Consider the following 58739-nt stretch of genomic DNA (forward strand, 5'->3'; position numbering starts at 1 on the left):
AATAGAGATGAAACTTTCACTTGCTTTTTCATGTTTATTTAGTAAGAACAAACCTATATAGAGTAATGCAATTTCTCAATTTTTTAAAGAAAAGGACAATTTAGAAGTTTGGTTGTGTTATAATTTAAATGTATGCTACTAGAAATGCAAACCAGAAATCTATGCTAATGCTTTTTGGAGAGGAAAGTCGGGGAGGTCATTTGGGTGGTGTCCCCACCATGGCATGAAGGACCCTGTAAGGAAAGGCAGACCTGAGCCAGCCTGCAGGTTCTATCTGCCCTTTGACCCCTTCCACCACCTCACCACGCAGCCCCTGTCACATGCTAGCACCATATTCGTGGATTTTCTTCAGAACTGTGAGGTTAATAAACTTATATTCTTTACAGATCACTGTGCAGTTATAGCATCATGACGGACTAAGGAAGTAGTGTACCCTCCTGGGTTGGGATATGATTTGTTTTATGAACTAGGATAAGTCTGCAGGCATAAAAGGCACTATCAGATTGAACTACGAAAATGCAAGAGTGCTGGCAATTGTTTGAAAGGGTATAATAATTTAACATTTGAGTATTATATCACTTTGTTATTTTTAAAATACTTTTACTGCTGATCCACAGAACAAATTTTTTCAACATGTATTGATAACAAATAGCTTTTAAAACAACAAGTCAGGTATTTCCTGAAGAACTGAGGTCAGAAAGCCTGGGCGTTCTAGGAGATAACTAACGCCCAGGCTGTGTGACCACGAGAGGCAGAGATCAGTGTAAGCACAGTGCATGTCCTGCGACAGGATGTGACACCACTTAGCAATCATACCAAGAACAGAGGCAGGCAGAGAGGAGATGGATGACTTTATACACTCCCAAGCAAAGCACACAGAGATATTAGAAGAAAGAATAAAACTGAATATACTGTGATAACAAGACAATATGTATGATGTTGCATGGCTGTTGTACATAAAAAAAGGGAAGAGTTGTCAATTTGTATTTTTAAGAGAATTTGAAAGACACTACCAGAAAAAAAATCTGTTCCTCTTCAAATTCTTCCCCTCATAATGGCCATCTCCACCCTAAAATTAGAAACCAAGCTAGTAAGAACCAAGAATAAAAATGTAAAATACTCTGATTATATGTAAATTATTAAATTATAAACATGCCAGTCAGGCTAAAAGATTGGCTTCAATGTTTTGCTTAGTTTCCATCCTTATAAGCAATCTTCACAATATACTTGAGTGCCACTCCAGAATATCTAGTGTTTTTTTTTTCAGAACATCTAGTATTAAAACAAACTCAGAGCTGTGACATACTAGGCTAAGCCTCTGTCTATGGTGCCTGAAACCAGTATGTGTACAAGTTCCAGTCCTATCTGCTCCTTTTGCAATCTCCAGCTCCCTGCATATGCCCTGGGAAAACATCAGAGGATAGCCCAGGCCTTGGGACCCTACACCCACAGAGGAGGCTGACCCCAAGGTAGCTCCTAGCTCTTGGCTTTTGGACTGGCCCAGCTCCAACTACTGCAGCCATTTGAGGAGTGAACCAGCAAGTGGAAGACCTTTCTGTCCCTTTCTCTGTAACTCTACCTTTCAAATAAAAATAAATCCTAAAAAAAAATGAAGTGGTGCAACCAAGGTCACACGGTCATCAGACAGTAGTTTTGTAGTAAATGAGTAAGAAAAAACAAAACAAAACAAACACAAGTGCTTTCAGACATTAAGCTCTCACTTCATCACACATTTAAAACTTATCTTTCTCTAACGAAAAAAGCTCTGAACCAAAGCTAAGGATGGCCAAGACTAAAATAATACATGATCAAATAAAATATGATTTAAAGTAAGCTGCAGTTTTATTAGCATGTAGTAGAAAGGCAGTTTTATAAATTCATGTTCAAATTAAGAATACATTAAAAATTTAAAGATTATAAATTTAGGTGAATATATGTATAGTCACATAAGATTTATGATGTATCTATAGCTCTTTCTAGTCGGCATTTTTGTGCATATAACATAGAAAGGATTTTTTAAAACCATACAGTGATTCTGGGATTCCCTGAATTTTTAGCTGCTGCATTTTCTACTCTATGTCTGATAGGTTCCTCTTCGTTTCAGTTTGTGTATTTCCTGTATTCTAAAAAGTAAATAGAAACAGGACCTTAATTGAGGAAATGGTGAGTGTTTGGCTAAGGAGATACAGCCAGATATAAAATACCTGTACTTTGCACCTGTGGCTTATTTGATAAGTTACAGTGGAACTCTATAATAAAGGTATTGCTCACTCTCATAATCAAACAGAAGTAAAGGTGGTGCTCCTAGGCACCCTTTCTTCCCTCTTATAGAAAGGGAGAGAGGGTCTCTTTCTGGTCAAAATGCCTAATAATGTATGCATGTACTACTTCAATATACTGCTAAGACACTTGAAAGTGTTTACTATACAGTTGCAAAGTACCCAAATCTGATTAATTAAAAACAAGCACCAATGACACATCCAAGAATAGTACAATTAAGTTCCCTATCTCGAATTTTAAAAATGTCCTATTTTCTTAAGACTCTAAATTATAGGCTCCAAATTCTGGACATTTTCTTATTTCTGACATTTAATGTTTATGTTTATCTAACTGAAAGGCAAAACCATGCAACAGAGACCCAGCCAGACACAGTAAGTCATCTTCCTGGTCACCACAGCCATGGTTGAGGCAGGAGCCAAGAAGTCCACCTGGGACTGACGCATGAGTGGCAGGGGCCTGAGCATTCCATCCCAGCCATCAGTGGCTGCCTCTCAGGATACCCTAGCAGGAAGCTGGACTGGAAGCAGAGAAATAGGACTCAAATAGGCACTCTGATACAGGGCGCAGTGTCTCAGAGCCTGCCCTGACACTAATTTAACAAAAATGTTTGTCCTACCCTTACATGGTATTTCAGTCACTTGACAAACTGCTTTTAAAGGACAAATAAACCACGTAACCAACGACGGTGACTTCTGGTTTTGTCTAATAATCTTTCATTTCAAGGTCATTTTTCTTTAAAGTTCATCTTTTCAGGAGGTCCAGTCATAGGAGAATTGTTTACTGACTGATTTTAAAGTGACAGAACAATCTTAGGAGCTTGATTTTCTTGTATTAGAATATAATTTCAGTTCCTGGGAGCTCTCGTAGGTCAGCAGGAGGAGCACACGCAACATGGGACCATTCTGTCAGGAACCCTACTCCACCCAGTCATTCAAATTACGTGTACATGAGTAAGTCACCTAAAGGTCAACATTTAAAGCCACCTTACAACTTTATGAACTCAAGCATAACCACTAACAGCTGCCTTGTTGTACAGTATTTATTTTCGGTAAAGTGAACTGTGGAGTTAACAAGTTCTAGACCAAGATGAATACACAGCCCTAATGTCACTATGAGAATACACCTAACAGTGTCTGATAACTCACTCCAATGTTTCAGAGACTGGTTTTCTTTAAAATGTCTTCTTAAAAAGCTTCATATCAGGTTTTATAGATTTTTAACTTATTGACATTTCCTTAGTAAATATGCAAAATTTCATTATTTACAACATGTAATTCATTTGACTTTAAAAAAACAGAGATAATGCGGTTCCTAAATCACACAAAGAGCTCATGGGTGTGGATGAAAAGGCCATCTACAGCACATTTTAATTAGGACAGTGCTCTGCAGTCTCCTTCCCTTTTAAGAGCATTTTAAGGGAGTATCAATTTGGGTACTGAACACTACAAGATTTCCAAGCAAAATTCAGTTTCTTTGTGGTGGGCAGGATCTGGGGATATTTCAGCAAGATTACTGATACGTAGTGGTAAAAACAGAGAGATGGCGGGATAGAGGGGGAAATGGAGAGAGAACAAGGAAGGAGAATGCTGCAAGTTCCAATGTGCTGCTGCTGAGTCAATCATACCACACCACGTTTGTTCTCGCCGGCAGGGTTTACCTGCCTGACGCGTGACAATACTCACAGCAGAGCTACTACTTTTCCTGGGGACATAGTTCAACATTCACATAAGAGCTGGCACTCACTGCCCCAAGAAGTACTTCTAAAAACTGTTAGTAACTGATTATTTTTGAAGATATTGACATGTTTCCAGAGTCCAAGGATTGCAAATTTTCATGTTTTTTATCAGTTTTCTAACAGTAACAACTAAATGAATAAACTGAGAAAAACTCTACGTAACATTTCTTAAAAACACTATGAAACAAAAGCAAGTGTTACCTCTTGTTTTTCCTGATTTTGGTCGATGTGAAGTTTGTATTTTAGACAAATCTGTTTTCTTTGAATCCTTCTTCAGCATTTTTATCTGTTTAACTTTTGCAAAATATATAAAATAATGATAATTTGTTATTCCTAGCTTGAAACTTTACTTTCAAGAATTTCAAAAGATTATGACGTCCACTGAAGTCACAATTATTCACCTGATAACGTCAAAGAAAGTCTATCAGTATTTAAAGGAGACATGCGAACAGACAAGTGGTGCAGCAGTCAGGGTGCTCCTTGGGCAGCCCTCATCAGCTTCACTCTTGGGCCCAGTTTCCTGCTCAAGTACCCAGTGGATGGCAGCAGGTGACAGCCCAAGTCCTTGCCCTCTGCCAACCACATGGGAGACGTGCATGCAACGGCTCAATTGGCTAATCCTCCCCCTTCAAGCTCCGAGATACTATATGGGTACTGGTTCATGTCCTGCCTGCTCCACCTCCCATCCAGCTCCCTGTTTGTGGCCTGGGAAAGCAGCAGAAGGAAGCCTAAAGCCTTGGGACCTGACACCCAAGTGGGAGACCTGGAAGAGGCTCTGGTTCCTGGCTTTAGATAAGCTTAGTTCCAGCCATTGCAGCTACTTGGGGAGTAAACCCATGGATGAAAGATCTTTCTGTCTCTCCTTCTCTCTGTAGATCTGCCTTTCCAATGAAAATAAATAAATCTTCAAAAAAATTATACTCTTGCTATTATATTAACTTTTCACAAGATGTCACTATTCTTCAAAGAAACATTTACTCAAGGCCATAAAATAGCTTCACTTTAAGATAAACTGTAGAGTAATAAATCTTAAGCTCCTGAATCCTTGGGTGCCTGAAGCACAGCTAACATTCTTGCCCTTGGTTGTACAGCTGCTCCGGGAGGATTACAAAGGGAAGTGACTCCAGATAGGCCATGCAGCCAAAACCACCTTCCTCAAACACTGTCCCCCTAACAACCCTAAACAAATTAAAAACCTACTCTCTTAAAGGCTGTCCTAAACTACCTTTAAAATTATTTTCTCTAAATTCCACTCCTTGCTTGACAAGGGGAAGAAAACCTCATGCATTGAAAATCTTTCTCTCAGTACTTCACTATATTTTAGCTCCATTACATTTACAAGTTATTTATTTTAAAATTATTTTTAAAAGATTTAGTTTACTTATTTGAAATTCAGAGTTATAGGGAGATGATATATGGGGAGAGAGAGAGAGAGAGATCTTCCATCCCCAATGATTGCAATGGCAGGGGCTGGGCCAGGCTGAAGTCAGAAGCCAAGAGCCAGAAACTTCATCTAGGTCTCATGTTGCTACAGAGGCTCAAGCACTTGGACCATCCTCTGCTGTTTTCCAAGGATGTTAGCAGTGAGATGGACTGGAGGTGGAGCAGCCAGGACTCAAACTGGTGCCCATGTGGAATATTGGTGCTGCATGTGGCAATCTGTTATACCACAGCACCAGCCCCAAGATATACTGTAAATTTATATCATCCGGAGATTTGTAAAACTATGTAAAATATATGTACCTTCCATTCCTTTCATCTCCTTAGACTGTATTGTGAAAGGCAATTCTGGGAAATGAAATTCCTTTCTGTCAGGTCTGGAAAAATTCACCTTCCTTTTGTTTCCAATTGCCATCTGGCCACTTTGACCCTTAAATACATTCTTCTCTATTTGGCTCTAAATAAACAAACAGACAAGAGTTAGTTTGAAGAAACATATGCATGACTATCTGTAGAAGACTAACTCCACAACTGCCTACCATTTGGATAACAGAAGACAGCCATAAAATTTATTTAAAAAAAATAGAAAGCTATAATCTTAACTTTTAAATAATAAAAAAGCTTATTTGCTTGAAAGTCTTACAGAGAGAGCAAGTAAGAGAGAAATCAGACAGAACTCTTCCATCTGTTAATTTCCTCCTCAAATACCCATTAAAGTCACAGCTATGCCAGATTGAAGCCGGGGAGCCAGGATCTCAATTCTGGTCTCCTTTGTGGGGTACAGGGACCCAAATCCTTGAACTATTATCCCTGCCTTACAGGATGTATAGTAGCAGTAAGCTGGAATCAGGAACAAAGTCAAGTCCAGACATTTAGTTTTGAGAATCAGGTATCCAAAGTGGTATCATAAAGGCTAGGCCAAACATCTGTCCCCTAACTTTAATCTTCACTACATTTACTACACCCTGAACCAAGTGTTTCAGTTAATTTTACTAGCAACCTATTTTTCTATTATAGAATGACATGTTTTATAGTCATTGAGGAAAAAAACACAAAACAAACAACAACATCCTATTTGTGTACCCAGCACCTGTAAAATTTTGGTATTATCTATTTTTGCTCTCTTCACAACAGTACATAAAAATATTTCATAGTCAATGAGTGCTTCCACAATGTAATGATGTAATGTACGATGTCCCACTGTAAGGCTATGACTAACGTTCTTTCACACACACACATACACTTAGGTTTATGTATTTGAATGGCAGTGTGACATAGGGAGAAGGAGAGACAAAGAAAGATCTGCTACATGCTGGCTTATTCCCCCAAATGACTAGAACAGCCAGGAATGGGCCAGGACAAAGCCAGGAGTAAGGAACTCCATCTGGGTCTACCACACGGGTGGTAGGGGTCCAAGCACTTGGGCCATCTTCTGCTGCTTTCCCAGGGAGGCAGGGAGCTGGACCAGAAGTAGAATAAGTTAGAACTCAAAGCAGTGTTCCTAAAGGTGGCTGTTCTTACTCAATCACTTGTTCTTAGATAGGTTTTTACTGTTTTTAATTAAAAATATTTTTTTGAAGGGCAGAGGGACAGGAGATAGGGAACAAGCCAAGCTGGGAGGTAGACACTCAATACAGATTTTCCACATGGGCGAGAAACAAGGACCCAAGAACCTGAAGCCTCCCAAGAACCATGTTACCTCCCAGTGTATTTATTAGCAGGATACTGGAATCTAGAGTAGAGCTGGGACTTGAATCCAGGCAGTATAATACAAGATGTTGTTGACCCAACCAATACCAAACATTTAACTACCACACCAAATGCCCTTCCTTCAATATTCCACTATAAATAACACATTCAATTTGAATGAAACTATTTTCCTTTGTTAGAAAGAAAGAAAGAAAGAAAGAAAGAAAGAAAGAAAGAAAGAAAGAAAGAAAGAAAGAAAGAAAGAAAGAGAAAATAGGGAAATAAAGCAACACTGATTATTATTTTTTTCTGCTAAAAGGTAAGTTATATTTCTTTGGCAAGTGCTTTTGATCAATCTACTAAGAAAAAAAATTTTTTGGAAGTAGAAATCCATAAGTTCTTATGTCTTTAAAAGATCTTTTTATGTATGTATGTATGTATGTATGTACTTGAAAGCCAGTAAGACAGAGAGACAAAATTCTTCCATCCACTGGTTCATTCTCCAGATCCTGCAACAGCCAGGGGTGGACCAAGGCCAAAGTCAGGAGATCTATCATAATCTTCAATGTAGGTAGCAAGAACCCAAACCCTTGGTCTATCATCTATTGCCTCCTGAGCTCATGAGCAGGAAGCTGGATGAGATGCAGAGGAGCCAGGTCTCAAACTGACACTCATATGCAGGATACAGCTGTTCCAAATGGCAGCTTCATGTGCTGTACAACTCACCTGCCCCTCCTGTGAATTTTCAGGGTAGAAACCTTAAGAACAAGTCATACATTAAGTGCATGGATAAGGGATCAGCACCATGGCAAGATAGACTAAATCTCCACATGTGATGCTGGCATCCCACATAGGCACTGGCCTGTGTCCTGGCTATTCCACTTCTCATCCAGCACCCTGCTCACAGCCTGAGAAAGCAGTGGTGGATGGTCCTAGGCCTTGGGACCCTGCACCCACGTGGGAGATACACAGCAAGCTCGTAGTTCCTGGTTTCAGATCAGCTCAGCTCTTGCTGTTGTGGATATGTTGTGGAGTAAACCAGAGGATAGAAGATCTCTGTCTCTCCATTTCTCCTTCTCTTTGTAACTTGTTTGAATAAAAATAAATCTTTTTAAAAATGCATAAATAAGAAAACATAAATTAACTAAAACTGTGAAAGCTCTAAGGAAATGATAGCTTATCTGTAAATCAAACAAAATTTAAAGCAAAATTTTTACAGTGTTAGAGCCCCCAAAGCTTAAAAAAAGAAGAAAGGGAGGCCCCATTGGAACAACTAGCTTCTTGCCTTACTTGCACGGGACCTCCATCCTCCTGCCTGTTGTCAGACACAGCTTGTCCAACATACTGTAAGGAAGTGCGTCTCCTTTTTGCTCTTTCAGCTAACCTGTTATTCAAAAATGAATGAGAAATTATCAGAACTCCCCCCACAGTGCCTTTATCTGCAAGAACAAATAAGTTACAGCATGAAAACTTACTGTTTGAACAGTGAGCACCAAAATGCAAAGTTCAGCCCTCAAGTGCTCCAAGGGGGCAACACAGGACCATAGGGAGAGAAGTATCACCCGGCTAACACAGTGGTGACAGTCCTCTGATGGAGTCACTCCTGCTGCAAAACTGGTTCCCTTCTGCATTTTCTGAAGCTGGATCTCCTAAGCACTGGGTTTCCCAGTTTAGGAGCTTGCTGTTCAAGATCTGCTCACCACAATTACTGGCATCAGCATGACCGCATGGTGCAGCCTGCTCTACCTCTGGACTGACACAGATCAGGGCACTGGCCCACCTCTGCAGCCCAAACCTGACTGCTGGAATTTGCTTGGGCTAGTGAATGCAGTTTCCTCACCTAGATTCACAGTTGTCTCCCTACATTGAGCCTTGGTCCAAATTCCTTGTTAGACAAATCCTCAGCAGAGGTCACACCGCTTATGATTAAGTGGACTCATATTAAGTGCACTGTTTTTCAAACTCTTTCGGAGGCTAAATGCAAAACTGGCTCAATAGAATATTTGAACTTGAAAAGCCACTTAACTATAAAGAAAAAAAATTGTTTTATATCCTTTCTCCATTAAGAGAATTTGCTATAAAACAAAGTTCACTTTATTTGTTTCCAAAAGGTTGGTGTGCTAGAACATTGGTCTCTACTGATGACAATGTAGAGAGGTGGCAAAACTTAGAAGGGGTGGGGACTTGGGAGAACTGATTTGGTATTTAAGGACAACTCACAGTGGTTGGGTAGGGAAGGAGGTAGAGGACACAAGGATGGCTCAGTAGCTAATCCTCCACTTAAAGCACCAACATCCCATATGGACGCCTGTTCATGTCCCGGATGTTCCACTTCCCATCCAGCTCTCTGGTTAAAGACTATAAAAGCAGCTGAGGGGCCCAGCGCGGTGGCGCAAGTGGTTAAGGTCCTCGCCTTGCATGCCCGGGATCCCATATGGGCGCCGGTTCTATCCCAACTGCCCCGCTTCCCTTCCAGCTCCTTGCTTGTGGCCCGGGAAAGCAGTCGAGGACGGCCCAAAGCTTTGGGACCCTGCACCCGTGTGGGAGACCCAGAAGAGGCTCCTGGCTTCGGATTGACATAGCATCGGCCCGTTGTGGTCACTTGGGGAGTGAATCATCGAATGGAAGATCTTCCTCTCTGTCTCTCCTCTCTGTATATCCGCCTTTCCAATAAAAAAAAATAATAATAAAAACAAATCTTTTAAAAAAAAAAAGCAGCTGAGGATGGCACAAAGCCTCGGGACCCTGTACCAACACAGGGGAACTGGAAGGAACTCCAGGCTTCAGATCAGCTCAGTTCCAGCTGTTCCTGCTGCCATTTGGGGAATGAACCAGCAGATAGAAGATCTTTCTATCTGTCTCTCCATAAATCTGTCTTTCCAATAAAAATAAGTAAATCTTTGAGAGAGAGAGAGGGAGAAGGCTGGTTCTAAGAGCTGAGCTGTGCATAGCCTCTCTCTGCTTGCTCATTCACTGCGTTGTGACCTTTCCTCTGTACATGGGCCGCAATTACCACCCTCCATCAGATGGCAGGCTACAGGAGTCTCCAAAACTATGTGCTGAAGTAAACCACCCTCCTGCCTAAAAAGCCTTTCTCAGATATTTTAGTTAAGGTAATAAAAAGGTGACTCAAGGATATATATAAAAATCACATTTACAGTGTCTGTAAACTAAACTTGAAAAAGATGTTATATTTATATAACAGATCATTTGCTGAGGACTTCTTTTGAATGTTGTAAAAGAAATTAACCTTTCTTAGCAATACTGATGTTTAATTTGTCACTAATAGTATCTTTTTGAAACAACTTTTTTTTTTTAAGTCTCTTAGAAAAGTGTCTTTTTTTTTTTTTAAGAGAAACACAATGCTGTGACCTAAGTTCTTGTGTATGCCCTGGAGACTCATTCTGTTTTGTTTCTATAACAAAAAACTGAGGCTGGATACTTTAAAAAGAAAAGAGGGCTCGGAGTGATAGCATAGCAGTTAAAGTCCTTGCCTTGAACACGCCCGGGATCCCATATGGGCACCAGTTCTAATCCTGGCGGCCCCACTTCCCATCCAGCTCCTTCACTGTGGCCTGGGAAAGCAGTTGAGGACAGCCCAAAGCTTTGGGACCCTGTTCCAGGGTGGGAGACCTGGAAGAGACTCCTGCCTTCTGGCTTTAGATTGGCTCAGCTCCAACCGCTGCGGCTGCTTGGGGAGTGAACCATTGGAGGGCTGATCTTCCTCTCTGTCTCTCCTTCTCTCTGTAGATCTGCCTTTGCAATAAAAAAAAAATCTTTAAGAAAAAAAAAAAGAAAAGAGATTTGCCATTTGGGGAGTGAACCAATAGATGGAAGATCTCTTTTTTCTCTCTCTTTGCATCTCTCCATCTTTCTCTGTAATTCTGCTTTTCTTTTTTTAAATTTAATTTTATTATTGTTATTATTATTATTATTTATTGATCACATTGTATGATGACACATAGTTCTATAAGTACTGGGATTTCCCCCAGCCCTCCCCACCCCCATGGTGGTCTCCTCCACTTTGCTGTGAAACCACAGTTCAAGTTCAGTAATTCTGCTTTTCAAATAAATAAATCTTTTTTTAAGAAAAAGATTTATTGGGAACACAGATTTTACAGAGAGGAGAGACATTGGGCTCACTCCCCAAGTGACTGCAGCAGCTGGAGCTGAGTCGACCCAGAATCAGGAGCCAGGAGCTTCTTCCAGGTCTCCCACGTGGATACAGGGTCCCAAGGCTTTGGGCTTTCCTCTATTACTTTCCCAAGTCACAAGCAGGGAGCTGCAAGGGAAGCGGAACAACCAGGACATGAATCCATGCCCATATGGGATCCTGGCACTTGGAAATGGAAGATTAGCAAGTAGAGCCATTGTGCCGGTCCCCAAGGAACCACCTTCTAAGACATACCTCAATGACCCAAAGGGCCTACTTCCTAGATGGCATAATTAGATCAAATTTCCAATGAGTCATTACCATTAATTCACTATTACCACAGGATTATAGGGCCCAATCCCCCATATACACGAACCTTTGGGGGACACCCACACTATTGTCCAAATCATAACAATCATTATGAGGAATACCACATGGCTTAGGTCTGTGCTCTGTTAACAATCTCACCTTGAACTGGGGTGGGAAAAATTAGAATTGAGAGTAGTAGTCATCAAATTACTGGAAGTTAGGTTAATGGGTGGCATTGTCATACAGCTTCCAGAAGGCAGATCCTCTCTCGTGCCATTAGGATTGGTGCTTGGATTGACACAGCTTGGGGGTTCCGTGACTGCAGGTCTGCTGTCTTCAGCCACAGCATGAGCACCTTCAAGTGCTTTCTGCTGACAACTTCCATCCTCATGCTCCGTCTTTTTTGGCTCTGAAAGATCTACTTTTCCTCCTTTAACTTTAACAACTCTGACTTTGGCCTCCTTGGGCTTTTTTTCTCTTTCCATTTCCTGGGATAGATACATTAAAAATCTTAGCCATTAGAAATTATTTTTGTCTTTACAAAGCTAACTGTAACACAATTAAATGCAGAGATGTAAGAACAAAAATCCTTACCCTTTTCAAAACAGAACTACTTAGCAATGTATTGGTAAACATTGGTTTGCTTCCATCTTCTTTAAATTCATTTTCTTTATAGTATGTCTTTGGTTTAATGAATGAATTGACTCTTGCCTCTTGTAGTAACTTAGCTTTCAGTTCTGGTATAAATCTAATAAAATAAGCAGTATCAACCAATATTCTTTATTTAGAGAGGCAGAAAATTGTAAGACAGCATAACATTAAAATTTGATTACTGGCATCTTTTAAAAATTTGACTTTGCAAATATATCATATAGAACTCCTACAGAAAAGACATAAATGAACTATATCCTTTGAGTCAGAGGTCTAATAGGAATAAAGCTAAAAGTATTGTTTACTTAACATTACCGATGGTCTAAGATGACATTGAAATTTCAGTACATTTAGAGCCAAGCACATTGTCAAGAATATTATAACGTAGTGAATATTAGTCACTACTTTTATTATCAGTTTTCATCTGTGACACCTATAAATCTACCATATTATCTAATGACTTAATACTTGACTAAAAAATAAGCACAATTCATATTAATCTAAGAAGCAATTCTCTTCCTAACAGAATTTCATAAAACAAAATTCTAAAAACATCACATTGATTCAAAATGCTTACTTTTCAATAAATCCATCTCTAGTAAAATATTCATGATGCAAAAGATCAGTAGATGATATCCTCTCAGCAGGATCAATTTGCAAGCAAGCCTAGAAAAAAATTAAATAATTGTATGATCAGTTAACTTTAAACAAAACAATTTGTTCATTCATTTGACAAATGAACAAACAATCAGTTACTCAGAGCTAAAAAAAAGTTTCTCAAGTGTTATTAAATTGCTAGAATTTCTGACAATAACTTTTGATCATTTATTCTCCTAAGAATTTACAGTATTATAATAGCTAGTGGTGCTATGATTCCAGCCAAAACAGAGGTCAACCTATGTTGGCTGGATTTGAAATTTTGATTTCATTTGTCAGTCTTATGAGGTCAAAAGTTCATGGGTAATCATTTGTATTTTACATATCTGGCATAGTCTGTGAGTACTGAGACTAAAATACATAAGCCTTTCCTTAAAGATTTACTTATTTTTAAAAAAGATTTACTTATTTTTATTGGAAAGGTAGATACACAGAGGAGGAGACAGAGAGGAAGATCTTCCATCTGATTATTCACTCCCCAAGTGACCTCAATGGCTACAGCTGCACTGATCCGAAGGCAGGAGCCAAGAACTTTTTCCAGGTCTCCCATGTGGGTGCGGCGTCCCAAGGCTTTGGGTTGTTCTTGACTACTTTCCCAGTCCACAAGCAGGGAACTGGGTGGGAAGCGGGGCAGTTGGGATTAGAACTGGTGCCCATATGGGATTCCAGCACTTGCAAAGCGAGGACTTTAGCCACTAGGCTACTATGCCAGGCCCTGTGTTATCTTCAGCCACTAGGCCATCATGCCAGACCCGAGATTTACTTATTTGTTTTTATTGGAAAGGCAGATTTACATAGAGAAGGAGAGACAGAAAGATCTTCCATTTGTTGGTCCATTCCCCACACGGATACAACAGTTGAAGCTGAACCGATCGAAGGCAGGAGCCAGAAGTTTCTTCCAGGTCTCCCATGCAGGTGCAGGGTCTCAAGGCTTTGGGTCATCCTCAACTGCTTTCCCAGTCCATAATCAGGGAGCTGAACAAGAAGTGGAACAGCTAGGACTTAAATCGACACCCCTATGGGATCCTAGCTCTTGCAGGGTAGAGATTAGCCAATTGAGCCATTGTGTAAGGCCTGAGATTTACTTATTTTAAAGTCAGAGAGAAGAAGAGACAGGTCTTCTACCTGCTGGTTTCCTCCCCACATATCCCCAACAGCTAGATCTTAGCCAAAACAAGGCCAGGAGCCAGGAACTCTGTCCTGGTTTCCAACATGGGTTGCAAGGAAGCCAGGTACTTGGGCCAAGATCTGCTGCCTACCCACATGCATTTTTAGCAGGAAGCTGGGTTATAAGGATTAAAATTCTAGTTTGGGGGCAGCATTGTGGCTGCTTTGTAACACTCCTATGTGGGAGCTCTGATTCATGTCTTGGCTGCTCTTTTAAAATGTTACCAAAAATGCTTTTTATCTAAAAAGAAGTGAGAATAATTAGCGTTTTTGGACAGTTACTCAGGACGCTGGGCTATGCACATTCCCAACTCTTTCTCTCTCTCTCTTAACTGAACCATTTATTTGAAAATGAGAGTCATATGGAGAAACAGAGTGGGAACTTCACTCCTCAGATGGCTAAAAAGGCCAGTGCTGAGCCAGGCCAAGCCAGGAGTCACAAGCCTTATCCAGGTCTCCCACACTGAGTTACTAAAGCCTGGGTACTTAAACCATCCTCTGCTACTTTCCCCAGGCACATTAGCAGGGAGCTGGACTGGAAGTGGAGCAGCCAGGACACCTACTGTTTGTTCACATGGGATGCTGGCATCACTGGCAGCATAGTTGCTAGGACACAATGCCAGCCCAAGATGTCACCTTACTAAATACTCTAGCCCCAAAGCTAAGTATGGCTACTGCCATTTTGAAGCCCAGTAAATTGAGCAACAGAGATTAATCCACTTGTCCAAAGCTGCACATTAATTAGTGCCCACATTCAAGTTTTCAATACAGTTTGTGTGATTCCCAGTCCTTTCTTTAAGTACTATAATGACAATTCTGAAATTTAGGGAACCACAATCATTTTCAAAGGCTTTACATTAGAAATAAATTACTTGTGGCACTGCGGTCCAGCAGGTAAGCTGCCATCTGCTGTGCTGATATCTCGTACAGGTGCTTTTTCAAGTCTAAGTTACTATACTCCTAGTTCAGCTCCCTGCTAATATCCTGTGAAAGCAGCAGAGGATAGCCAAAGGTCTTAGGAACCTGCACCCAAATGGGAGACTTGGAGGAATCTCCTGACTTTGGATCAGCTCATCTATTGCAATGGCTATTGCAACCATTTGGGGAGTAAACCAGCACATGGAAGACATCTCTCTCTCCCTTCTCTGAAAATCTCTTTCCAATAAAAATAAATATACCTTTTAAAAAAGGAATAAATTACCGTAATTTTCCCTGTGAAAAGAAACTGGTTAGAGAAAAGAAAGAAAAGCTATTTTACTTTTCACAGTAAATACATTTTACATTTTGGATTCTGTATAAAATACACCTAGTTTAAATAAAAATCAAATTTTAAAATAACAAAAAAAGGCTAGATGCTTTCAACAATTCAAGGTAAATTTTGGAACTGATCAGTCTTCCAAAATTAACATTGCAGTTGCCAATGGCTTGTGGACGGCTTCGGATTCTACAATACAGAGAGTCCTAATTTAGCTGGAGAAGACAGTAAAAGCTGAGGATAAACACAGTAAGTGCTTTGAATTGTCAGTTCATCCCTAGTGATTAGCAGGATTAGGATAAACTGAAAATAATAAATATATCTCAAGATGTTTCCATTCTAATAGTCTATACATTTTAATTTATCTGCATTATAGGTATAACCTTCAACAGATAATAATATTACTTTAGGAACTCTTACAGAATTTCATTAAAGTAATATTTTTAAATAATATTGTAATTTATGCAAATTTCTCGGATGTAAGTTCTTAATTCTTTAACATACATGAACTATGTCTGCCAGCAATCCATTAAGTTTTGGGTATTTTTTCCTTGCATTCTTGGGGTGTTGAACTTGAGGAAGGACCACTCCAGCAAAAATGGGATTCTTAGAAAAGATACTCTGCAAGTGAGGTGTCAAATTGCCTGAAAAGAGAATACATATAACAACAACAAAACATAGTAGTGAGTCTGCAATCAAAATAATTAAACTGCTTTGTAGACAGATTTGAAGGTGCCAAGAAGTGGAAGTAGAAATGGCTTTTCCCCTATAGGTAAGCCCTGGCAAAGACACGGACGTCTCACCCCAGAGCCTGGATCTGACGCCCCTGTGTAGCTCCTGACCCCAGCTTCCTGCTGGTACAGACCATGGCAGGCAGAGGTGATAGCTCATTTAGTTAGATTCCTGCTACCCATGTCATAAATCTGAACTGTTTCTGACCTCCAGTTTCAGCCTCAGTCAGGGACCCTTACATTTGGGAAGTAGACAAGTGGATCAGAGCTCTTTCTTTCTCTGCCTTCTGCCTCTCAAGGAAATAACTAAAATATAAAACAATTAGCTAATTATCACCTAGAAAAGCAGCAGAAGATATTCCAAGAACTCATGCCCTTGAAACCCGCTGGAAGACTTAGATGAAGCTCCTGGGTCCTGGCTTTAGTCTGGCCAGGTCCTGATCATTGCAGCCATCTGGTGGGTCTGAAATCTCTTCCCCAACCCCATTATTGTTTCAAATAAAATAAATCAATCCTAACAAATAAATAAAAATGAAATAAAGAATCACAGCTACAGTGTGTGGCCAGTGTTAAAAAGGTGAACAATAATCTGAATATTAAAACTGAAGTGTTCTCCAGTAATCTGTTGACAGCACACAGGCAGTAGAATATCCAAAAGAACCAAGTTTGTTTTCTGCTTCCAAACTGTAAGACATGTAATGCTATCAGGAAGCACAGATTTTAATTTTTAGATATTTACTTATTGTTATTTAAATGGTGTTAAGTACAAAGTTCTCATCAGCAAAAAAGTGTGAATGAAGCCTTATTCAAAATAGCTAAAATATTTAAATTCTTTAGAATTTAAAATATTGCTTGGGCCAGCATTATAGAACAGCAGGTTAAACCACTGATTCCAACTCTAGCATGCCTTATCAGAGTCCCTGTTTGAGTCCCAGCTGCTCTGCTAATGCAACTACCTCGGAAAGCAGAAAGCTTAAGACAAGACGACCCAAGTACTCGGATCCTTGCCACCCACATGGGAGATCAAGGGAGAATTCCAGACTTTCAGCTTCAGCCTGACCCATTCCCTATCAGCGCAGCCATTTAGAGAAGGAACCAGAGGATGGAAAGTGTGTGTGTGTGTGTGTGTGTGTGTGTGTGTGTGTGTGTGTGTGTGACTGCCTTTCAAATAACATTTTCTTTAAAAAGAAATAAACATATTGCAAACAAGAGACAAGGACACATACTAGTAGTAGAATAGGCAAAACTATACACAGGGGTGAAAAGAACCATGTTTCAGGGGCCAGTGTTGTAGCACAGCCAAGTTAAATCACCTCCTGCAATACATCCCATATCAGCTATCAGTTGAGTTCTGGCTACTCTGCTTCTGATCCAGCTTTCCACTCAACTGCCTGGGAAAGCAGCAGAAGATGCTCTAAGAATCTGGGCCCCTGCGACCATGCCAGAGACCCAGATGGAGTTTCTGACTTCTGGCTTTCGCCTGGCCCACCCCTGACTATGGCAGGCATTTGGGGAATGAACCAGCAGATGGAACACCTCTCTCTCTCCCTCCCTCTGTCTCTTCCTCTATCTCTTGTTCTCTCAAATACCTATAAACAAATGTTAAAAAACGAAAGCAGAAACATGTTCTGTCATCAGTTTTGGCCTGGACACTGAATAACTCCCCATTTGTGTGCCTAGGCTTCTCCAACTGTAAAATCACAGAACTAACCTCATTACTGCTGTCTCTTTTTAACAGCAAACACACAGCCAGAATTTGAAAACACATAAAACGACTATGACACCTTAAAGAAAATAATTTTTATTTTCAATTTTATTTCAAAGGCAGAGAGAAAGACAGAGATCTTTCTTTTGTGGGTTCACTTTCTAAATGTCCCCAAAAGCCTGGCCTTGGCCAGGCCAAAGTCAGCAACTCAGAACTCCAGCTGGGTTTCTCACTAGAGTCATCATCTCTCAAGATACACATTAGAGGAAACTGGGTGGCAAACAACACCAGGACTTGAACCACGCACTGTGATAATGGGACATGGGCATCCCGACCAGCAAATGAATGACTGTGCCATATGCCTGCAGCAAGAGTGAGGCTGCATCTTAAAACAGCACTCATTTAGATTTTGCTATTTTTTTTATAATTGTTCACAATATTTTCCTTGTCATCTAATAGATACACGATCCTGAGCAGTTTCCCAGGCACACACAGGGTATCTCAAAATCCTAACTCATAAATACTAAAAAAAAAAAAAAAATCACTGAATTGCCTACCATTTGCAAGCCTAACCATCAGAATGCTTAGCAGTCAAAGTAGATCATGAAATAAACTCATTAAATATATTACTTTTAAAAAGGTTTCTTTGAAAGGCAGTGTGATAGGGGTTTGGCAGTAGATTTCCTCCATCCACTAATTCACTCTCCAGCAGCCTGCCCGAGCCAGGCTGAAGCCAGGTGCTAGGAGCTCCGTTCTGGTTTTTCTCATGGGTGGCAGGGCCAAGCACTGGCCATGATGCACTGCCTACTAGGTGCATCAGTTAGAACATGGATTGGAAGCACAGCAGCTGAGACGTCAACTGGCATTTCAAGTGGTAACTGAGTATGTGGCACCATAATGACAACACATCAAATATATTCTTGATTAAGCTATCTATTTGTCAACTGTGTTCTTTTAAAAAGAGGGTAGTTTATGAGCAAATAATCGATATTTTATCTCCAAATGCTTTAGTATTTTATTCAACTCTATGAGTATTAAAAAGTCCTTGTTTAGAGGTTACCAGTGTCTATAGCAGCATAACTTTTCAGACATCTTTTAGACAAACTGAATTATGTTCCTACTATAGTAATTTTAGCATCAACCATTAACATATGGTTTAGTTATCTGCATCCTGCAAAGAAAATATTATTTGCATAAACAGAATTTTTCCCTTCTTTATCAGCCCAAGGCATCCATCTGTTGCCCTCTATCAAAACAACATGCCTCCCTGTTTTTATGCAGAAAAGCTGAATTGAAACCACAAAAGAATTGGCCTGGCAATACTGTAGAGGAATGACAGTGTTTTCCACTAATACCTACCTACTTTTGAAACAATTTTATGAAGTAAATCCAAATCAGAGCTGCTGGGTAGATGGGGATTCCCAGTGGCCATCTCAATAATCATACAGCCCAAAGCCCATATATCCACAGGTCTGAAACACAGCAGAAGAATCTAAATTATTTTGCATGAAAAACATCAAGGGCAAAAGAATAAAAACGTTTAAGTGGTATAAAGTTTCACTGTAGACCCTTAGGGCAACTTCAGGATGTACATTAAATATGGTCAATTTATACTACTTCTTTGGTTGGTGGCATCCATTTAGACCACTTCTTTGGTGATGGTGGGGAATCGCCAAAAGCTACCAAAATTCACATCAGACAAATTTTGATTGTACAACTTTATTCCTAGCAAGTCTTCCTAAGATATATGTACAGGTACACATGAATATAAATTATATGAGAATTTCATTGCTAGTCTGTTGATGATAGAGGTTGATTGGAAATATCCTAAATGCCAGCAAGGCAATGACTAATTAGATGTTCGTTTAACTACACAATGAAATACGATTTAGCTGTTGAAATGTGAAGATTTAGGTCTGTGTATAAGTACTGGAACAGACTGATCGCCAAAATAAGCTGGTAAGTTTAAAAAGCAAGATGCAGGGGCTATTGCTGTGGTGCATCAAATTGAGCAGCCATCTGCAATGCCTATATCCCATATGCATGCCTGTTTTAAGTGCTGGATGTTCCCTTCCAATCCAGCTCCCTAATAATGCACTTAGGAAAGCATCTGAAGATGGCTTAAATTCTTGGATCCCTGTATTCACATGGAGACTCAGATGAAGCTCTTGCCTCCTAGCTTGGCCCAGCCCAAAAGTCTGTACAACCACCAGGGAATGAATCTAGCAAATGGAAAATCTCCCTTTCTTTCCTCTCTGTAAGTCTGATTCTCAAATAAACACATACATACAGCTGGCGCACTGATATAGTAAGCTAATCCTTGGTCTGCCAGCACTGGCATCTTTGTATGTCAGTTTGAGTCCCAGCTGCTTCACTTTCAATCCAGCTCTCTACTAATGTGCCATGAACAGCAGCAAAAGATGACCCAAGTTCTTGGGACCCTGTACCCATGTGAAAGTCCCAGAAGCTCCTGGCTCTTGGCTTCACACCAGCCCAGCTCCAGTCATTCTGGCCATTTGAGGAGTGAACCAGCAGACGGAAAATCTCTCTCACTGTCTCTCCTTCCCTCTGTAAATCTGTCTTTAAACAAAAATAAATGTCTTCAAAAAAAAACATATATATATATATATATAACTAAAATATAAAACAGTGAAACTATCAAGTATCAATGAAAAGGCAGAGCTGACAGGAATTTTATCTGCTGATATGAATGCAAAGTTGTATAACCATTTTGGAGGACATTCTTGACAGCATCTTAAAAGCTAAACAGTCTTGGGGCTACTGTGGTGGTTCATCAGGCTAATCCTATGACTGCAGCACTGGCATCCTATATGGGCAACGGTTCAAGTCCTGGCTGCTTCAATTCCCACCCAGTTCCCTATTTGTGGACTGGGAAGGTAGCAGAGGAGGGCCCAAAGCCTAGGGTCCCTGCACCCACATGGGAAACCCAGAAGAAATTCCTGGCTCCTGGGTTCAGATTGGCTCAGCTCTGGTTGTTGAGGCCATTTTGGGAGTGAACCAGTAAATGGAAGTTATATCTCTCTCTGCCTTTCCTTCTCTCTATAGTCTACTTCTCAAATAAAAATAAATCTTTAAAAAAGAGACTAAATACTCTAATGACATGAACCAGTGATTGTGCTCGTTGGTATCCCAAATGAGCTTTTTTAAAAAGTCCATACAAAAATTCATTCATAATAAAGAGTTTATTTTATTTGAAATACAGAGTTACAGAGATAGGAGGAGGAGAAGAGAGAAAGAGAAATAGAGAAGTCTTCCATCCACTGGTTTACTTTTCAGATAGCCACAATGACCAGAGCTGAGCCAATCTGCAGCCAGGAGCCTGGGACCAGGAGCTTCCTCTAGGTTTGCCATGTGGGTGCAAGGCCCAAGCATTTGAATTACCTTCTGCTGCTTTCTCAGGCCATAGGCAGGGAGCTAGATCAGAAATGGAATGGCCAGGACTCAAATTGGCACCCATATAGGATGCTGGCACCACAGGCAGGGACTTAAGCCTTAGCAATGCCATGGCACTGGTCCCATCATTCATAATGTTTATTACAGCTTGTTTCCTAATTGCCAAAACTTGGAAGCAATCAAGATATCCTTCAATAAATGCATGGATAAACTATGGTACATACATACAGTAGAATATAAATTTAGTAGTTAAAATTAAAAATAATGAACCAGAGCCAGAATTCTGGAGCAGCATGTTAAGCTGCCACCTGAAATTCCAGCATCCCATGTGAGGACCAGTTTCAGTCCTAGGTATGCCACTTCATAATCCAGCTCTCTGCTAATGGAAAGCAGTGGAAGGTGGAATAAGTACTTGAGTCCCTGCCACCCATGTGGGAGACCAGGGTTCCCAGCTTTGACTTGGCCCAGACCCAGTCATTATGGGCATGTGGGTAGACAATCAGGTCTTTCTCTCCCTCTTTCTCCCCCCACCCCACCACCAGGGAATGAATCTAGCAAATGGAAAAATCTCCATTTCTCCCCCCCCACCACCCCCGTCACTTTGCCTTTTGAATAAACAAATCTTAAAGACAGAAAAAAGTCATGCACCGTTACACTACAAAAACAAGTAAATATTATGGAGTCAAACCAGCTGTATAATTCCAACTACATGACATTCTGGAAAAACCTTCAGTATAGTGACAATAAAAAGATCAGCAGTTGGGACCAGCATGGTGGTGCAACAGTGCTGGCATCTCATATGCGCCTGATAGTGTGTCGACTACTCCAAAAACATTCTATCTGCTACCTTCTATGGAAAGTAAAGGCGTTAGATTCAAGCCTCAAATTTTAAAAACTGGGTACCACAAGCTTAGGCATAACTTGCAGGTATGAGAGGAGATAATAGCAGCACAGGGAAATGCACTTCCAGCTGACCTGCTTTAGTGAACCGACAACTGTCACTTGCTCTCCTTGCATTCACTGCACAGAAGGACCAGTGGAGGCACTAAGACCAATCCTGCTGGAGCAGGGTGGCCACAGCCCAGCACAGAACAGGATCTAGAACACAATCTACACCTGATCCTAGCCAAAAGGCCACAAAATGAATGGAAAAGAGTCTGACAGCGATGAATTAGAACTTCAGCCCAAGGAACAAGATTCCACACAGGCAAACACAGAATAGCCCCTGCCGGCAGCAGCAGCTGAAATCAAGGAGAACTCATCAGCACGGGAAAACAGAGTCCGATGGGGAAAAAAATAAAAGCACAGAAGACAATGGGCAAATTGGGGTGTCAAAGGCAAACAGTACCCCTACATAGAAATCTAAGGATTTCCTCTTTGTCATCACAAATCCTCGCATCTTCAGGAGCTCAATGTCAGACAATCTACATGGTTTTTGCAAAAGCCAAGATGAAGACATACCTCAGTAAGCCCAGCTAGCAGGTTCTGAGAAATTTAAAGTTCAATGTGAAAGCATCCCGGACAGTCAAGAAAACAGAGATCCAAACTGTGTAAGAGGAAAGAGGAAGAGGTTGATAAAAGAATGATTTGAAATTGAGGACACAGAACTGGTCACAAGCAAATGTGTTCAGAGTAAATTTAGTTTGAGCCCTGAGGAAAAATAGAAATGATATTTTAAATGCTTTTATGGAACTTGGCAATTTCACGACCTGAAAACTAGGACTTAAGTTATTTCAAAACAAGCAACTGCAGGCTAAGCCGTCACTGGCTAGCAACACCAGCGTGCCACAAGAGTGCCGGCTTGGCCCCAGCTGCTATGCTTGCATCATGATCCCTGCTAAGGTGCCCGGAAGCACAGTGAATGACAGCTTTTGTACTTGGGCCCTGCCACAAAGGTAACAGACCAGAATGGAGCTTCCACCTGCAGATGGGTCCAGCCCTGATTATAGGGGCCATCTGGGAGGTAAACCAGTTCATGGAAAGTATTGTTTTCTTCCTTTCTCTCTCTCCCACCTCATTGTCTATCCCCATCACTTCACCTCTCAAGTAAATAAATAAATAAGCTTTTTAAAAAAGTAACTTTAATTGGTTTGAAATGTATGGTGTACGTTGACTTCTTTTTGGATAAAAGAAACACAAAACAGGGTCTGGAGAGATAATGCTCTGTACCGTGAGTCAAACTGCCATAATAAACTATTTAAAAATTCCAGCTGAACTACGATCCACACAATGGAAGAAAATCAGGTAGCCCAAATCCTGGAGTTGAAAAAAAAAACATGACTAAGTAATGAGATGTTAAATTTAGCAGAAAAACATTTCAAAACAGATAACATAAATATATTCATAGAACTAAAGGAATGCATGGCTTTCATGTGGGCATGGAGGTAAATGAAGGCATTTGCATTCTTTCTAGCAAGTAAGAATTCCGTTACAATGTTCAGCTCCCACAGGAGCTGTGTTGGAGGCTTGCCTCTGGTTCCTCAGCTTCCTGCTAAGGAGAGGTGGCAGTGCAGCCTTAGGCAGGTGGGGTCATGCATCGAAGCCAGGTCCTAGTAGAGGTGTGTCAAGTGCTTATCTAAGTGCTTACTCCTACTCTGGAAGCTCCTGGTTTCAGCATGGTACCTCTCTGGTCACTGGGGAATAACAGGAAGCAGCTTGACTTGCAATACCACAACACTGGGCTCCCAGAACTAAGATTCTAGCCCAGGTGGCCCAGAGTCACACTCCATGCTCCAGAGTATTAACTGTACTTAGCACTGAGAACATTTGGGAATAAAACAGTGAGTGGAATATCTCCTTCTCTTTCTGTGTAACTCTGCTTTTCAAATAAAATAAAGAAAGAAAAAAAACCCTAGAACCCCAGTTCTGCCATTAGCCAATTACTACAGGAAATTACCTCACTACCTTAGTGTTCTTTTTATTTTTAAAGATTTATTGATTTTTATTACAAAGTCAGATATACAGAGAGGAGGAGAGACAGAGAGGAAGATCTTCTGTCCAATGATTCACTCCCCAAGTGACCACAACAGCCCGTGCTGTGCTGATCTGAAGCCAGGAACCAGGAACCTCTTTGGGGTCTCCCACATGGGTGCAGGGTCACAAAGCTTTGGGCCATCCTCGACTGCTTTCCCAGGCCACAGGCAGGGAGCTGGATGGGGAGTGGAGCTGCCGGGATTAGAACTGGCGCCCATATGGGATCCCGGGCGTTCAAGGCGAGGACCATGCCGCTGGGCCCTTTAGCGTTCTTTTACAAACAGGAATGACAAGAGCTGCTGCTTTGGCAATTTGTAGAATGGTGCAGCACTATCATCACATATGGGCATTGCTTCAAAATCCAGCTCCCTACTACATGTGCTTGAGAAAGCAGCAGCAGATGGCCACGTGCTTGGGCCCCTGCAACTACATGGAGTCCTGGAGGAAGCTCCTGCTCTGTCTGACCTAGCTCTGGCACTTTCAGTCATATGAGAAGTAAACCAGGGGATGGAAGATTTCTGTCTCTCCCTCCCTCTCTCTGTAACTCTGCCTTAAAGAGTTTCAGTTTCTAAGAAGAGCACATGAGAATTATCCCCCATATTCCTATTTATTTATTTATATTGCAAAAGCAGATTTACAGAGAGGAGAGAGAGAAAGAGAGAGAAAGGTTTCCAGTTCACTGGTTCACTCCCCAAGTGGCCGCAACGAAGAGTTGAGCCAGTCCGAAACCCGCAGCTTCTTCTACGTCTCCCACACGGTGCAGGGTCCCTAGGCTTTGGGCCGTCCTTGACTGCTTTCCCAGGCCACAAGCAGGGAGCTGGATGAGAAGTGGAACAGCTGGAACATGAACTAGCTTCCATAGGGGATCCCAGCGCATGCAAGATGAGAACTTTAGCCACTAGGTAGGCTACCACATTTGGTCCCATATTTGTATTTTTTTTTTTTATTATTTTTTATTGGAAAGGCGGATATACAGAGAGGAGAGACAGAGAGGAAGATCTTCCATCCGATGATTCACTCCCCAAGTGAGCCGCAACGGGCCGATACTATGCCGATCCGAAGCCAGGAGCCTCTTCCGGGTCTCCCACGCGGGTGCAGGGTCCCAAAGCCTTGGGCCGTCCTCAACTGCTTTCCCAGGCCACAGGCAGGGAGCTGGAAGGGAAGCGGGGCTGCCGGGATTAGAACCGGCGCCCATATGGGATCCCGTGCGTGCAAGGCGAGGACTTAACCACTTGCGCCACCGCGCCGGGCCCTATATTTGTATTTTTAAAAGCACTGAATTATACACTCTTGACCATTTATGCTCTTTAATACTGACTCCTTGTATTTTAGATTGCTGTTTCACATTGCACTGTGTCTATGATAGTTTCTGAAGCACCTACTAAAGCACTATTTAAATATTAGTATCTGCATAGTTGGTTCTATTGTTTCTGGAAATAGTCATCTAGGTAGTTTCTATTTCAATACTGGCAGAGTAATGAATGATTTAAAAAATCTTTCCAGAATACAGAGGCAAAAGATAAGGGTTGTGGCCAAGCATGAAGCAAGCACAGACACCTCCTAAGGGGTGTCTACATGGTCTCCTGACCACGGCCATTCAAATCCAGAGGGGAATCAGCAGCAGCAGCAGCCAGGGATACACATGGATGCTTCAGCTACTGTTAGAGGCTTCCCCCTTCTCCCTCCCCTGAACACAGAGGGCATAAAGTGATAGTGCTGGGGATGACATATGTGCAAAAGGAAAAGGAGAAGCCTACGTAAGAAAAAGGCCAGGCAGGATCCCAAAATATACATACTTTCCGTAAGACGTATCCTTTAATACTAATTCTGGAGCTCTGTACCAGCGTGTGGCCACATAGTCTGTATAAATGTCCCCAGGAGCTGCAAGAGTTCGTGCAAAACCAAAATCACAGAGCTTAGTAATTCCTGACTGGGATACTAAAATATTCTCTGGTTTTATATCTCGATGAATGATCTAAAAAACAAACAAAAGGTGAAACACATTAAAATGAGGTCTCACTATCCAGAGAATCTCTGAAAAATTATACAGCAAAAGCTTAACTCATTAAAAGTATAAAGCTCTTTCCTTACCATTCACAAAGGTTTAACCAATAATGAACAAACTGTTAGCCATTTTAAATTCTTGTTTCATTTTTATGATTTCAAAATGAAATGAAGCCAGAGAAACAAAAATACTAAAGGGTAAATCACATTCCTATAAGCGATAATTTGTTTCAGATTTTTAAAAAGTATTTATATTATTTTATGATACAGTTCCATGGGCTCTAGAATTTCCCTTCCCTCCTCACCAAACTCCTAACTCCCGCTGATTTCCCCTATGCCATTACAAAAGTATAGTCCTTCATAATCAGTCATAAGTCTATCACGCTGCTATTTAAGCTTATCCTGATATTGTAGGTATGGACAATGGCAGAGTCCAGCATCTTATTGTGAATATATATTTAACAGTTTCATTGCAAGTCCTTTTTTGATCAACAAATTTTTTTTTAAGTCTAATGAGAAAAAATTAACTTTGCTTTAATGCCATGTTCTATTCGAATTACTCTCTTACTCCCCTCGCAGATAAATCCCCTAAATGTACCACCTGTACTCACAGTCCTCACTTGGGGGCTACCTGCTCATTCAAGGTAACAACTGTCTTCCATTCCCACACTTCATCAAACTTCTCTAGTCAACAAACACTTCCCAATCCACATCCTGCTTGATCTATTAGTGAGAAAACTTACCAACTGTGGTAGGTGTTGTGGTAGGTGCAGCACATTAAGCCATCAGCTGATATAACCATAGCCCATGTGGCAAGGGCAATTTGAGTCCTGGGTATTCTACTCCTGATCCAGCATCTGCTCATGCACCCCCGAGGGCAGGCAGCGGATGACTGCTCAGTAACTGGGTTTCTGCCACTCATGTGGGAGACCTGGTTGGAGTTCGGGCCCCTGAATTGTGTGTGAGCCAGCAGATGAACAATTTCTGTGTATGTGTGTGTCTTTCAAGTATATGAAGATAAACATTAAATTTCCCTAGCATCCTTGAATCTCCCTGGCAATTCCTCATTCTCTCTATATATATTTTAAATGTAGAGTTCTGCTCTGAGACTTTCCTTTCATATATCTTGTTTCCTTGGGAATCTCATACGCCCTTTATTTTTGGACCACTTTTTTCACTTGGCTGTGGGGAAAACACATTCTCTAGGGTTTCATAACACCTACCATTCTCCATCTCAGACTCATCTGTCTTTAACATTTTATTTATATCAACAAAAATGGCTCATATTTATACTGTATATGTTGTTTTGAAATACACATGGGAATTAAATCACATCAATTAGCACACACATTACCTCACACACTTAGCATTTTTGTTCTAAGAATACTTAAAACCTACTCTTAGCAATTCTCAAGACTGTAAAAGGGGCTGGCACTGTGGGGACCCAGTAGGTTAAGCTTCTGCATGCAATGCTGGCATCCCACTTGAGGACTCTCCAGTCCTAGTTCCTGCACTTCTGATCCAGCCCCCGAATGCACTCGAGAAAGCAGCAGGAGACAGCTCAAGTGCTTGGGCCAGGCTTCTATTTGGAGGCCCCAAATGGATTTCCCTGCTCCTGGCTCAGTTCTGTTGGACCAACAGAAGGAAAAATCTCTCCTGTTCTCCATCTCTCCCTCTAAATTGGCCTTTATAAAATGAACAGAATCGCTGTTATGTATTCTGTACAATACAGTCCTCCTGAACTTATTCTGTTTGCTCAGGGCTCCTGGCTGTTGTTCCGATGACATTAGATCCTGTGAGGAAGGATCTGGGCTCTTTCCATCCCATGTGGGAGATCCGATAGGGAATGGTTGACCTCAGAGTTCTCGGCCTACGAGGGCACTCCTATTCCCTGTGATCTCCTTGGTAGTTGGGATATAATCCTTGGTGTCCATACCAATAGTCCTTGGTGAGGTACAGGGAGTCTCCGGGGTTAGGATACAAGCCTCCTCCTGTCCTCCTGTTCCACTCTGGGGTTGCCTCTTGCTCTGTGCCCTTGACCTCCTGATAAGAGGCTGTCAGGACCCCACTGTATGTCTTAATAGTTTTTGCTAATGTCTAATGCAGATTCGAGTCACCTGTCTCTAAGTTACCTGTTACAATCTTGATAGGTTATACTTAACATCTTCCTCACACCCTAAGAAGGTAGAAGATTTCCTCTTACTGTTGATATGTAAATTCCTCAAACTCTCCTCCCTTAGGCCTGAGTGACCTTCAGTCTTGAAAAGTCTGATGCTGTTAATAAACTTTGGCTATTGACCATCAGTCAGTATTCCCTGTATATGATTATTGGCTCCGTGTACCAAGTACATCACTGCTGGACAGCGAACAATACATCCTTGGGATTGGCTATGTTATGAAATAGTGTCCTTTCAAAATTGTACAATAACAACAAAATTCCCAAAAGTTACCATCCTTATAAATATATTAATCTTTTTATCTTCTACAATTTGTATTAATATCCACTGTATATATAGTAACTGAGCCAAAACAGGGGATATAATGTGAGCAAAAAGACATAAAAAGCTACATTAAGAAACCACTTGTGGGCCAGGCGAAGTAACTCAGCGGCTGAAGTCCTTGCCTTGAACACACTGGGATCCCATATGGGCACCAGTTCTTATCCCAGCAGCCCTGCTTCCCATCCAGCTCCCTGCTTGTGGCCTGGGAATGCAGTTGAGGACAGCCCAAGGCCTTGGGACCCTGCACCCGTGTGGGAGACCTGGAAGAGCTTCTGGCTCCTGGTTTTGGTCACTCCCATTTGACGGAGTGAAACAGTGGGTGGAAGATCTCTGTCTCCTTCTCTCCATAAATGTGATCTGCCTTTATAACAAAAACATAAATAAATCTTATTTTTTACATAAATAAATCTTTAAAAAAAAAGAAGCCAAGTAGTTTCCTCTATGCCCACAGTGGTACCCTCCTGAACCAACTGCCTCTGACGAAATCTTAGCTAGAGTTCAAAATCCACTTATTTGTCCACACTGATGTCTCATTTTACTCAAGCAACATTTGTAAAGATGTTGTAAACACCTTTTGCAAAGATTTGTATAGCAACATTTATAAAGATAACAAAACCATTCTCAACCAGCACTATGTCCTGAGCACTTCAAATTTACCTTACATGGTAATATTTACCATGTAAATATTATATATATAATATATATATATATATTATATATTACTATTTACGTTTAAAAAAAATAAATCTGTGAGATACTGGACCCAGAGCAATGGCCCAGTGTTCAAAGTCCTCAACATGCACACGCTGGGATCCCATATGGGCACCAGTTCGTGTCCTAGCTGCTCTAGTTCCCTTCCAGCTCTCTGCTCGAGGCCTGGGAAAGCAGTAGAAGGCAGCCCAAAGTCTTGGGACCCTGCACCCATGTGGAAGACCCAAAAGAAGCTCTTAGCTTCGGATTGGATCAGCTCTGGCCATTGTCATCACTTTGTGAGTAAACCACAGGATGGAAGATCCTTGTCTCTATAAATCTGCCTTTCCAATAAAAAGAACTAAATCTTAAAAAAAAAAAATCTGGGCCCAGCGAGGTAGCGTAGTGGTTAAGGTCCTCACCTTGGACATGCCTGGGATCCCATACCGGCGCCAGTTCTAACCCTGGCTGCCCCGCTTCCCATCCAGCTCCCTGCCTGTGGCCTGGGAATGCAGTGAACAGCCCAAAGCCTAGGGACCCTGCACCCACATGGGAGACCTGGAAGAAGCTCCTGGCTTCTGGCTTCAGATTGGTTCAGCTCCAGCCATTGCAGCCACTTGGGGAGTGAACCATCAGAAGGAAGATTTTCCTCTCTGTTTCTCCTCCTCTCTGTGTATCTGCCTTTCTAATAAAAACAAATCTTTAAAAAAAATCTGTGAAATACTACAATATCTCAGAAATAAGGGAAACAAGGCTCAGAGAGGTTAAGTGACATTTTCAAGGCTACAGAATCTCACGGCATTGCGACATTTAGTCTCCCAAATCGTGTACTGCACAGAAAACACGGCAATAAAAATGCAAGAGAGCATGTCCTGAAGAAATCTACGCCTTTAACAATCCCAATACTAATCATGGACTCACTGCTACCATGACCATACTTTTCAAAGCCACAAAATTAACTATTCCTAACTCAGAAAATTAGAATTAAGCTACCTGATCCCGGGATGTATAGTAATTATGCCTCTGTCATCAACTTAATTTTTTTTGAGGCGCTTCCTGAGTATATATTTTGAGGTTTATTTCCTCAATACATACTAATTTACTGTTATTTCCTAAATATACGCATATAGCCTAATTTTTTTAAGAGTAGAGTTATATTGAGAAGAAAAAAAGAAAAAAAAAAAAAAACTCCATAAAAACCTGCTGAGCTAAAGATAAACCAGGCAGCTAGAGCCTCCACGAACCAGACAGACCATCTTTTTCTTAACTTTTTCACAGGTCGATGACAAGTCCTAAACTTGTCAGCTGCCTTTATTTTCTTTCTTCCCTTAAACACATTCACATTGGCTTGCTGTTACCTTGGCCTCATTTCCACTTCCTAACACTAAGCCATGGCCTTGGCTTTACCCATTTTGGTGTACTTCCTCTAAGGAAGGCACCCCAGGGGGCATGCTGCTGATTCCCTGAAACCTGACCACTGATCATGGTTTTAACATCCTGCATTTGATTGCTCTATACTGACAATTATTATGTGTTCAACAAACATCTTTTGTTCTGTAACCACACAGCCAGGTCACAACACCTCTCATCCCAATTTTAGAATGCTTATTCATATCACATAGAAAGAGAATGCCAGCAACTCTTATAAAAATGAAGCGTTTCAAGGACACTTAGGATCTGCACTCAGACGCGTCCGCCGTACCGAAATGCACTCACGTTGTTATTGTGAAGATATTCTATTGCTCGAAGGATCTGGAACAGGTATTTCCTGAGTCGTTTACTCTCCAGTCCATGACAATAATGTTGTAGCTCATCTAACACTGTATGGTCAATAAATTCGAACACCAAATGGATTTTCTTTTTCTGTCTAAACACTTCAATCAGATTGACCAGGTTTTCATGACGAAATTGCTATTGACAAAAGAAACAGATTTTTCAGTAAGTTATTTCAAAAATAATTTATACATGTAGCAGCTATGTATTTTTGAAGTGACAAATACTCTCAGCTGCTTTTTCTCCATGCACTTCAACAATTACCTGCTTGCATACCTATTTTAAGAGAATTTTAATCCATCTCATGATCAATTTAAAATAAAGAAAGATTTGGTCATACCTCAAGTTTTCATAAGCATTTGATTTGCTTATTAAACTACCTTAGAAATAATATATTACAATATAATTTGACATGGTGCTCTGCAATATGTTGGTAGCTTCTAATGGTTTGCGTTTGCATTTAATATCTGAAATGTAAAAGGCCCTAATGTTTACTATAAAGCATGCATTTCAACACCATTAAGTATATAACACGTATCAATTAATTATTCTCTAACTTTGTTTTAGGCTCTAGCAAATAAGCTGTAAGTTCTAGGGGGGTATTAAGAATTCACCAGACAGTAACAAAAGGAAATGAAAATATTAAGAACATCTTTAAATATGTGAAATACCAATGAAAGATTTCAGCAACTGTATATAAATGTTTGTAATTTTTTTTTTTTTTTGCTATCTGTACTAACTCATTAAACAGCAAAACACCTTTCAGACTACTAATACTCATTGTGGAAATGGTTTTAAAATGAGTATTTTTATCAGCTTAGGACATAAATGAGTTTTAGTATTTCATATTGCTCTTTTTACTTGTCAATATGTTGAGTATTACCAATTCTGAATAATTAATTTTATCATCTTATCAACTTTTTTTCATTTCACTAAAGAATCCAGGGGCTGAATTTCTTACAACTCTTTAATAAAAAAATGCATGCCTTGATTCTAATGGCACAATGTCATTTTTTTTTCCACTTTTCTCTATCTAATACAGAGACTAAAATCCTTTAAACATGACTAATAGAAAAACACGCCAAAAATGATGCCATACTCCTCTCCTATTTTTATTCTCGGTTTCTCTGGTTGGCAAGATATCAGGGCACTGCGGCAACAAAATGCTGGCAGCAGCAAAAAGAGCTGGCTGTTTTAGTATGCCATGCTTTTTAATCCCGCACCCCAGGGAGACTAACAGCTTCCTGTGCAATCTGCATGTTCAAAGTGAAAGATGTGCAGGTAGCAAAGGGTTAACGTGAGTCAATAATTGGATTTTTCACAGCTAAACCACAAAACCCTTAGAATGACTTCATTACTGCTTTTCAAGTGATTTCCTTTTTTTCCTTCCAATATTAGTATATATTTTTACAGATAGTCTTAATTTATTGATGAAATTTAAAATTCAGTTCAAACTAAGTCACTTTTAATCTAAGAATATTAGTGAATGCAAAAAAAACAGCCTTGAGTGGAATCACATTGCATCAAAGTAAAAATCCTGTAAGCAGCCAGCGATCTGCATAACCGTCACAGTAAAATATGGACATGTTTCAAGGGCATCTCTATGTTCCTGCCAGATATGGTACATGCACCAAGTGCTTTGGGAGTAAAAATCATCAGCATAAATGCAACAGCCTTGAAGAAACTGCGAGAAAGTCTGCCTGGGAAATGGTCTCCCTCTAAACAGATCTCTACTCGCAGTTACACAACAGTTGCCTTCCAGAATGATTATCTTTTTGGTCATGAACACAGGGACTGGCATCTTTGACAAAAGCATAACATTTTTACCGACTATCTAGAAACAGAACAGTTCCAACAATCCTGGCATATTTCTTCTAGTTACAAAGCAAACTGATCCATCATAGCTAATACAGACTTAAAGAGCACATTTCCTTCACAAAGTCATTCACCAGGATTCCTTAAGTCCTAGCAGATCTTCCTACTCTACACTTCAGCCACTCAGTGGTGCTAAGGTCAACTCAGACGCCATCTCCTTCAGGAAGCCTTCCTCGCCCCACAGGACTTGGTGCTAACCACCTGGCACTTGCCTTTTAACCCGGTTTGATTTCCATACACTCTGCTTTCTGATTAAATTGCCGAGGAATTCTTTTACCTCCCTAAATCCCAGCATCTAGCACAGCGCCTCACCATAAAACGTGGATGTTTGAAACCTACACTCAACATTATGCAGAAATTCAGAATAACTGTTTCACGATAGGCATAATTTTGTTGTATTACAGACATACACTTTGTATCCCTATAAAACTACAAAATGTAGGCAATAAGGTATGGGATCATGTTTGTCTTATTTCTTTTTCATATTTGTTCTTCTACTAAATGTCTTAAATACACCATCACAGAAATATTTTCTGCAGTTGTTTTATTCCATATATATATATAAACTTTCAGAGGAATTAAGGTAAAGGAAGCAAACCTTTAGGAACTTTATTTCTCTCATTGCAATCTTGTTGACAGATTTTTCTGGTTTCTCATAAAAAATCTTAATGGCCACTATCTGCCCGGTATTCTTATGTTTACACTTCATGACTGTTCCGTAACTGCCCTCTCCCACTTTGCCAAGGGTTTCGTACATCTCCATTTTGAAGCCTGGCTTGTACTTCTTCAGGGAAAGAAAAACGGAACAATTTACAAGTTGTCCTCGGATTTATTATGCACCACACTCCCGCTGAGGCGGGCAGGGGACGGCCGCGTGGGACCCTGACTTCACAGGCAGTGAAGGCGTCCTGGGGGCTCCGTCCCACACGGACACTCCCTCACCACAGGTCACCCCCAGGCGTGGGGTCCCACACTCCGTCAGGCACCCTACTCCCGCCCTCGCCCACCCGAACGAACCCCGGCTCCCCAGAAAAGCCTTGTTTCCTCAAACCCCACAGCTCAGACTCCCAGCCCGGCGTCGCGCCCCTTGCCCTACGGTCGACTTGGTCCGGGCAACCGTCACCGCCTCAGCCCATTCTGGGCCTCCGCGCAGCACCGGGCCGGCAACCGGACGCCGCCGACTCCGCTCGGCCCGCTCTAGCCGAGCTGGAGGCGCAGCCGCTCGCTACCATGGCAACGCTGGGGGTGGGGAGAACGTCGCTCGAGGCCTAGTGCGCAAGACCGGAATGTCGCCGTGGTCCGCACCCGGAAGGCAGAGTGAGAAGCGGAAGTGAGTTTGTGGGGCGGCGTTAGTGGGAAGCAATTGGCTCGTTGGGGAGTGAGGGATCTCGGAGGGTAGGGCTTGGGTTGGGCAGGGGCGCACTATTCGCCTGCAATGTGAAGGATTGCAGGGCCTCTAGGGAAGGGACACTCCAGAGCGCAGTGTCCGTTGTGCGTTCCCCGAAACTGGCTTCCCCTAAATACTACACTTGATCTTAGCCAAAAGGCCGAGAGGCGATTGGCTTCCCCTAAATACGAAGAAGTGTATCATTCTGTAAACTCTAGCCTAACATGCACATTAGAATTATTAAAAAGCTTTCCCACCATCTCAGTTTAGTTGAGACAAGAAACTGATATTCTTAAAACTTCCCAAATATTTCTACGACGCTGATTATGTTGAGCAGGAAAATGAAGAGTCGTCATTGTTTATTATTTCCACCCCCACCCCCCCAGAATTCTCTTGTTTTGAAAAGTTATTCAACCTTAACCATTGAATATTTGCAAGGGACAAACCACCACAAGCCAGATATACACGGGATGGAGCTACTGCTTGGGATGTCCCGGTCGCGATTCCAGTGCTGCAGGCTCGGTTCTCCAGCCAGTGTCCTACCACTGTGAGACTGAGGGCAGCAGGTGGTGACCAAGGGACCCCCTTTCCACTCCTGCCGTTATCTTCTTGCATTGCCTTTCACAACATGGAACACCCTACTGAATTATTTGCGTAGATTTCGTGGACAAGCAACCAACCACTCGCTGACTTGCTCTGGAGGGTGCACCCACATTTTTAAACAAAGGTACCATGGTCGTAGATACAAAACTGACTTTCCAGAAGGCCTTTTTAATCAAACCGTGGACGACCCACACATAATTCCTTGATCTTGACCTAATAGTTCCAACCTGAGGAACCCCTCTGCAAGGCAGGCACAGGCAGTCCTTAACGAGGCATTCCACGGGTTTTTTGCTCTGCGGCCTCAACACCCCACGCGGAGTTAGTGGGAAAATTGTAGTTCTTTCAGTCTTGCTTCCTGCTCTACATACTAAATGTGATTAAGAAAGTAATCAAACCCTGAGTTATTTTTTATTCCCTTAAAAAAAACAACTTATAAAACAAGTCCTAGGTTCCGTCACAATCCCCTTGGGAAGGTCCCTGTTATCTGGGGCAAAAGAGGAGAACAGCTAATAACAAGGGTCTCGCCGTCCACTTCCTAGTCCCGACCCACACGCAGGTTCAGGGGGCGCTCTCACGTGAACGCAGCGTCACAGGGACACGTGGTTCTAGACGCTTCGTCCCCTCCCCCTCAGGGGGTGGATTGTTGACAACGCCGCCGGAGGTCACGTGATCTTACGTCATCCCTTCGCCTTCCCCCTGAAATCTCTGGCCCCGGATGCGGTCCCTCTCGCCCCACCCCGCCGAATCTAAGTTGGTGACGGGGCGGGGGGGGGAGGAACAAACTAGTATTTCGGTTTCGGTGTCGCTTAACCCACAATCTCTGGTCTGAGCACGGAGAACCCCAACTTGTCGTTTAGATCAGGAAGCTGGGATGACACCGCTGGCGGCCGCCGGGCTGCGAGAGGCAGCTCCGCGCCGCTCCGCCCCGCGGCGGCCCCTGCCTCCATGGTAGCGGCGGAGGGCGGAGGGATCTGGAGGCGGCGGAGGGAGACGTCATCGCGGGGTTGTTTGTGCAGTCTCGGCGGCGGCGCTGACCCGCAGTGATTCGGCCGCCGCGCCGGGGTGGGGGGGCTGCGCGGGACTCTTTTTTTTCTTCCAGGTTGACCGCGGGGCAGCTGGGGAGCATGTCGACCCCGGCGCGGAGGAGGCTCATGCGGGATTTCAAGCGGTAAGGCTCCTCTCTTTCCCCACCAGATGGCGGCTCTTTCCTGGAGCTGTGGGGCTGCAGGGCGGGGATCCGGGACACCTTACCCCGATGCCCGGCTGTGGGCCAGGTGGACCGACGGAAGAAGCCCTGTACTAGGCTCGGCTCTCTCGCCCTTTCGATCTCGCCGCTCGCTCCTGACGAGTGAGAAATTGAGATAATTCTCTCCTCCCATCCCCCTCGACAGTAAGAAGGTGGCCAGCGGCTGGCTCGGCGTCCCTGCTGTTCCCTCCGGCCCGTTGTCCGAGCGTCGCCCTGCACCCTGCGGCGCCCCTCTCTCTACCTCAAAGTGGGCTTTGCGCCTCGCCTGCTGCAGCGGTCAGCATTGTTCTGCCGCTCGGGGAAGCAGGGTTGGGACGAAAAGCCCTCCCTCTCCCCCCCTCCCCCGTTCCTTTCCTTTCTGCAGGGAGGGAGGGTGGGGTCGGCCGCGCGAGGTCCGGAGGTGGTTAACACCATCCCCGAAACCCGACCCTGCCCGCGCCCGCCTGCCAGGACCTTGAGAAGCGGCTTCCGAGCTGGGCTCTGGCCGGCCAACCCGGCTGCCAGCAGCAGCAGCAGCGCCTTTGGAACCGGGCTCTGGCTGGTGAATCAAACACTATCTATAGCTTCCCGAGCCTGGACCCATGCCTCCGCCCGCCCTGGCGCTCACCCGCTGCTCCCAGCAGCCTCCTTTTGTAAAAGCGCTTCGTGTTGGGAGTATTGCCACCCTCCCCCCCTTTTTTAAAAATCTTGTCTGGAGTATTGAGAGGTAGACATACACGAGTGAGAGAAACCTAGCCAAGTTTTTCGAGTGGCCAGCTCGCCTTAATTGAAACTAGATATGTGGTAGCAAAACTTGGATTTGTCGCTCAGGAAGTTACCTACCTCTCCACTTCGCCATCAGAAAGCCTTATGTAAGATGTTGGGAAGCCATTGTCTGGGGTTTGGACATTGAATTCACTCTTTGCTTCTCTTAGCAGTTTCAAGGTGTAGCAGTATAGTTCCTCTGGTTTCTGGTTACCAAATCATGTTCTTAATGCAACTGATTCCAAAGTTATATGAGAACAAGCGCTCATGCAGCCATCTCTGTAATGTAGCAGTTGATGGTGGCAGTCCCCCGGAAGGGACCTCTGATGCAGACATCTTGTTTGTAAAAGTTTGCATTCAGTAAGTTTGATGTGCTCGCACGGCTGAAATTCAACTGGTGAAGCTTCAAGCCCAGGTCCACTGTAGGCACCCCCGCCTCCCTCAGGGTCCTTATTGTGAGTGAGGGTAAGGTGGACCTTTTGGTGTTTGTTCCAGAGTCTTGAGGTGAGGAGAACTTGAGGGAAGCTTCCCTGGCAGACAGGTTGATGTCTTTTGGGGGGATTGTTGGGCAGCCCAGCTTCTGCTTGGATTACTCTGAAAAACCATTGTGGTTGAGTTGAGGAAGAAGCTGCAGGCACTCTGGTGCCCACACTGTCCCTGAGTCAAGGGCATTGTCAGTGCAGTGGGCCCTCTGTGGGTGCCCTCAAGTTTGCCCTCCAGTGTCCTTTCTGGCACCTGTGTTGCCCACCTGCTGCGCATTGGAGCTGCAGAATCTGTAGTTCTGATTTAGTATATTTTGTTCTTGAGGGTCAAGGAGGCCACGTGTCTTCCTGAAGGGTGATTGCTGGCCCACTTGGTTCAGCTCTCCCTGGCGGATGGGCTCTGTCTCTGTGTGACAAGGAGGTGGATTCCGTTTGTGTCTGAGTAGATGGGGCAGAGTCCACAGGTGTTCTTGGCCGCCTGCGTGGCTCCTGTTCCCCTTTGACAGTGACTACTCTGGGTTTCTAGATTGCAAGAGGACCCTCCTGTGGGTGTCAGTGGCGCACCCTCTGAGAACAACATCATGCAGTGGAATGCGGTTATATTTGGGTAAGTTGAAAGATTTCAGCAAATAAGAGTGGTGACTCTAGAAGAAAACTGAACATTCAATTACCTGGCAGACGGAAGGAGGTTGAACAGCAGCAGCAAGATGAGTTAGAACAGTCTTAGAGGTACACAGTGTGTTTGCACTTCGGTGGCATCACATAGGGTTTCATACTCACCCTGTGTTTACATTATTAAAAAAAAAAATAACTAGTTGAAACTAAATGAAATAATAAGAGGAAAAGGAACTATTTTGTACAAACTGCCATGCCAGTATTTATGTTCTTATTATTTTGGAGCCAAAACAAAAAAGTCTTGGAACCAGAAATACTGAGAACTTGCACTGTGGCACAGGTTTAAATGCAGATGTTTCACATCCCGGTGTGAAGTAACTAGAGCCATTTGAGAGCCAGTCTGATCTTACACATTGAACGTATTATGGTCTGCTGTAGAACATTTCCTTTGTTGCTCTGGTTTTCCCTGACTTGCTTTCTTTCCCTCACTCTTTTTAAACCAAAGTGTCGTGCTAATACTTAAAATGCTTACATATAAACCCCCAGGAGTTGTCAGAGAACCAGCTGTAAGTCTGCATGTGGTGGCTAGTAAGGCAGCAGAGGCCACTAGGTCCATTCTGTGAGGCTGTGACCTGGACTGAGATTTCTAGTGGGCCCTGCTGCTGCTGAGAAGGGTGAGGTTGGCAATGGCCTGAGCAAGCAGGTGCTGCCCTCGGCCACCCCTGTGCTCGGCGGACCTGAACTAGAGCTCTTGCTCTTTGGGAAGCAGGACCCTTCGTGTGCCAGTCAATAACTCTCCATTATGGTCTGAAAATGAAAAGGTGTTTTTTCTCAAAGGAGAATACATTCTGATAAAATGCTTACTATTTATAAACTGAATTCTTCCTGTGTTAAAATTGGGGGCAAGGTGTTTGGAGTTTTTGTGTAAAACCAGGAATGTGTCTCTTGCCTGCTCCTGTGAAAGCCCAGGCCTCAGTGGTCCTAAAACTCCATAAATCACTGAAATGAGGTTCCACTCGTGAAGATCAAGAAAAAGAATGAAAACCTGTTTTTAATTAAAGCTCTTCTTATTTTCAGACCAGAAGGGACACCCTTTGAAGATGGTAAGTCATTCTTCACTGTGTTTTCTTGAGGGGTAAATGGGCTGTTGTGAGTAGGAATTAGAATGTCAGTGTACTTGAAGCAGGTTTCTGCTGTTGGTAGGTCAAGTGAAAAGTAAAGCTTCCAGGAATTGGCTGTATGATAGATGCTTTCCCCATCAGCTTGGTCAACCTCATGGCCAGTTTCTAGGTTATTTCTGACGCTTGTCCACAAGCCAGAACGGCAGGGTCTGTGATCACCCATAAGCAGTTAGCAGTCTGTGTAATCCACGTTGCAAGTTTTCACCAGGCACCTTAATGTTTATTTATCATTAAGCTTATCAAATTAACTGATGTTTGGCTTTTCCCTAATTACATGAATTTTTAAAGAAATTGTGAAACAGCTTCGTTGCAATGATTAAAGTGACTTCAGAATTGATCCCTTGAGGGTTTATATACTAGAATGATACCTGCAGCGCCATTTGCTATCAGATTATATCAGGGGTGGACTTTGGCATCTCACATCTCTGCAGAGTGTCTGCCAGCAAAAGCTGCTTTTACCCAGACATGTGCCATATTGGTGGCACAGAAGCAGTCATGGTAAACTGCTGCTAAATACTTCAGTGTCTCAGCAGCACATCACGATGGGCACCAGCATGGGAAGGTGTTAAAAAATCGCTTTAGAACATGGTGGAAGGTGCTGGGGTGTTGAATTCTGTCCTTGTGTTGACATCCTGATGAGGCAGGAGTAGTCCTGCTGCTGCACCCCTGGTGTCACGGTTGCATGGAGCACAGACCTGTCCTCAGGTCTGAGGTGCAGCTTTTGTCCGGGAACATGTTCACTTGGAAGAATGATGGACAGACTGGACAGATTGTTCAGGTTCAAATGTGAGATTATGGTATTCAGGGCCTGTTGCAGTGGGCTCTTGGGTTATGGAAAGCAACTGAAAAAAAAAGCTGCTGCTAAAATGATGGCTTCTCAGCACGTCCCCTTTTCTGCTGAAATTACCAGTGATGCCTGCTGTTCAAGTCTTTGAATAGTATACGAAGGAATGTGGCATTATTTGGAAGTTCTGTAAATCTTGACAGAATCTGTATTTTCCTCATAATCAAAAAATAATATCACAGACTAGTGATAACAGGTTTATATAGTGTGCAGATGTCAGTGTAGCTGAGGGCAAAATGTTTCTGTATTACAGTGGTTGGAGATTCTGTTTTGCAACAAACCTTTAACAAAATTAAAAACTACTGCTTTGGTGTAAGAGCCAAAGAAATAATGTCTATGGTTTTCTGAAGAGATTATGAAGACAGTCCTTTCTTCAATTATAAATTTGTATGAGGCTGGATTTTCCTCAAGCAAATGTACTGTACAGCATATGTAACATTGAGAGCAAAAGCAAGAGAATGCAGCCGCCTCTGTGAAACCAGTCATTAATGAGAGCTACGTGTTTGATTAAATATGTCACATGGTTTAATATGTAATGCATTGAATTACTTTTCAGTGAATTAGTAAATATTTTTGACTTCTTAGTTTCTGCTCCCAACAAAAATGACCTCAGTAGTTCTTCCCAGCTGCACTGGAGGCAGCCTGTGCAGAGTCACAAGAGCCACTTGCCTCCCTGGCAGGAGTTCTTGTAAACTGTTTATTGGAGACATTATTTTAAAATTAAATTATGAGAAAGATGGATAGAAAATATAATAATTGGGCCCGGCGCGGTGGCGCAAGTGGTTAAAGGTCCTCGCCTTGCACGCCCGGGATCCCATATGGGCGCCGGTTCTAATCCCGGCAGCCCCGCTTCCCTTCCAGCTCCCTGCCTGTGGCCTGGGAAAGCAGTCGAGGACGACCCAAAGCTTTGGGAACCTGCACCCGCGTGGGAGACCCGGAAGAGGCTCCTGGCTTCGGACCGGCATAGTATCGGCCCGAGGCGCTCACTTGGGGAGTGAATCATCGGACGGAAGATCTTCCTCTCTGTCTCTCCTCTCTCTGTATATCCGCCTTTCCAATGAAAGAATAACAAAAATAAATCTTTAAAAAAAAAAAGAAAATATAATAATTACTCAGACTTCACTCCTGTCTTGCTGGGGGTTTTTTTTGTTTGTTTTATTTGTAGAAAAGCCATAAATTGATATGGCTTTACATGCATCCATTCCCAGCTTCCTGTTCAGTGAATTCTCACTGGAAGCTTAGCCTAAGAGAATGAAGTGGCTCTTAAAACAAACTTAGATAATGGTTTGCTTATGGTTTTATATTGCATTCTTATAGTTAAAATGTAAATTTTGAACATGAGTATACTTATGTGTATGAAGTTAGAAAGGCAGACAGACAACCATTGAGAGTGCCTGTCTCTTGGAAATGGGATTGGAGTTTAGAGACCTTTAACTTCTGGTGCATTCTGTATAAGTGTGTGTGTGTGCTTAACATACCTGTGGCTCTGCTGACCATTATACACTGATTTAAACTTACCAAAATGGACTGTGCTGACCTGTAGCCAAGTGCAGCTAAGCAGACCTAGGCTTCATGTCGTTGGGCCGTTGGTGCATGGCTAGAGCTGGCCTTTCACCTCAGCACTTGGACCTCCAGTCAGGGTCTTTGGCCATGTGGTTGACTCCTCTCAAAATCCTTTGGCGTGTAAGAAGAAATAATATATGAAGCAGGGAAAAGGCAGCCTATGCTTTCCTATTAAAAATGCTTCTTCCAGTAGGTGTTTTAAATTTGTGTAGCAAGAGCCCACTTGCCTTCCAAAAATAGGGCAGTTAATACTCCCAACAATGGCACATAAAAGTGCTGGTTTCCCAGGTGCTTGTCAATGCTACCTGTTAACAGTCTAAAATAAGTAGACATGTATTTTGTATGCTAATCCAAAGTTAACATAGTAGCTTTTATGTGGTTGCATAAAAACCAGTATGGAGTTGAAAATTAACTGGTAAAGAAAATAGGAAGTTGTGCTTGTCTTTACTGTCGTTATCTTGGTTTGTGTTTTATCCAGGTACTTTTAAACTAGTAATAGAATTTTCTGAAGAATATCCAAATAAGCCACCAACTGTTAGGTTTCTATCCAAAATGTTTCATCCAAATGGTAAGTAGCAGTTTATTGGATGAGGAGGGTGGTGAAGGGCTTTTGCGTGCTGTCCCTTTTCTCTTCCAGTTAGAACCCTCTTGCATGTACTGCTTCCCTGCCCAGGTCAGCCCCATATTTGTCACTTCCTGTATCAAAAGTTCCTGGTTTGGGTTCCAGTGTCTTGCTTCTGATTTGGATTCCTGCTAATACACACCCTGAGGAGCAGGTTCATACATGTGGAAGACCTAGATTAAGTTGTTTGTTCCTGATTGTAGCCTAGCCCAGCCCTGGCTGTTATAGTCTTTTGGGGGAATGAGTCAGAAGATGGAAGATTTCTTTCTGCCTTTCAAATAAAATGAAAATACATTTTTAAAATCTTTTTTTTTTTTTTAAGATTTATTTATTCTTATTACAAAGTCAGATATACAGAGAGGAGGAGAGACAGAGAGGAAGACCTTCCGTCCAATGATTCACTCCCCAAGTGACCACAACGGCCGGTGCTGTGCTGATCTGAAGCTGGAAACCAGGAACCTCTTCCGGGTCTCCCACACGGGTGCAGGGTTCCAAAGCTTTGGGCCGTCCTTGACTGCTTTCCCAGGCCACAAGCAGGGAGCTGAACGGGAAGTGGAGCTGCCGGGATTAGAACCGGCGGCCATATGGGATCCCGGGCATTCAAGGTGAGGATTTCAGCCACTAAGCCACGCTGCTGGGCCCACATTTAAAAAATCTTGAAAAAAAAGTCAATAAATCCTCCTCTGCACACAAACAAAAGCTCCAAAGTGAAGCAAAGATGGTTTGTTTGGATAACTTCTGAATTAGATGTTTAAGTCAAATTGATTTCTGCAAATCTGAAAGTATTTGTCACCTGAGATTTAACTTTGAAAAAAATAATTTGGGGCTAACACTGTAGCACAGTGAGTTAAGCTGCCATCTGTGACATGGCATCCCATATTGGGTACTAGTTGGAGTCCCAGCTGCTCCAGTCCAGCTTCCCTCAGATATGGCTGTGATAGCTGATGTGCTTAAGCATCTGCCACCCATGTCAGATGCCTAAAGAAGCTCCTGACTTCAGCCTAACCCAGCTCCGGCCATTGTGGCCATTTTGGGAGTGAGCTAGGAGAAGGATGTTTGTCTTCTCTTTATCCCCTCCCCCCCCCCCCCGTCAATCTGCCTTTCAAAATAGTTTTGTTTATACAAAATTGGGACCAGGCATCTGAAGCATACATGTATTTTTTTTTTAAAGATTTTATTTTTATTGGAAAAGCAGATACACAGCAAGGAGAGACAGAGAGGAAGATCTTCCCTCCAAATGGTTCACTCTCCAAGCGGCCACCATGATCGGAGCTGAGGCTATCCGAAGCCAGGAGCTTGGAGCCTCTTCTGAGTCCCAAGGCTTTTGGCTGTCTTTGACTGCTTTCCCAGGCGACAGGCAGGGATTTGGATGGTCCTGCATACATGTATTTTTTAAGTTCCATAAGGATTTATTCTTTTATTTGGAAGGCCAAGTAACTGTGCACGCATGCATCCTGTTTGTGCTGGATCTCTCATGTTATGCCAGTATTAATCTATACCTGATACGTTGTCTTTGCAGTGTATGCTGACGGTAGCATATGTTTAGATATCCTTCAGAATCGATGGAGTCCAACATATGACGTATCTTCTATCTTAACATCAATTCAGGTGAGGGTATGTTAAAGTGTGTCATCATTTCTTAACATTTTATGAAATTGGACCACATCTTAAAGGAGCAGTCTGAAGACCGGGGGAGACTCGGACAGAGCTCTGACTAAAAGTTGTGATTTTCAGCCGACTGGTCAGTGTGGCACCTGTTCCATCCTCCTTTTCCTTACTCCATCTGTGAGTTATGTGTTCTTATGGATCACACTTACACTCAGGTCCCTGAACCATAGCTGCAGGATGTGGAGAAATAAATATGGTACCTTAGGAACCACGGGGTCCTAAAGAAACTGCCAGGTGTGGAGAAAGACTGAGGTGTGGCCAGAGTGCCTGGCAGTCTGTCAGAGTGAGAGATGTGGGAGGTGTAGAAGTAAACATCTTGGCTTATATTATAAACATTCTCACACTTTTTAAATTCCGTTTACCATACAAGCATTAACCTCAGCCTTCCTGTTTTATTACTGCACTGTGAAACGTGTATTTTGTTGATTAAATAAGATTGGTCCCCAACCCCAGCTTACTAGCAGATATTTGGAAAGCAACTACAATCATAGTTGAAATGTGGGAAAATCTTGATTACTAAGATGTACATCAACATTCTGTTGTAACCACATGCCACTACTGATCTTGTTAATATGAAAGTCTCATTGCTGAGCAGTATTGCTTTTTTTTATTTTATTGCAATCTGAGGTTTGAAGGCTAGTGGAGACTACTATTCTTAGAAGCTTTCTAAGAATTAAGACCTAAATATATGACATTCAGTAGTTTCAGTAGAGTAGTTTTTCTAGACTCCTTATCTGACTCCTGATCCAGTACAAGGTGTTACTGTGCCAACCAGTTTTTTCTTCCCTCTTTTCTTCTAGTCTCTGCTGGATGAACCAAATCCAAACAGTCCAGCCAATAGCCAGGCAGCACAGCTTTATCAGGAAAACAAACGGGAATACGAGAAGAGAGTTTCAGCAATTGTGGAGCAAAGCTGGAATGACTCCTAATAGACACCCGGCCTGTCGGTCTCTCCGTCACTGTTGTGCATAATTGACCTCCAGTAGAAAGGCTAACAAATTTTAAGTGCCACAGGTTTTAAGGATTCTGCAGAAAAAAAAAAAAAAGAAAAAAATCCTTCAGTTTAGAACCTACAAAAGCTTGTGTATCTTGATTAATGTACTTTTTATTGCATGGTGTGAACTAAGTTATTGCTGCATAAATTTGTAATATATCCTGTTTGTATTTTTTTCCAAGTGTATAATGTTGGTGTGGAGTTTTCATGACAGAATATACACATTTTGTAAATCTGTACTTTTTTCAAATATTGAATGCCTTATTTTTTGAATTCTTTAGATTTTTAAATTGGAGAAAAGCACTTAAAAGTTTTTTATATATGAATATTACATGTAAAGCTGTTAAATACATAACTTCAGTGCAAGACACTTTGTCACTTATTTCCTTATGTGTGTAGGAGGGAATAACTCCAGCTTTCCATCAGCTGATCGTTTTGTTTCCAGTTTCAAAAGAACATACTTAGAAAGACTTGAGGTTTGATTCTGAATACAAGTTGTTATCTCCAGCTCAGTTTGGAATGTGCCTGTGTGTATTTAAAGGGTGTGATGCTAAAGAGAACCGGTTTGATTTGTCCAGCTCTGTGCTCCAGCCACCTGACTCAAGCCGAGCTGGCTCTTGCACTGGACCTTCTGCGGTCCCACTGTGTTCCACCCTTGACGCCTTGACCAGACACAGAGCCGCGATGCCACTTGGTAGCACTTTGAAAGGTTTTTGATGACAACAAACAGTAAAGCTGTAGAGATTCATCCAGTCATGTGTCCACACCGGTGTTCATGATGAACTGGTTACAGTGGTTTGAGCAAGACAGATAATTTTGAAAAAGAGTTGTTGGTGTGATTTAAATATTTGCAAGCTACCTTTTAATGCAATTGCCTGTTTATATTCTGGGAAAATGTATTAACTCCAGGGCCCACTGAGTTGGTTCTCTGTGGAGATGTTTTTATCTGCTAAGTTGTATAACAGTTTTCCTGTATCTTAGTTGACTGGAGAAAGTTGAAACAGTATTGTAGAAAGTTAATCTAAAGCTGTCTGATGCCTTCAGATAGTACAGAAAATGGAAAATGTATCAGTAAATTCTGTTGAACTACCTGTGTAGTCTGATAGTTGAAACAGCCGTTTGAGTAACCCTAAGAGTTTGTTGTCGTATACCTTGTAGCCACATAAGAATAAGCTAACAATTTCCTCTGGTGGAAAAGTGGGTCTGGTGTTACCTAAAGTTTCTATGCATTAAGCAGAATAGTGGGGTGGTAGCCTTTACATGCTCCTTGGTGAGCTGGAGGTTAGATTCTGATCTCAAGGAAAATGAATTGTGGGCATCTACTCCAGTGACTCCTGGATTAACACTGAGCAGCTCTAAGGGTTCCCCCTCTTATTCCCTTATATGCTGTTTGCAGTGTGCTTCAGCACCACTGCCACCTTTTATTTTTTCCTACCAACTGGTTCCCCCCACACACTGCATTTTTTTTAATAGATAACTATTTTTTACTAGTTGCTGGGAAGGCAGATTGACAGAGGAGGAAAGACAGATCTTCCGTCTGCTAATTCACTTCCCAAATGTCGAAAACAGCTAGAGCCTAGCGGATCTGAAGCCAGGAGCTTCTCAGTCTCCCACATGGATGCAGGGTCCCAAGGATTTGGATCATCCTCTTCTGCTTTCCCAAGCCACAAGCAGGGAGCTGGATGGGAAGTGGAACAGCTGGGACACAAATCAGCACCCATGTAGGATGCCAGTTTTCGCAGAGGATTGCCCGTTGATCAATGACACTGGCCCCTCTCCCCTTCTAAAGCGAGCATATCAGGTATTGAGGCAATTACAACGAAGGTGCAGCTTCCTTTGCAGGGAAGTCAGTGAGCTTTAACTCCTACACTCAATACTCAATACGCACAGAACGCGTTCCAGGCTCACGTGGAGGAAGGAGGGGGATCCCTGGTATGGTTCTGTCTCTGAGAAACCACTCTTTTTTTTTTTTTTTCCCTTCAGCCTCTAAACAGATTCCTATTTCTTGGGCTAAATATCAGAAACAAGCCTTCAGTTCGTAAGGTTATGTCATACATAATTGTTTACTGAGCTTTAGGTAAATTTTATAGACATCGCAGGGAACAAGTTGTTTCTGTAAGAAGGTACGTTGTTGATGTTATAGTTTAAACGCACTTGTGACACAGTTCCTCTGTCGTGATAACTTTAGCATGGAAGTTTGGTACTGTTGTAAGCACTTAGCTGATTTCATTCAAACTGAGAAGCCTGGGAGAGTAGGCACTGGTATGTAACAGGTGGAGTGACTTGGCCGAGGCCAGGAGCTGCTAAGTGATCCTGCTGGGCTTTGTCCAATCTGGTCCTTACAGCTCTCAACCACCCAGTAAAAGGCTTTCCTGTTCATCACTTTACCTCTCAAAAATGTACACAGAAGTCTGCATAGGAATATTCTGATAGAGGATTATAACTCCTTTTCTTCCTTCCCTGGAAATACCTTGAGTCTAGGATATCTCCAACCCTAAGAGAAGGTTCCATGAATACAAGTAACTCTGGAATTGATGTGAATTGTTCCATAGGTGGAAGACCACCTTCGTGCCCACTAAACTAGGTGTCAAACCTGGAACTCGGAGCTTGCTTTGGGTATGCAACACATTTTATCTCAGTTTTCCCAAGTTTTGGGAGATAGGGATCAAATTTCTGGGTCTTTATGGTGTTATTAGTCCTTTCTATTGTATTTGGTAATGCACACTTCTAGCAGAGCCTGCCAAGTATTTGGGAGTTTGCCAGCAGAAAAAGAGATTAAAGATAAGCTCACAGTATTGGTTCAAGTCCCCGCTGTTCCATTCCCAATCCAGATGCATATTCATACACCTGGGAAAGCAGCAGAAAACCTGCAAGAAGCCTTGGACTGGCCCAGCTCTTAAAACCAGTGGGTGGAAGAAAATCTGCCTTACAGTTCTTGGGAAAAAAAAAAAAAAGCCCACAGGCCAAGGGCAAGTTCTGCCTATCTTCACTGCAGCTTTTGAAACCACTCTTGGAAAGCCTTGAAATGTTTCTACTAGGATTTTTTGGTTTGTTTTTTTAATTGGGCTAAAAAAATGAGCTTAATGTGCCTGTCCCACAGCCCGACCCTAGCTCTTCAGTGCCTGAAATAAACTCTAGAAGGACTTTGACATGATCAAAGTTCAGACTTGGGGAAGCACTAGTCTGTCGGAATGATATCCAGAAACTGCCATTTCATGAGTGCACGTGGAACTGTAACCATAGGACGTTTATGATCCTGACTTCTGGGTGGATACATTTGCAAAGGCCCTGACACACAATGTGTCCTGCTGGGAGGAAGCACACAGGCTTCCCATGGATGACAAGTCCATAGGTAGTGACGGTCCTGGCTGCAGGAAGGGGGTGTCTGCAGGTCAGCTGATAATCGGGTCTTACCTGCAAGTCAAATCCTTTGAGTGCCTCTGTGTAAAGGGGATCAGAGCAGACTCCATCAGCCAAAACCATCCCCTTTCTGGGAATGAGGACTGATTATCCACCGTCCTGAAGGCTGTCCAGCAACTATCGGGCAGACCTCTATATAGCAAAGGGCTGGTGATGCTGCTTGTTAGAAACCCAGAGGATAAAGTGGACCTCCTCTACAAACTAAAGACCCTTGGCAAAGAATACCACCCACCAGCTGAACTGGACTAATAGCACTCCCACCAAGAAAATGCTGCAGCCCTTTGGCCCCTGCCAAAACTGGTATATAACACTAATTTGGAAAGTTTGTCACTGCTAGAACAAAGAAAACAAGGACTTAATAGTAACTTAATGAAGTAGGTGAGCAATTACTACTTCATTCTCAGCAGGTTAATTTCTCCTCCAGTAGGGAAAAAACAGATGCTTTTGCTTGGCCTGATAACCATACTGGGCAGGGGACGGGGAGGAATCCAGACTCCAGTCTTGGAAATCCCACCTCCTGGAGAAGCTGCATTACTAACCTTGCCGGCTCGGAGGCTGTGCTCCGTGATGTGCTGAGTGATGGCTTCTTGCAGTGTCAGCTGGAAGGTTGTCTTTAGAGACAGGACAGTCCCGGGGTGGGTACTAGGGACCCTGTGTAAGCCAGCAGGTCAAGAAGGACAGCATCAGGGCCAACAGTGGGCAAGGTGGTCAGTATGATGAGCTCTACCAGGGAAATCCGTTCCCCTTCCTGGCTTTGGTTGGCTTTTCCTAGAGTTCACACATTGGCTCTTGGGCAAGGTCTATGCATAGGGCAGCTTCCCAACAGGCCATAATCATCATGGCTCCTCCTCAAAGTCAAGTCAGAGCTCCAATAGTAAGACAAACATTATAAATGCTCACAATCAGAATCTGTTTTCCTGACAGCCTCAGGCTGGGCAAGTGGCCTGGGGGACAACAAGGACCTCTAGGCTCCATGTTCCAACTTCTTAGGAACACATTGTAAAAGCAGAGAAGAGAGCACAGCATTGTAGCACAGGGAGTTAAGCTGCCACCTGTGACACAGGCATTCCACGTGAGCATCTGAGTTCTGGCTACTCAACTTTTTTTTTTTTTTTAGGATTTATTTATTTTTTATTGGAGAGACAGAGGAAGATCTTCCATCCACTGGTTTACTCCAAGTGGCCACAACAGACAGAGCTGAGCCTATCTGAAGCCAGGAGCCTTTTCCGGGTCTCCCATGTGGGTGCAGGGTCCCAAGGATTGCTTTCCCAGGCGACATGCAGGAGGCTGAATGGGAAGCAGGGCCATTGATTAGAACCAGTGCCCATATGGGATCCTGGCACATGCAAGGCGAGGGCTTTAGCCTCTAGCCAACCGCACCAGAAAGTGGTTTTCAGGATGTAGGACGGAGAATGGTGAAAAGCATCACTGAGCACCTGAGCTGCACTTGCTGTTATTGCCTGCTTCTCACAAGAACCTTTCCTAGTCATTGTCCTTTTAAACCAGATTGACTTATTTGAAACAAAACAGGAGGGAGGCACAGGTCTTCCATCTGCTGCTTCCCTCCCTAGATGGGCACACAGCTAGGTCTGCTCTCCATATGGGCAGCAGGGGCCCAAGCATTGGGCCATCTTCCACTGCCTTCTCAGGCACTTTAGCAGGATGCTGGGTGGGAAGGCCCAGCAGTTGATACTCTAAGTAGCACTTTGATATTGGAGGTATCACAGTAGAGGTTTAATACAGTAGGTCACAACAATGCCCCCAGGTGTTTTGATCTTGTTTTTATTTTAGATTTTCTTCAAACTCACAGTGGTAGAGATGGAGACAGAGATCTCTCTGCTGGTTCACTCCTCATGGCTACAACAGCCAGAGCTGGCCAAGCTAAGCCAGTGAATCCATCCAGGACTCTTATGTGGGTGGCAGGGACTCAAGGCACACTGGCAGGGAGGAGGATGGGAAGCACAGTAGCCAGGATTTGAACTGTTGCTCTAATATGGAATGTCACATCCCAAGTGACTTACTTGACCGTGCCTAATGCCTGCCCCTTTAGTCAGAAGTTATACTTGGGGGGGCTAGCACAATGGCTCAACTGGCTAATCCTCCTGTTACAAGTGCCAACATCTCAAAGATACCAGTTTGTGTTTCAGCTGCTCCTCTTCCCATCCAGCTTCTGTTGGGGCCTAGGAAAGCAGTGGAGGATGGCCCAAGTGCTTGGGTCCCTGCATCCACCTGGGAAACCAGAACAAAGTTACTGGCTCAACTTCAGCCAGTGTGGCCACTTGGAGAGGGAACCAGCAGATGGAAGATCTTTGTTTCCCCTCGCTGTATGTAAAATCTGCCTTTCCAATAAAAATGTATAAATAAAGAAGTTTTAATTGGGTGCTCATTTCAGTAGCACATGTACTAAATCCGAAGTTATACTTCAGGGCCAGGCCACGGTGTACCAGGTTAAGCCTCTGCCTGTGACAACAGCTCAGTTCCAGTGGCTCCACTTGTAATCCAGCTCACTGCTGATGACCTGAAAGGATGGCCTAAGTGCTGGGCCCCTGCTCCCACCTGGGAAACCTGGAAAAAGTTTCAGGCTCCTGGGTTCAGAGTGGCCCAACTCCAACTGTTGGGGTCACTAGGGGAGTAAACCAGCAAAGGGAAGCTCTCTTTCTCTCTAAAAACTGTGTTTCAAATAAAAATAAATCTTTAACAGAAGGAAAACTTGACCATGGCCCGTCCTCTGACCTCCACCCGATCATCTTAGGCAGGGCAGTATAAACACCAGGACCTCACAGTTTGTATGCAGCATGGGCTCTTGTCTCAAAGCTGGCAGTGGCCACTTTCACTTTCCCACAAGGAGTGCTACAATGCAAACACTTAGATTTCTTTGCTACTTTCTATTCTAAAAATATACAGAGGATAAAATTGTAATATTCATTAATTCTATAAGTGAGATAGTCACTGAGGTTGTACAAGAAGTAAAACACTTTAGGCTTAAGAAACAATGAGGAGGGCCTGAAGCAGAGGCCTAGTGGCTGAAGTCCTCATCTTATACGTCCCAGGATCTCATTTGGGCACCAGTTCTAATCCAAGCTGTCTCGCTTCCCATTCCAGTTCCCTGTTTATAGCCCAAAGCCTTGGGACTCTGCACCCACATGGAAGACGAAGAAGAAATTCCAGGCTCCTGGCTTCAGACTGGCTCAGCCAGGCTGTTGCAGCTTCTGGGGGAGTGAATCAACAGACAGAAGATCTTCCTCTCTCTCCCCTCCTCTCTGTATATCTGACTTTGCAATAAAATAAATAAACCTTTTTTTTTTTTTTTTTTTTTTTTTTTTTTTTTTAGATTTATTTTTATTATTTTTTTATTGGAAAGGCGGATATACAGAGAGGAGAGACAGAGAGGAAGATCTTCCGTCCGATGATTCACTCCCCAAGTGAGCGCAACGGGCCGATACTATGCCGATCCGAAGCCAGGAGCCTCTTCCAGGTCTCCCACGCGGGTGCAGAGTCCCAAAGCCTTGGGCCGTCCTCGACTGCTCTCCCAGGCCACAAGCAGGGAGCTGGAAGGGAAGCGGGGCTGCCGGGATTAGAACCGGCGCCCATATGGGATCCCGGGCGTGCAAGGCGAGGACTTAACCACTTGCGCCACCGCGCCGGGCCCAATAAATAAACCTTTAAAAAAGAATGAGGGGGGAAAAAAAAGGAAAAAGACCATTAGAAAAAATTTTTTGACCAAAGAAATCTCAAGAATAGGAGCTTGAGGATGTCATACCATAATTTAAATTTTATTACTTTATTTTGGGATATTATACATATAAAATGAAATTCTTGAGAAACCTATGAAAAACTCATTTTTAAATGAGTAATCATACTCCCCCATTTCTTAATTTGATCTGTTAAGTCTTACAATCCTGTCCAAATAATCAGAATAGAAATGGCTAGGCTACATTTGAGGAAAAGATAACACTAAGTTCACCAAGTTGCTGCCCTTGTCTTCTAACACCGGCTGGCAGCCTTACTGTGGCTTATTCTGTAACTTCGGTGGCTTCCATTTTCCACGTAAGGCTCATTAGAGTGGAGAAGCTTACAGATCAGAGATCCTGACTTCATCACTCAGTCCACTCTGGTGGCCAGGAGGGAGGCCGGCACTAGAAGCTGCCCTGATGTGCTGTGTGAGCTTCACTCGGAGCCCAGACTCTGCAGCTCCCCTTCAGAGGAAGCTAAGGCCAGGTCCACAGCCAAGCACAGAGACGCCTGTGACTGGAATGAGCGTTCACACTGCTGTCCCCAGTGACGGCCCTCCCAGGATCCGGGCCTATGGCAGGGATTTACAGCTAAGACACAAGAAGACAGGAACGAAATAAACACAGTATTCAAGGGGGAACAGTCTCCAATTTTACAGCTAAGGAGGATCACACTCTTAAGTATTTGTTAAAAAGTATATATGTAAGGTGGTTCCTCAAGTCGGAACTTGAGCCTCAGGTACCCTCCTGGGCGGGGGAGCGGGCTTTAGTCAGCAGCCAGGAGCCCCACGGAATCTACAGCTAAGGCCAGATGCTGCTCTGTAGACTGCCTCTTCCCCTCAGGCGGCGCGCACCTCAGGCACGTGATCTGCTTCCCATTTCCTATGAAAAGACTTACTCTGTACCAGCAGGGTATGGATACAAGACAAACTTCAGGTTGGCAGAAGGAAATAAAAGGATCTGGTTTGCATCAGTGGGAAAAAAAAGCCATAAACAGAACCACGCTTACACACACACTGTAGAAAAATCTAAACTATAAAATTATTACGTGCCATTATTACATCAATATTTATAAAAAAAAGCATTTGAATAAGAAGTTTGGCACTTATAAAAAAAAAAAAGGAAAGATGGCTTATGGCTTGTACAACGTTGTTGAGCTCATCTTAGATGCCATGATTTATAAATACATAAATACCCATGCATATTTTTACAGTGACAGCTACTGGAACGAGGAAGACTTTTGAAAATGCCAATTGAGACAGACTTTCTCACTCCACCTGCATCTTCCTGTTGGCAATTCTGGAAGTCTCAAGAGCTATGTAGTCAGTGTCCAGTTCATCGGTCCCCTCTGTAAGCCTGTAGCTGATGGAAATCGGCTTATCTTCTGTCTCAGCTGTGATGCTGGTGGAAGAAAGGAGAAACAAGGGTTACTCAAGCATGTAGTCCAACGAAGGAATTCATCTTCTTTCAGTTAACACACAGCAGTGCTATGTACGACTAGGAAACTAATACTGGACTACAGTTAAGAAAGCTCAGCACAGCACTGAACACACCATCCAGCCTCATCCTCCAGTCGCTCATCATCTAAAGTGATAACAGAAATACTTAAAATACACTTTTTCCTGGTATACACTACAGCAAACTGCTCTGAAGGCAAAAATCATACACACACACACCCCTTGTTCTAAATTAGAAGCAGGCAGATTCAGGTAGCAGTTCACAGCATTTCACATGCAGTCAGGCTATTTAGGGGACATGAAGGTGAGGTATTCCTGGATTTCACACTATTACAAGCTGAAAAAGCCTATCTTCAAATAGTAGTAAACTGCAGCAGCTTTTTCTGGGAACTCTCCAGCACCTTTGCTCAATTTAAATTTGGCCTTGGACAAGTTTTAAGTAGGGTGTGGAGAAATCACCTTGTATTTGAATGGATTTCCTTAACACTTAGCAGTACAAGTGAATCAGTCTTTTCAGTAATCGGAGATTTCAAGGTTTGACCTATTTCCTGGCTAAGCAGTCTTTAAGAGATGAAACAGACAAAAAAGGCCACAGCCAAAGCTAACTGTGGGGCGTCTCTGCTTTGAGAGGTGTGCAGTGTCCTGTCAGAGAGCCGACGGAAGCTGCACGGCAGCTGCCACTGGTTCTGGTGGCTGTAGGTTCAGTCTCGGGCAGGTGCTGCTTCATAGAGCTGGTTGTAACTTCTCCGGCTTTCCTTCCAGTGGACAGAGACAAAGAGAGCTCCACTGAGCACTTTCTGCAGGACCCACACCCTCTGGTTACTCGTGCCCAGGCTGAATACCCGCGCCAGTACTGGCACTGTGCAACTCAGCCCTCCATCCAGGGGAGCACCAGAAGTCACCTCAGGGCTCACTGGCCCCTGACAGCCTTCTGAGTTGCAGGCACACGTGTTTGTGGAACATTCACCTCTCAAATGGAACTACTATTCAAATTGCCATTTTTCTTGGGATAAAATGTTTTCAGGGAAAAATGGACCGTGTAATTCAGATGACGACTCCTCAGTCACTCACCCTCTCCTTGATGAAGACACTGCCCTGGACAGTCAGCAGTGACACCCTTACAGAGGCTGCTGAGCTTGCTGTTAATTAGCATTCATTAACGGGTAAGCGGGGTGCCCACCAAGGCTGCTGGTAGACATCCAGGGATCTCAGATTGCTTGTTTAATATTTGTGTTTGAAGAAAACAGTATCTCACACTACACCTGTTGGACAAACCCCACCTGTGGGAGACCAACTCTCATTTAAAAAAAAAAAAGTTGGTTGGACAGACAGCAGAGTTGTTCTTGCCTCAAAGTTGCAGAATGCCCGTGAAGGACTTGAAAACTCTACCTGAGTGGGCTTATGTCTGTCTCTAAGTCATCACTGTGTGCTTCAGAGACACCAGGCGACTAATTTTCACTTTGGAAATAGCTTTAGATCCAGCTAAACTCTAATTTTAGCAGATCAGTTCCAGGAATAGTAACAGACGTTTTCAGGTATATACATCATGGATTTTTGGGGGGCGGGGAGAGGAGGGGGTTCTCAGGCCTGGCCAGGGAGCCTAATGTTTGCCAGCCTCTACTGTGCATACAAACTAAAGGCAAGGAAGAATACTGCCACCAAGTGCAGTGGCTCCTTCCAGCGGGTCCTCAAGGCACCTGTCAACAACAGGGGCAGCCTCCTTAAGCCCACATCTGCTGTGACACACAGAAGAGATGAGCAGCTCACAGGATGGGCTTATCCAGACGACTCATTACTGGCAGAGCTCCACACACTCTCCAAGTAGTTCAAAAGCCTCAAATAACCCTACTTACTAAGAAAATGTAGCTCTTATTTGAGTGTCAGGATACACATGCCCAGTGGCCCCTTTCCAACATGTGGCAGTTTAGACAGACCCTTCCATGCAGTTTGCACCCACAAGTCAAGACATATTCTAATCTCTTAAATTAACACGACTGGAAAACTACAGTTCTACCTTTCAGAAAACACAAGACAGAGAAACAAACCTGAGAGAAGGGAGAAAACCTCTTAAGAACAAAAAGGGACCAATGTGCCACAGCTGCTGGCAAGTGAAGGGTTGTCACATTCTCTGCTTGTTCTGTGCCCCACGAAGTACACTGCAGTGGTCAGCAGCCTCTGCCCTTCCCAGGCTGGGCCCCCAAAATTCAAGGATCCCCAAATTCACAAATATCTAATTCACAAGGCTGCCTGGATTAAAAACAGTAGCCACCTGCTAATTTATTATAATTAATACATTAATTGATTATAAAACAAAACGGTGCCTTGAGCAACAACCTGAAATCTCTGGCTTCAAGTTCAAATCAAAAATTAGCAAAGAGGACAGAGTTGTGGCACATGTGGTTAAGACACCACTTGGAGCACCAACATCCCTAATCAGAGTACCAGTTCAAGTGCTCATGGCTCTGGCTCCAATCCAGCTACTGCTAAAGGCAGCAACAGATGGCCCCCATTACTCATGTGGGCTATCCAGATGGAGTTCCGGGCTCCTGTATGGTCCAGCTCCAACATACACAGTAGTGGGCATTTGAGGAGTAAACCTCTCTTTAGCCTTCTCTGCCTTTCAAATAAAATTTTATATACACCACCTGAAATCCACCACGATGTCCTGTTTGCAAATGAAATGCTTTCTGGGCAGCTGAGAATTTAACTTCATGAAGTCCTCCAGAGACATTATTTACCCTGCTTTCTCAACCAAGATGCAAAGAGGGTGAAAGAGTGCCTTAGCTAGGTCTCAGAAGGCAGACCGACAAAGAGCTCAGCTATCCTTCCTGTCTGGTCAGTCCTGGGAGGATCAGCTACTCTGCAGTATTCCTATCCTGAGTGTGAAGTACTAAGGGCGCTTGAGGCACCAACAAGGTTACAGTGTGCTCTGAAAGACACTTGGGTCAAGTACTCAAGGAATCCTGGGAGACGAGGGAGCAATTAATTCTGCTGCGAGGGACACTGGGACAAGTGGGAGCTGGCAATCCTGCCAAGTGGGGAGTAATGATGACCAGTAGGCAGGATGGCAGCCGCAGCCCACCTGATAACTCAGTAACACTCCACCAGTCCAGCTCCAAGGCCAAGAGAGGACTCTAGGCCAAGCCCATGGCGCACAAGGTCCACGGCCGAGGGGAAGGGCCCTGCAGAGCACGGGACAGTAGTGGCATCTGGACATCACTCCAGCCATGTTCCTAGCAGCACATTGCTCACCAGAGACCAAATCCCAACCCACCCTCACTTACTGTGGAAACAAAGTATTGAGTCTCACATAACAAGTGGGAAACTGTAGCACTCCAGTCAGTATTTTGAAAATCAAGCAAAAGCAATGTTCTTAGACAAGCAGAAGAGGTTGTTCATGTTACTTTACCACCAGTGTGCACTTTATTAGGAAAATCAAAACGAAAAGCTTCTTCCTCAGGGCAGCAAACAGCAGCATTCCAGATACCACACAGTGATGCAGCAGGTTACCCCTTCCGCTTGTGAACCTGGCAGCTCCTGTCAGAATGTCAGTTCAAGTCCCCGCTGCTCCACTTTCCCTCCAGCTCCTTGCTGGGCCACGGAACTAACATGCCCAAGTGCTTGGGTTCCTGCCGCCCACGGAGGAGACCCAGATGAAGCCCCAGGCTCCTGGTTCTGGCTGCATCAGCCTTGGCTATTGTGGAGCTGCAGGGAGTGAACCAGCAGATGGAAGACCCCTCTCTTCCAGTCTGTTGTTCTGCCTTTCACATGAAACAAATAAATATACTCAATTACAGATCATGCACTCTACCACTCCATCAGATCCACCTGGCAATCCCATGTACCTTTTTCATTAATTCACTTCTAGTAGTGAACTGTGGCAGGTCTTCCACTTCAATTCCATCAGCCATTTCCATCACCTTGTCTAAAAGGTCTTTATTGTAACTGCAGAATAAAAAGTAGCAATGTGAAAACCTTGGAAGAATCACCTGTCCCAGTGGGCCTCAGGGGACTGCTGGAAACTCCTGGGGAAACCAGCACAGCTCAGTACATGGTTGAGCTCTGGCAGCAATGAATACCAAGAAAACCAAAGGAGCAGGTAGTTCGAGATTTACAAAAACAGCGGGCCCCTCTGCTTAGCCAGATATATGTCCTTGGACATGATATAGGAGGCAAAAAGATTCTTTAAGGAAAAAAAAAAAAATAGGTGGTAAATTGGTATAATCTTGAATCCTATAAACCACACAGTCCCAAAAGGCAGAGAAGAGACTGTTACGTCGGGTTCTTTGCCCCCACCTCCTTTTCTAAAACATCCCAACTTTCTCGAAGCCAAACCAAGTGGCTCAGGCCTGCAGCGGTCATGTGATCTGCACGAGGCATATACTGCTATCTTCCCCAGTGCTTCGGGCATTACAGGGGTACAGGGAACTTCTCGCCATGTCAGGCGCTCCCCAGCAGCCTCCTGCCCTGCGGGTGCAGTCGCCAGGAGCCAGTGGACGTCTCAAAGTGAAGGGTGGGAGGGATGAGACTGGGGAGGAACCGCCCTCCCTCAGCCGGGGTCTCTACCCGTCGGTGGGCCACGAAGGGCCAAAGAAGTAAGGGGTTACAGAAACTAAGGCCCAGGGACGGCCGGGATGGGACTCAGACGAGCCGAACGTTCGCACCTGCAGCCCAGGAAGAGGTGGTTGGCCCACACCATGGACAGGGACAGCAGCTGGTCCAGACGGCCGCCGCCATCGGGCGGGTCGCGGTAGTCGGGCAGGTGGCGCAGGATGAATTCCATGCGGGCTTTCCATTGCTTCTCGCTCTCCGAGTAGGAGCGGAACTGCTCCGCGAAGTCGGCCGCCTGCCGCACACCCGATACCAGCTCTTCCACCGCGGCGGCGGCAGCGGCGGCCGCCTCGCCCCCGACCATGGCACCCAGGACGCCGAGGAGGCCTCCGCCGCCTTCCCGACGTGCACCGCGCCACCGCCCTCCGGCCAGAGCGGCCCCGGCGGCGCGCGACTGCTCCGGAGCTCTGACCTGGAGGAGCGCCCTCGCCTGGCGCGGCGGCCTGCGCGGGGCTGCCGGCCTGGGGTCCGCCGGGGGCCGCTCACGGGCCTACCGGGCGCGAGGAGCCGGGGGCAGAACCGAGCCCCGCGTCCGCCCCGAAACCACCGTGGGCAGACAGATGCCAGCG

General features: G+C 43.5%; 3 protein-coding genes across 7 annotated transcripts; 1 reads left to right on the forward strand and 2 right to left on the reverse strand.

Moving 5' to 3' along the window:
• Positions 1–833: 833 nt before the first annotated feature.
• On the reverse strand, positions 834–34182 carry CDKL3 (cyclin dependent kinase like 3). Of its 3 annotated transcripts, none has more exons than XR_005883017.1 (13): positions 34099–34182; positions 33601–33786; positions 31071–31265; positions 25956–26134; positions 19132–19244; positions 15841–15980; positions 12835–12923; positions 12201–12354; positions 11766–12094; positions 8435–8528; positions 5759–5912; positions 4217–4416; positions 834–1069 (listed from the first exon to the last, which is right to left on the reverse strand). XR_005883017.1 is itself a non-coding variant. In XM_040971799.1 (13 exons), exons 2-13 carry the CDS (start codon positions 33763–33765, stop codon positions 1050–1052), a joined length of 1725 nt encoding a protein of 574 aa, XP_040827733.1. In that variant the 5' UTR covers positions 33766–33786; positions 34099–34182; the 3' UTR covers positions 834–1049. The 3 variants fall into 3 exon arrangements, 2 of the variants coding, with proteins under 2 accessions (XP_040827733.1, XP_040827743.1); XM_040971799.1 differs by having other exon boundaries at positions 4217–4309; XM_040971809.1 differs by lacking the exon at positions 834–1069 and adding an exon at positions 2101–2123 and having other exon boundaries at positions 4217–4309.
• A 1655-nt stretch (positions 34183–35837) lies between these two features.
• UBE2B (ubiquitin conjugating enzyme E2 B) lies at positions 35838–46040 on the forward strand. Of its 3 annotated transcripts, XM_040971822.1 has the most exons (6): positions 35974–36160; positions 37991–38071; positions 39157–39182; positions 42146–42235; positions 43809–43897; positions 44758–46040. In XM_040971822.1, the coding sequence occupies exons 1-6, from the start codon at positions 36117–36119 to the stop codon at positions 44884–44886; spliced, it is 459 nt and encodes a 152-aa protein (XP_040827756.1). In that variant the 5' UTR covers positions 35974–36116; the 3' UTR covers positions 44887–46040. The 3 variants fall into 3 exon arrangements, with proteins under 3 accessions (XP_040827764.1, XP_040827773.1, XP_040827756.1); XM_040971830.1 differs by lacking the exon at positions 37991–38071 and having other exon boundaries at positions 35838–36160; XM_040971839.1 differs by lacking the exon at positions 42146–42235 and having other exon boundaries at positions 35931–36160.
• A 6691-nt stretch (positions 46041–52731) lies between these two features.
• On the reverse strand, positions 52732–58504 carry CDKN2AIPNL (CDKN2A interacting protein N-terminal like). The gene is made up of 3 exons (XM_040971852.1): positions 58224–58504; positions 57405–57504; positions 52732–53503 (listed from the first exon to the last, which is right to left on the reverse strand). Exons 1-3 carry the CDS (start codon positions 58472–58474, stop codon positions 53492–53494), a joined length of 363 nt encoding a protein of 120 aa, XP_040827786.1. The 5' UTR covers positions 58475–58504; the 3' UTR covers positions 52732–53491.
• Between the last annotated feature and the right edge of the window lie 235 nt (positions 58505–58739).

This window comes from Ochotona curzoniae, unplaced genomic scaffold, assembly GCF_017591425.1.
Source record: "Ochotona curzoniae isolate NIBS_2020 unplaced genomic scaffold, NIBS_Ocur_1.0 contig_1, whole genome shotgun sequence".
NCBI classification, from domain to species: domain Eukaryota; kingdom Metazoa; phylum Chordata; class Mammalia; order Lagomorpha; family Ochotonidae; genus Ochotona; species Ochotona curzoniae.

Bases quoted from the DNA above. Each gene is read 5' to 3' on its own strand.
- CDKL3 (XM_040971809.1), bottom strand. From the start codon at position 33,765: ATGGAGATGTACGAAACCCTTGGCAAAGTGGGAGAGGGCAGTTACGGA. The intron at 26,135-31,070 runs GTGAGTGCATTT...TTTGTTTTTTAG, and splicing joins AATATCTTCACAATAACAAC to ATCATTCATCGAGATATAAA. The intron at 15,981-19,131 runs GTAGGTATTAGT...TTCTCTTTTCAG, and splicing joins TAAAATTGTTTCAAAAGTAG to GCAATTTGACACCTCACTTG.
- UBE2B (XM_040971822.1), top strand. From the start codon at position 36,117: ATGTCGACCCCGGCGCGGAGGAGGCTCATGCGGGATTTCAAGCG. The intron at 36,161-37,990 runs GTAAGGCTCCTC...CTGGGTTTCTAG, and splicing joins CTCATGCGGGATTTCAAGCG to ATTGCAAGAGGACCCTCCTG. The intron at 43,898-44,757 runs GTGAGGGTATGT...CTTTTCTTCTAG, and splicing joins CTATCTTAACATCAATTCAG to TCTCTGCTGGATGAACCAAA.
- CDKN2AIPNL (XM_040971852.1), bottom strand. From the start codon at position 58,474: ATGGTCGGGGGCGAGGCGGCCGCCGCTGCCGCCGCCGCGGTGGAAGAG. The intron at 57,505-58,223 runs GTGCGAACGTTC...TTTATTCTGCAG, and splicing joins CACCTCTTCCTGGGCTGCAG to TTACAATAAAGACCTTTTAG.